Below are 72,089 nucleotides of genomic sequence, written 5' to 3'. Positions count from 1 at the left end.
AGAGGTTCAGTACCTTGCCTGGTGTTGCAGTGTTAGTGTCAGAGTGGAGCCCTCCCTCCATGCCTTATTTAGAGAACAGGCCTTTCCTTATCCCAAGAGTAACTCTCGATCTTAATACAGTATTGTATTGTCCTTGAAGTGCTTATCCAATGCAGTGGGTGCTGTGCTGGTATGATACTTGCTCAGGGACCTAAGATCCCATATCCCTTGTCTCCAAAAAACAAAAACATAAAAAAAAACCAGAAGTAATATTATAATAAATTCAATAAAGATGTTAAAAATTATTGACATCAAGAAAAATGTTTTAAAAAAGAAAGAAAATCAACAAGCAGACTCCTATTATTTTTAAAATATATTATTCTGACATTTAAAATATTAACAGAATATCACAAACATAGGGGCATGACAGATTCCAAACACCATAGGCTCCATACCAGATAGAGAAGTGTTCTAATTCTTACTATGCCATTTCCCTGATATTTCACCTTGAGTTAATCACCCAAACTCTTTGAGCTTCAGTTTTTGTTATTTGTAAATTAGAAATAATACTAACTCTATTGTGTGACTTTCATATTAGAATAATGTACATGAAGCAAAAGAAAATTCAGCACATTATGTGTGAACATTTCTATTTGGGGAATCTAAAAGTTTTAAAAATTTTGTTTAAAATACATATACAGATTCTTAACCAAAGCGGGATTCATGTCACATATTACCATCCCACTCTCTGAAGGTGAATAGTAGCAGTCCATGATAAGCAGCCCACTTCTGAAAGGTTGTCAGTTCTCTTTGTATAGTGAGCTCATCTCAATGTTTGTGAAGTTGGTCTCAAGAAAGCAGTGTTTGATCCCTCATTTTGAACCACAGGCAACTGATTCTAGGGCAGAAATGGTTGGTGTGTTTCTAGCACATGTATGTGGTCTTGTCTCTGATTGGTTGGGCAATCAGGTACAGAAACCTATTTTCTGAAAAAGCATGTTTCACAGATCTAGGCTGCAGAACATTCCTCTGCTGAGGATACTTGATTAGGATAAATGGAGAGGAACACTTTGCCAGCCTCATGGCTGATTCTGTGGCTTCATCTTGGCCATAAATCCTGGGGCTGCTGAAGACATTCTGAACAGTCTGGGTGGTGATGGGGAAGGAGGGAGATGCAGTCAGGCACCTCAAAATTCTAATATTTGGGAATGTGTGAAGGCAATGAACACTCTGTAGAGACATCACTTTGTATGTGTGACCTTGTCTTTCTGAACAGGAGTGAGCAGTCTCTTGACTGTGGAACAGCATCCTCTCTTGCTGTGGGTTCAGGAAGGAGAGAGCACCAATTTCACCTGCACTTTCCCTTCCAGCTCTTTCTATGCTTTACATTGGTACATATGGAAACCTGCAAAGGGCCCCAAGAACTTGATTGTAATAAGTGTAAATGGGGATGAAAAGAAGCAAGGACGAGTGAGAGTCACTCTGAATACTAAGGAGGGCTACAGCTCCATGTACCTCAGAGGATCCCAGCCTGAAGACTCAGCCACATACCTCTGTGCCTCCACACAGTGCCCCTCAGCCCTCTGCAGCCCATACCCAAACCCATGCCTGCTGCTGCTCTGGGACCAGCATTGATGAAGAGCCATTGTCTGGAGGAAAAGGGAAATTCAATGAATGACAGTGTTTTTGGTAATCAGGGGGAAATGCAGACATAGATAAACAGGCATTTCAGTCCCTGTAGCTTCCTCAACTAACTGGACTGTTCCTAAACATCACTAATCTCCACTGCCACCAGTACATTGGCCATATCATTAATTCCAGTTCCTAGCCTCCTCTTTTCCCATGATCCCAAGTGAACTGGATAGTACTCAAACCTCTCTAAAATAATGTGCTTATGCTTGGGTAATAGTTACCCTTCACTGTTGCTACATCCTAAGAGCTTTATGGTATTTCCTTATGTGCATGAATGTAATATGGGGATATGCTGTCACACATCTGGTATGGAAGTCTGCATGTTTTATACCAGAACAGTCAATTCTGTCTCATTTAACTCATTGGAGATTCTGGTTTTGCTTTAGTTCAAACTTTCCACTACATGGACATCTGTATGTCATTTCTTTACTATGTGGCTGTTTGCATTTTTAAAAATCGCTTTAATATCTGGAAGAAGTATTGATAGGGGAAATTCATTACTAAACTTGGTTTCTCCCCTAGTTTATATTGTAGCTGTGATAATGAATACGTAACAGAACTCCAGAATCTGAGTTTCTTACTTAGTAATTTCCAGGTATATGAATCTGATCAATTTTATGGTCCTATGCTCATTTTGCAGATTTCCAAATAACCCACCAGTTTAATATCATATTGGGCTTCTCTGATGGCGCAGATGATAAAGAATCTGCCCACAATGCAGGAGAGCTGTGTTCAATCCCTGGGTCAGGAAGATACCCTGGAGAAGGGAATGACTACCCATTCCAGTATTCTTGCCTTGATAATTCCATGGGCAGAGAAGCCTGGTAGGCTATAGTCCATGGGATCACAAAGAGTTGGACATGACTGAGTGACTAGTGTGCAACTTTGTCCACTAGTTTCCACATGAGCTGATATAATAAACATGTTCCAAATGACAAACTGGCACCAGAGTACTAATGAAGCACATAGACCTTAATAATCATCAAGGTCATGTCAGTTTACTTCTCAAATAGCACCCACACCCACTTCCTCATCTCTATACTCCTTGCAGCTCCCCTCATCCAAGCATTTAGCGCCTCTCACTTGGATAACTGCAAGGGCCTCTTAACTCTCTTCCTGCCTTTACTCTTAACACTTTGAATCTGACTTCTACATGACCAAAGACTTATTATATATATATTATATGTGTGTCTATATGTATTGGAGAAGAAAATGGCAACCCACTCCAGTATTCTTGCCTGGGAAATTCCATGGACAGAGGAGCCTGGCTTGCTGCAGTTCATGGGGTCATAAAGAATTGGACACTACTTAGCGACTGAACAACAATAACATATATATGTATATATATATACATATATATATATATATGTATATATATATATATGCACATACAATTCCTATAATTAGTTTGCTTCCTGCTCATCTTTGGATAATGAGGAACCATCAGAAATTGTAAAGATCAAATGTTATATTAAGATTACAAGGCAATGTACAGTTTCCCCCCGAGTTACTTCTAGTTTTCTCATTCACCCTTTTCTGCCACATACTCTAGATGTACATCAGCCACTTTAAAATAAAACCATTTATGCTAGTATTAAGCTCTTTCCTTAATCTGAACCTTTGCAGATGCTGTCCTCTTTGGTCAGAATGGTTTTTCCCCAGTACTTGTTTAAAACACTTATATGTACTCAACCTTTACAGCCCAGGTCAAGCAACATTACTTCTTATGTGAAATCTCAGGGGATAATATTGCTAACATTTAATTATAAATATTCTTGGATCTGGTTCCCTCTTAAGATGGTTTGACAGGAATATTTGCAACTGAGGGCCATCTTATATTTATATTCATTCAAACTGTTTCCTACGAGGCATGAAGAGATTCCTTTTAGTCCACAAACCAAAGCACAGTCAAGTTCTCTTCTGTTCATTTAGCAAATATCTCCAAGACCCAGAGATAGGCTATAGCAAATATGATGGTGTGAGTTGGGAAAGGGCAACCTTCTCCAGTGGGTGACTATTCTGTCTTGGTTTACATCCTTCTGTGTAAACTGCAGCAGGGCTCCTGATCTGCATGAAGACCAGGGAACTTTTAAAACATCCCCAAATGCTGCTCCAGACCCCTTGCTCTTTTAGGGTGGGAGTGGAGCCTTCACCAACACAGCATTCCTAGATTTGTCTTCATTTGGAGTTCAAATCCAACATGCCTGAAAAGGAAAAGTTATCCCAATGATGTGCATTTCAAAGAACTTTGTTAACTCATGGGATTTTCCTTTTCCATTACATCCTAAACCTGCTTCTCTTTTTGTTTCTATATATAAAATAATTCAGATTCAGATTTTACTTGAAAGTTTTGAGATTTCTACTGTTCATATAATTACATGGCAACACTTCAAAGACATTAAGGACCCTATAGTGGGTTGGAGGGCGGCCCCAAAGATACATTCACATCCTAACCCACAGAAACTGTGAATGTGAACTTAAATTTAACAAAGAACCTTTCAAATGTAATTAAGCAAAGGGTATCAAAATCCAATCATACAGGATTGTCCTGATGGGGCTTCAATCCAGTGACAAGTGTCCTTTTAAGAGACACACAGGTGAGAAGCGTGTCCTTCCTCACCAGGAAGTCCTTGTGAGGTCTTCTCGATGGAGGAGGAGGTTGGAAGTACACAGTCACAAGCAAAGGACCACATGGAGCCACCAGAAGCCAGAAGAGGCAAGGAAGCGTTCTCTCCTAGAACATTTGGAAGGAGTATGTTCCTGCTGACACCTTGTTGTCAGACATCTGTCCTCCAGCTTGAAGGGAACCGATTCTTGTTTTTTGGAGCCATCGAATTTGTAGTGATTTGTTATGGAAGAACTAGGGCTACTGGGGCTCACACAGTTTTCCAAAGGTAACATTTCTAAATAGCTACAAGCAACTCCTGACTGTTTACATTCATGGAAGGGCACTTTTAAATTGCTCTTTGGGACATTTGCATTCAAATTCTCACATATGCAAACATACACATTTATTTATCATTCAACAAATGTTTGAGTAACCACTATTTACCAGGTATTACTGGATCAGCAATTATTGATCCAGTCACAGGGGGGCAGCATCTGCAAACATAGACACTCCTTGGGGAAGACGGGCGGGTAATAAGGTAGTAAGTCTGATTGGCTGTCTCAAGTTGTAATTACTCTTTTCTATTTTCTTTCCAAAAGGCAGTATAGAATACATTTCTATAGGTCTGGAAGAAGCTGATACAAGGGAAACCCTTTTAGGAGCAGGCAGATTCAGCAACTCTTTCCGAAGAGGAAGAAAAGGGAGATGCTACTGTTAGCACCAGTGTTGATCTTATGGATACAACTATCACGTGAATTTGGGGTTACCCTGATTGATCCCAGAAAATTCAGCACAGAGGAATCTTATTTGCAGGCAACTGTAGGAGTGGGATTTTCTGACTGAGAACAGGATGTTGAGAAAAACATAACAACTAAAATGTGGGAGGGAGACAGAGGGAGTTGGGGAAGGAGATGTGGAAAGAAGGAGAAAATACACAAGAAGAATGAAAGAGACCATTATAGCTGAGAGAATAAACATCTAATCAGACTTACTCTGTTACTTCTCATTGCTTTTCTGAACAGAAATGAATGGATAACAGATATAGCATTTTCCTGAATTCTTGCTTCTGCAAGAAAGAGAGAACTTCACCACATACTGCAATTCCTCAAGCACATTTTAAAATTTACAGTGGTATAAGCAGAGCCCTGGGGGCAGTCCTGCCCTCTTGATGGTATTAGCTAAGGGTGGAAAAGTGAAGACAGAGCAGAGACTGACAGATCGGCTTGGAGAGACCAGACAGCACAGCTCCCTGCACCTCACGGCTGCCCAGCTCTCAGATGCAGGAACCTACTTCTGCACAGGGCACAGTGCTCTGGAAGCACCTGCTGCCTGTCCCCAAACCTCACTGTGGGCTCCAGCGATCGCTCCTCCTCATCTCTCCTCAGAGCAGGGGCCAGAGATAGCTTAAGTCATGATGTCTATGAAGAAATTGAAGTTTTAATTTAAAAAAAAAATCCCCAGACTCTGTGTTACTGAAGAATTCTGTCAAACATTGACTTATACACAATTTCCTGCAGAAAATAGAAAGAAAATAGTTCTTCACTCATTTTATGAGGCTAATATTACCCTGATACCCTAATCAGACAAAGACCATAAAGAACCAAAAACTACAGGGAAATATCTTTTATCTTGAAGATAGACACAAATTTCTGAAAATATTTTAGCAAGTAAAATTCATTGATATATAAAATGAATAACATACTGAGCACAAATGTAATTTCTTTCAAGGGTGCTGCTGCTGCTGTTGGTGCTAAGTCGCTTCAGTCGTGTCCGACTCTGTGCGACCCCATAGACAGCAGCCCACTAGGCTCCTCTGTCCCTGGGATTCTCTAGGCAAGAATACTGGAGTGGGTTGCCATTTCCTTCTCCAACGCATGAAAGTGAAAAGTGAAAGTGCAAGGGTGCAAGACATTTTAATATTGAAAATCAATGTATGGAATTCACCATGTTAACAGGGTAGAAAAGAAAAATCATATCATCATATTAATCTAGTCATAAAACAAGGATTTGCAAAAATTCTGTAGTCAGTTATGGTGAAAACTCTGAGCAACACAAGAAGAGTGGGGAATCTCCTCAACAGCTAATGGTATTCTTACTAGTAAAAGACTATGATTTTCTCTAATAAAGAGAACAAAACCAGAGTGTCCATTCTCATCACTCCTTCCATACAGTGCTAGATGTTGGAGCCAGTGCAATAAAGAAAGTAGATGTAACAATCTAATAGAATTGAAAGAAAAAGTAAAACTGCCACCATTTGCTGGTAACATGATTATCTATGTAGAAAATCCAAGGAATATACCCCTAAAATTATATTCAGTTCAGTTCAGTTGCTCAGTTGTGTCCGACTCTTTGCGACCCCATGAATTCCAGCACGCCAGGCCTCCCTGTCCATCACCAACACCCGGAGTTCACTCAGACTCATGTCCATCGAGTCAGTGATGCCATCCAGCCATCTCATCCTCGGTCATCCCCTTCTCCTCCTGCCCACAATCCCTCCCAGCATCAGAGTCTTTTCCAATGAGTCAACTCTTCGCATGAGGTGGCCAAAGTACTGGAGTTTCAGCTTTAGCATCATTCCTTCCAAAGAAATCCCAGGGCTGATATCCTTCAGAATGGACTGGTTGGATCTCCTTGCAGTCCAAGGGACTCTCAAGAGTCTTCTCCAACACCACAGTTCAAAAGCATCAATTCTTTGGCGCTCAGCCTTCTTCACAGTCCAACTCTCACATCCATACATGACCACAGGAAAAGCCATAGCCTTGACTAGACGGACCTTTGTTGACAAAGTAATGTCTCTGCTTTTGAATATTCTAAGTTAGGGAAATCCAAATTAAAATTACAAAGAGAAACCACTTCTCATCTATCACAAGGGTTAAAATGAAAATTACTGACAATACCGAGTTCTGGCAAGTAAGCAGAGAAATTGGATCACTCATGCATTGCTGGCGGGTGAATGGCCCAGTCATTCTAGAAAACAATCCAAGAGTTTCATATAAACTTAAATATTCACTTACTGAACAACCCAGAAATAACACTCCTTGGTGTTTATGCTTGAGAAAGGAAAACTTTATGTTCACACAAAAATATGTACATTAGTACTGGAAATTAACCAGTGATCTTCACTGAATGAACAGATAAATATCCTGTAGTACATTTACACAATGAGATACTACTTATACATCTTTCTCAACTTCAGTAGGGTTATTTTGCAATGTCATTTTAAGTTGAAACAGTAGGAAGTCAAAAGTTCACTTAATATGGGAAGGAAATCTAAAAGAGAATGGAGATAAATGTATACATGTATAACAGATTTTCTTTGCTGCACTGCAGAAACTATACTTCAATAAAAATAAATTAAACCTTTAAAAATGATAACCCATCTAATAATATATTTAACCTAGCTTCCTTGAAAATGAAAGTCGCTCAGTCATGTCCAACTCTTTGTGACCCTGTGGACTGTCTATGGAATTCTCCAGGCCAGACTAATGGAGTGGGTAGCCTTTCCCTTCTCCAGGGCATCTTCCCAATCCAGGGATCGAACACAGGTCTCCTGCATTGCAGGTGGATTCTTAACCAGCTGAGCCACAAGGGAAACCCAAGAATACTGGAGTGGGTAGCCTATCCCTTCTCCAGAGGAACTTCCTAACCCAAGAATCAAACCAGGGTTTCCTGCTTTGCAGCAAATTCTTTACCAACTCAGCTATCCCTTAAATGTGGCCAATACTTACATTAGCTTACAATTGGGAAAAAATTGTCTCACACAGTCTATTTTATACTAAAATGATGAAAATCTTATGAATGTGTTGAGTACTGTACTGAAAGTGAAAATCAGAATGGTTACATGGGTATGAGATGGCTGTAAATGTGTTGGTTGTTTACATTCATGATTTTGAGGCTGGCCAGAAGCTCAGCTCACTGCTGCTGCCCAGAATCACCAGGAAACATAACACTGCATGTTGCTAGCCCAGGAAAAGGTAAAACTTCAATATTCCTAGTATGGTTTCTACTGAATTCATACCATTTTGGCACTACTGTAAAGTCAAAAATCCTAAATTGAATTATCCTAAATTAAGTTGGGGACAGTCTGTAGTGATTAAAAGGTAAAGATTATCAATATATGCAATGGAGAAGATTGCATATATGGAGAAGGCGATGGCACCCCACTCCAGTACTCTTGCCTGGAAAATCCCATGGACGGAGGAGCCTGGTGGGCTGCAGTTCACGGGGTCGAGAAGAGTCGGATTCGACTGAACGACTTCACTTTCAATTTTGACTTTCATGCACTGGAGAAGGAAATGGCAACCCACTCCAGTGTTCTTGCCTGGAGAATCCCAGTGGGGAGCCTGGTGGGCTGCCATCTGTGGGGTTGCACAGAGTCGGACACGACTGAAGTGACCTAGCAGCAGCAGCAGATGGATCTCAGGATGTTACGCTGAGTAAAAAACAATCAACCTCAGAGGCTACATGGTGTATGATTACACTTACTGGATTATTATGATTGTATACATAGTGTGATTCTACTTATTCAACAGTCTCAACAGGACAAAATACAGAGATGAAAGGAGATCAGTAGTGACCTGGATTGTAAAGAATTGCAGGCCTCAGGAGGGTGTGCCAAGAGGGTTTCTTTAGAGAGATGGAACAATTCTATGTCATGATTTTAATGGTGGTAACAAGAGCCTATACATGTGATAAAGTTTCACAGAGCTATGCATCAAAACCAAAGTGCATATAAAACTGAGGTATCAGATCACAATCTGTATTTTAATAAAATTTTGGCAGTATAAATTTCCTGGTATGCATATGTAATTATTATATTAGCATATATATTTTAGAATATCAAGCCGCTCCCCAGGCTGTTGTGGGCCTTTGTGGTCTCTTCTGCCTAGTTACAAATAATTGGAAACCAAGGCATCAGCAGTTTTCAAGGGTTGCAGAGGTGAGGATGGCTGGCAAAGCAAGTTCTTTAGGGTGGTGGAATGGTTCTGTATCTTAATTTTAGTGGTGGTAATAAGAATTTACAAATGTGATCAATTTCACAACTATACATAAAAAGGTGGATATAAAACATGTGATAAATATAATATACTGACAGATATAATATATGTATTATCTTGCTGTTCCCCAGACTGCTCTGGGCATTTGTGGTCTCCCCTGCTTCCTTGTAAATAATTAGAAACCAGGAAATCAGCTGTCTGTCACTCAGAGTTCATATGGGACAGAAGAATAGATGGTTCAACCTCATATAAACTCTCCTCCCTGCATCACTCATTAATGAGTTCTTTTGAACTTAAATTCTAAGAACTGGCACTGTCTTGAAGACTGTGTCTATACTTCCTTTTCTACTTGTTTGCCATGGCAAATAGAAGGGGAAAAAATATAAGTAATGACAGATTTTACTTTCTTGGGCTCCAAAATCCCTATGGATGGTGACTGAAGCCATGAAATTAAAAGATGTTTGCTCCTTGGAAGAAAAGATATGACAAACCAGCAGGTGGGCTCAGTTGCTTCACTCGTGTCTGGCTCTGCATCCCTGTGAACCGTAGCCCTCCAGGCTCCTCTGTCCATGAGTTTCCCAGGCAAGAATATTGGAGTGGGTTGCCATGCCCTTCTCCAGGGGATCTTCCTGACCCAGGGATCAAACCCACATCTCTTATGTCTCCTGAGTTTGCAGGCGTGTTCTTAAACACTTGTGTCCCCAAGAAGCTTAAGATGGCATATTAAAAAGCAGACACATCACTTTGCCAACAAAGGTCTGTAATATCAAAGCTATGGTTTTTCCAGCTGTCATGTGTGGTGTGAGAATTGGACCATAAATAAGGCTGAATGCTGAAGAATTGATGCCCTTGAATTGTGGTGCTGGAGAAAGCGCTTGAGAGTCCCTTGGACTGCAAGGAGGACAAACCAGTCAGTCCTAATAGAATCAACCGTGCGTATTCACTGGAAGGACTGATGCTGAAGCTGAAGCTCCAATACTTTGGCCACCTGATGCAAAGAACTGACTCATTGGAAAAACTCTGATGCTGGGAAAGATTGAGGGCAGGAGGAGAAAGGTACAGCAGAGGATGAGGTAGTTAGATAGCATCACTGACACAATGCACATGAATTAGAGCAACTTTGGGACATATTGAAGTACAGTGTAGCCTCAGGTGCTGCAGTCCATGGGGTCACAAAGTTTGGACATGACTTAGTGACTGAACAACAACAAAAATGTGTTTAAAACCTGTAGATACCAATTTTTGTAGGAGAACATTATAGCATTATGTCACAGAAAGATCTGGCATACTTATCTTGAATTTATTTTACAAAGAGAAAAATAATGAGCCACTAACAAGTGAGACTGAAAATTTTGGACCAATGACATAGAAAATGTGACATCAGGACAACTCCAGGACACATGGTCTAATAAATGCAATTCTATATGTGGAGGGGACAGGACTGAATATCCTGATCTCCCTCAAAGTCTAATAAATAAGACTCAATTTCAAAAGAATATTTTATTCCTGTATAATTTCATTCAAAATTTAAAACTGAATAGATGCTGAAAGTCAGATGAACTGATTTTTTTTGTCATTTCATGGTGAAGTAATTTTATTTATTGAAAAACCTAAATAGAGTCACAAAACTCAATACAAAGACAGTGATATATTAATGATTTTGAATAAAATTTCCATTCGCCAAGAAGCCTAAGATCTGCAAGTTTTTTTAAAAGAGTTATTACCTTCTGGATGGAGAAAAGTAAGAATAGTCTAAATGAACGACCTGTTAGTAGATTACAGAAAGTTTCATAGGCTATAGTAAATTATATCTTAAACAGGATGGCAAAACTATTTTGCTGAAAAATTATCAATGGCCATCAACTTGTCTAATATTCAGCTCTCCTCTGCTCAAATTTTAATGCTGATTGCTTTTTTCATGCCTTCTTTCAGGATCTGCCTAATTTAATGACCAGGGAAAGACAAGCAGACAAAGTAAAGGTTTGTGGTGAGCCAGACTTTTTCCCATGCATGCACAGACCACGTGGTCTATGAACATGACAGCCCCCACTTCCTGTTGAGGGGAGTCACACAGGTACCGGGTAGTATGTATATGTGCTGCAAGGCACTCAAGGACACTGAACTCTCAGCTTGAGGCAGAATTAAGCACATTTGCGCAGGGAAATCCATGCCTCATGCCGCTTTCCAGTCCGCTTTGGGTGTTCCTGGCCTTCACCTTCTCTGGTAGGGATGCTTCCAAACATGGGTGGGAGTGTTCAGGGTGAAAGGCCTGCACACAGGCGCGTGGAGCTTCACAGGGACTTGGGGAGGAAAGGAGGACTGGAGAAAAGCAGACATCTATGATTTCAATTTTTTGCCTTTGGATCCTAAATAACTCCTACACTATTTTATTCATTGCCCCATCTTTGTTTTCTGATTTTTTTTTCCCCCACAGGATCTGGTGTGGCCCAGAAAGTTACTCAAGACCAGTCAGATGTATCCAGCCATGTGGGGCAGTCAGTCACCCTGAACTGTCGGTATGAAACAAGTTGGAGCACTTACTACCTTTACTGGTACAAGCAACTTCCCAGTGGACAGATGACTTACGTTATTCGTCAGGGTTCAGAAGTGACAAATGCAAGGAAAGACCGCTACTCTGTAAACTTTAAGAAAGCAGATAAATTCATCAGCCTCACCATTTCAGCCTTAAAACTGGAAGACTCTGCAAAGTACTTCTGTGCTCTCAGTGACTCACAGTGCTTGAAGTAATAGGAAAAGCTGTACAAAAACCCCAGAGCTTAGTAAGAGAAAGCCCCTCTGCTGCAAGACCCCAGCTGAAATGCACACCCACAGACCCCAGACAAGAAATGATAGTCCTGTGGTTATTTAAGTTGTGGTCTGGATCAGAAGATTTAGTTCCAGTTAAAGGCACCTTCTACGTTATTTGGAAACAGGTGTCCAGAGTAATTTTCTACTAATATATTCTCCACTTGAATTTTTGACTTTAAATCAACTGTACAGAACATGTGTAAAGTTGTTTAAATTTGAAAACGTGCCCCATTATATTTTAAACTGGCAGTTTTACTTCATCACAAAACTGGGTCTAGTTGTGTGGAATCACCATCAAAACTATTTCCTTAATCGTTTCCTCTTAGACTTTGTGTCAGGGCACAATCAGAAAAGCAGAACCATGGGTGATGTAGAATAAGAGATTAGTTCTCAGGATTAGAACTCAGGCAATGGCTAGAGCTGGTGGACGAGTCTGTACAAAGTTGTTATCTTCATATCTGGTGTTGAGCCTGAATTCACTTTAAGTCAGCTTAGAGTATCATTGATGCTTTTAAACTGTGGTGTTGGATAAGACTCTTGAGAGTCCCTTGGGCTGCAAGGAGATTCAACCAGTCCATCCTAAAGGAAATCAGTCCTGAATATTCATTGGAAGGCCTGATGCTGAAGCTGAAATTCCAATACTTTGGCCACATGGGGCGAAGAACTGACTCATTGGAAAAGACCCTGAAACTGGGAAAGATTGAAGGTGGAAGGAGAAGGGGACGAAAGAGGATGAGATGGTTGGATGGCATCACTGACTCAATGGACCTGAGTTTGAGTAAGCTCTGTGAGTTGGTGATGGACAGGGAAGCCTTCTGTGCTGCAGTCCATGGGGTCACAAAGAGTCGGACATAACTGAGCAACTGAACTGAACAAAACTGAACTGAAGGCAACATTTGTAAAGGAAAGTCTGATGGGGACAAAAGTGTGGACAAACCGTGACAGACAAAGTCACACTTGAACTATGAGGACAACTGGAACCCACAGACTTGTCTGTCCCTCACCTCCTTCAGTCTCACAATACTGGGTGACCTTGAAGAGAAGTGGGTGTCATTTGCCATCATGCTACACACATACTTGGCCCAAGACAAAGAAAATGAGGAGGACATCTCACGGGAAGTGGAGGAGTTATGAGTCAACAATAAGATGAGCTAGTTCAGCAGTAGCAATTTGTAGAAAAAGCATTTGCCAAAATCCAATAGTCAACCATAGTGGAAACTCTAAGAAACACAGGAATAATGGAGAAGTTCCTCAACAGTTCTTAGCATGTTTACTGGTAAAAGACTATACTTTTCCCTAAGGAAGGGAACAAAGGGAGAATATCTACTTTAATCACTCTGCTTCAGCAAGTGCTGGACGTTGTAGCCAGTGCAGTAAAGCAAATAAATATATAAACAATCTTTTAAGCCAGAAAGGCAGTCAAATCACCACTATTTACTATCTATGTAGAAAATCCCAAATATGCCCTCCAAAACTCCTACAACCACTAAGTGGGTTCAGAAGGTCTCAGGATATATAAGGTAAACACATAAAATAAAATGCATTTTTATATACTATCAGTAAACATGTGGATACCTAAATTAAAAATATAATACTATTTACAATGGCTCAAGAAAGACCCTAAATCCTTAGGCATAAATCTAAGAAAACATGTACAGAACTTATACACAGAAAGCTACAAAACAATGCTACTTCCAAAAAACAAAAATTGCCAATTATTCTAGCTATAATCCTAGAAAGACCAACTTTCCCTGGTGGAGCTGCATAGGCACTTTTAGAGAAAAAAAAATTGATGGCACATGTATTATGACCTCTTTTTGGACTTGATTCTGTTTATTGACTTCTTTATTTTATCCTCATATCAACAGACCATTCTATCTTAATTACTGGGGCTTCATACACACTTTGAAATCTGGAAATGCAAGTCATGTTTTCTTTGTCTTATTCAAGGCTTATTCTAGGTCTTTGCACTTCCATATAAGTTATAGAATAGCTTCTACTACAAGAGATTGAGGTAATTTGATTGGGATTGTGTTGAATTTATAAATTCATTTAGGACAATTGACATCTTAACATATGGAGTCTTTAGATCCATAACCTCTTTATTTATGTCCTCTCTAATTTCTTTCATTAATTTAGGTCCTCTCTAATTTCTTTTGTTAATGTTAAGATTTTTCTAGAGGACTTGCATTGTTGCTGTTGTTTAGTCTCTGTCCTGTCCAACTCTTCACGACCCCATGGACTGTAGCCTGCCAGGCTCCTCTGTCCGTGGGATTTCCCAGGCAAGAACACTGGAGTCAGTTGGCCCTCCCTTCTCTAGGGGATCTTCCCAATGCAGGGGTATTTTCTACATGTACAAACGTATGATGTGTAAATAAAAATAGTCCACCTGGTTGGCAGGCAGACTCTCTACCACTGAGCCACCTGGGAAGCAGGGCTACTTATAACAATTTTATCTTTTATTTCATATAGCTTTTTTACTTTAATTGACCTAAATGCCCAGCATCAAATCCAGAGCTAGGACTAATTGGGTTAAGAAAAATGTGGATACAGGGAATTAATTATGCCCTGAAATAGCCAGAACAGAGCTAGGATACCTGTCAATATGAGAACAGATTTAGTTCAACAGCCAAACAGATGGTACCAACCTCTTGTTTGGGGTTTTGAAAACACTATTTCATTGAGCAGCCTTAGGAAATGGTCTTTCCTGACATTAGTGTCTGTAGGTGGCAAGGACTGGTTACCACTGAGTAGCAGGCCATGATTTATGTTAGTTACCCCAGACCTCAGAAGTGAGGACATTTGTCATCTCCTATGTGATTTTTATCTGTCAAATCAAAACTATTCTAGAGTTATTGGAGAGGAATCAAGAAGAGGTCTTGCATACCTTATATTAAATTAGTTCCCAAGCATTTGATAAATGACATTTTAATTGCATTTTCTAATGCTTTTGCTAGCCTGGAGAATCCCAGGGATGGGGGAGTCTGGTGGGCTGCTGTCTATGGGGTCGCACAGAGTCAGACACGAATAAAGTGACTTAGCAGTAGCAGTAGAAATAAAATTGATTTTTGTGTTTGGTGACTGTATCAATGTACTAACAGGTTCTAGCTCTTAAACAGCTTGTTTAGAGGTACTTTGTATTTTCTACATGTATAAACTTATGATCTGTAAATTAAAATAGTTCTGCTTGTCCTTTTCAAACTTAATATATCTTATTTCCTTCCCTGGTTTGATCCGAGGCCCTCCATTAGGACAGTGAATAGAAGTAGTGAATAGAAGTACCTGTCTTGTTTGTGATCCTGTAGGGAGTAATACTGACTTTGATATTTTCATTGATACCCTTTATTAGATTTGGGAATTTTTCTTTTATTTTTGGATTGTTGGGAATATTCATCATGCAGAGACGTTAGCCTTTCATCAAATTCTCTTGATTTTTTAAAAGTAAATAAAGTACACTATTTCGGTTTTCATCAAGCAAAGAAAGATCACTTTACCTCATATGGTCAAGATATAATCTTCTAAAATTAAGAATTCTGAAAAGAGCCAATAGGCTAAAAAACTTATTTTTAGATTCTTCATATTTTGGTTTCCATTTTTTTAGTTTTTGTTATTATTTAAAATGCCACTTTGAAATGTTTCGTACAGCCTTCTAAAAAAATAAAGTCAAAGAACCCAAGAAACAAAAACGTTTGTTTTTTTTCTACCTTTTGCTAATATAGTAAAATAATATATTCCTACATAGCTCAAATGAATTCATTTTTAGTTGTTCCTATATTTTCAATAGTAGTGGGTGTTGACTTGTGTGTGTGTGATCTGCCACATAACAGACTACCAAAGAATATTTATGAATATTTGTTAAATATTTATATGGGAATAATATTTATTCCCATATCATTGGTTTAATTTTCCTCTATCCTAGACTTGTGATGTTTGTTATCTGTTCTTGAATTTTGTCCACAAATATAACCCTCTATTTATCCTGTTGGAGTCTTTTGTTTAACTTGACTTCTATAGTATTGAAATATTGCTTTTGGAATAATTTCAAGAGTTGTTCAGCATAACTTCTTTCACTAAGTTCATGAATAACAACTCATCTATTCATTCAGAAAACAGATAACTCTTGAGTGCTTTAAGTGTACCAACCTCTCTTTATAAACATTGAATAAACTTTAAATATGGGAAGATAAAAGACAAAAGGAAAACTACAAAGAAGCCAACAACTGAGGATGTGTGACAAAAAAGGAGCCAGAAATAATGAAAACAATTTGTGGAGTGGTTTAAAACTAAGAAAACACAGATGAAAACAGAGGTCATACAACTAAGATGTGTGTATCTCAGTCGTGTCCAGCTCTGGGGACACCATGGACTGCAGACCACCAGACTCTTCTGTGCATGGATTTACCCAGGCAGGATACTGGAGTGGGTTCAGTTCAGCACAGTTCAGTCGCTCAGTCATGTCTGGCTCTTTGCAACTCCATGAACTGTAGCATGCCAGGCCTCCCTGTCCATCACCAACCACCAGAGTCCACCCAAACCCATGTCCATGGAGTTGGTGATGCCATCCAACCATCTCATCCTCAGTTGTCCCCTTCTCCTCCTGCCCTCAATCTTTCCCAGCATCAGGGGCATTTCAAATGAGTCAGCTCTTCGCATCAGGTGGCCAAAGTATTGGAGTTTCAGCTTCAACATCATTTATTCCAATGAACACTCAGGACTGATCTCCTTTAGAATGGACTGGTTGGATCTCCTTGCAGTCCAAGGGACTCTCAAGAGTCTTCTCCAACACCACAGTTCAAAAGCATCAATTCTTTGGCGCTCAGCCTTCTTTATAGTCCAACTCTCACATCCATACATGACCACTGAAAAAACCATAGCCTTGACTAGATGGAACTTTGTTGGCAAAGTAATATTTCTGCTTTTTAATATGCTGTCTAGACTGGTCATAACTTTTCTTCCAAGTAGTAAGCGTCTTTTAATTTCATGGCTGCAGTCACCATCTGCAGTGATTTTGGAGCCCAGAAAAATAAAGTCTGACACTGTTTCCACTGTTTCCCCATTTATTTGCCATGAAGTGATGGGACCAGATGCCATGATCTTAGTTTTCTGAACGTTGAACTTTAAGCCAACTTTTTCATTCTCCTTTTTCACTTTCATCAAGAGGCTCTTTACTTTACTTTCTTCCATAAGAGTGGTGTCATCTGCATATGTGAGGTTGTTGATATTTCTCCTGGAAATCTTGATTCCAGCTTGTGCTTCTTCCAGCCCAGTGTTTCTCATGATGTACTCTGCATATAAGTTAAATAAGCAGGGTGACAATATACAGCCTTGATGTACTCCTTTTCCATTTGGAACCAGTCTGTTGCTCCATGTTCAGTTCTAACTGTTGCTTCCTGAGCTGCATACAGGTTTCTCAAGAGGCAGGTCAGGTGGTCTGGTATTCCCATCTCTTGAAGAATTTTCCACAGTTTATTGTGATTCACGCAACCAAAGGCTCTGGCATAGTCAATAAAGCAGAAATAGATGTTTTTCTGGAACTCTCTTGCTATTTTGATGACCTAAATCAAATCCCTTATGACTATACAGTGGAAGTGAGAAATAGATTTAAGGGACTAGATCTGTTAGATAGAGTGCCTGATGAACTATGGATGGAGGTTTGTTACATTGTACAGGAAACAGGGATCAAGACCATCTCCAAGAAAAAGAAATGCAAAAAAGCAACATGGCTGTCTAAGGAGGCCTTACAAATAGCTGTGAAAAGAAGAGAGGTGAAAGGCACAGGAGAAAAGGAAAGATATACCCAAATGAATGCAGAGTTCCAAAGAATAGCAAGGAGAGATAAGAAAGCCTTCCTCAGTGATCAGTGCAAAGAAATAGAGGAAAACAACAGAATGGGAAAGACTAGAGATCTCTTCCAGAGAAGGCAATGGCACCCCACTCCAGTACTCTTGCCTGGAAAATCCCATGGACGGAGGAGCCTGGTGGGCTGCAGTCCATGGGGTCGCTGAGAGTCGGAGACGAGTGAGCGACTTCACTTTCACTTTTCACTTTCATGCATTGGAGAAGGAAATGGCAACCCACTCCAGTGTTCTTGCCTGGAGAATCCCAGGGGCGGTGGAGCCTTGTGGGCTGCTGTCTATGGGGTTGCACAGAGTCAGACACGACTGAAGCGACTTAGCAGCAGTAGCAGCAGCAGAGATCTCTTCAAGAAAATTAGAGATACCAAGGGAACATTTCATGCAAAGATGGGCACAACAAAGGAAAGAAATGTATGGACCTAACAGAAGCAGAAGATATTAAGAAGAGGAGGCAAGAATACACAGAAGAACTGTATAAAAAAGGTCTTAACGACCAGGATAATCACGAAGGTGTGATCACTCACGCTCACCTAGAGCCAGACATCCTGGAATGTGAAGTCAAGTAGGCATTAGAAAGCATTACTACGAACAAAGCTAGTGGAAGTGATGGAATTCCTGTTGAGCTATTTCAAATCCTGAAAGATGATGCTGTGAAAGTGCTGCACTCAATATGCCAGCAAATTTGGAAAACTCAGCAGTGGCCACAGGACTGGAAAAGGTCAGTTTTCATTCCAATCCCAAAGAAAAGCAATGCAAAGAATGCTCAAACTACCACACAACTGCACTCATCTCACATGTTAGTAAAGTAATGCTCAAAATTCTCCAAGCCAGGTTTCAGCAATACCTGAACCATAAACTTCCAGATGTTCAAGCTGGTTTTAGAAAAGGCAGAGGAACCAGCGATCAAATTGCCAACATCCACTGGATCGTCGAAAATACTGGAGTGGGTAGCCAATTCCTTTTCAGGAAGCTAGCCTGATCCAGAGATCAAATTCCCATTGCCTACACTGCAGATAGATTCTTTACCGACTGAGATACCAGGGATATTCACCTTTCTTTTTTTTTTTTTTCCCTAGGATATTTTAATGATTTATTTTTTTTAATTTTTTTTAACTTTACAATATTGTATTGGTTTTGCCATATATCAACATGAATCTGCCACAGGTATACATGTGTTCCCCATCCTGAACCTTCCTCCCTCCTCCCTCCCTGTACCATCCCTCTGGGTCGTCCCAGTGTACCAGCCCCAAGCATCCAGTATCGTGCATCGAACCTGGACTGGAGACTTGTTTCGTATATGATATTATACATGTTTCAGTGCCTTTCTCCAAAATCATCCCACCTTATCCCTCTCCCACAGAGTCAAAAGACTGTTCTATACATCAGTGTCTCTTTTGCTGTCTCATATACAGGGTTATTGTTATCATCTTTCTAAATTCCATATATATGTGTTAGTATACTGTATTGGTGTTTTTCTTTCTGGCTTACTTCACTCTGTATAATAGGTTCCAGTTTCATCCACCTCATTAGAACTGATTCAAATGTATTCTTTTTAATGGCTGAGTAATACTCCATTGTGTATATGTACCACAGCTTTCTTTATCCATTCATCTGCTGATGGACATCTAGGTTGCTTCCATGTCCTGGCTATTATAAACAGTGCTGTGATGAACATTGGGGTACACATGTGTCTCTTTCAATTCTGGTTTCCTCAGTGTGTATGCCCAGCAGTGGGATTGCTGGGTCGTATGGCAGTTCTATTTCCAGTTTTTTAAGGAATCTCCACGCTGTTCTCCACAGTGGCTCTACTAGTTTGCATTCCCACCAACAGTGTAAGTGGGTTCCCTTTTCTCCACACCCTCTCCAGCATTTATTGCTTGTAGACTTTTGGATCACAGCCATTCTGACTGGCGTAAAATGATACCTCATTGTGGTTTTGATTTGCATTTCTCTGATAATGAGTGATGTTGAGCATCTTTTCTTGTGTTTGTTAGCCATCTGTATGTTTTCTTTGGAGAAATGTCTATTTAGTTCTTTGGACTATTTTTTGATTGGGTCGTTTATTTTTCTGGAATTGAGCTGTAGGAGGTGCTTGGGATATTCACCTTTCAATCTGAGAAACATTTCAAAAGGTTGACATCCTGTGGGAGTTTAGCTCTGTAGTTCATTTATTCAGTCAGTAGAGGGGGCTGCATCATTTGGAAACAGCGGTCTTTTCTGGCTGTCAAGGAAAGAAGTTTATGTTTTCCATTGATGTTCCACAGAAAAGTGAAAAAAAAAAAAAGATTTTCATCATCTTTAGACAACTTGATTTTATAATCCTTTGTTTAGTGCATGTGGTAGCCTAAATCTTTTCCATGTACCTCCCTAAACATTGCTTTCCCATTTCCCACCCCTGGTTAACTCTTCCCTTCCCTATTCCTTACGCTCTTTTCTCTTCACTCCTCTTTTTCTGTCAGGATCATCCACCTCCACCCTTCTCCACCTCAGAGAGTTTGCTTTCCCTTCTGTCTTTTCTCTCTGTCTCAGCATCTTTGGTGCAGAGCACCTACAAACATGGGCATAGAGGACATAAGGATTAAGGACCATTGTTCAAGGAAGATGAGGAGAATACCATCTGTGTCATCAGTTACTATATCAAGAACAGATGTATTGAGAAATGTGTGCCTAGATGGAGACAGATGCATGATTCCAAGGACCTTTTCAGGATGCTGAGATCCAATGTCCGAGCTGAAGATGTTTAGTTTTCTATCCCAATGTTATTAATATTTCCTGTCCCTCAGAGCAATCACAGCCTACTTTGAAATCTCACATACATTTGCTAGAACATGGATGGGAATTTTTATCTCTTTACAATGCACAGCTCAGTACAGTTTTCTGGGATCAAACAATGTTTTCCACAAGCTTCATGGAACATTAGAAAATGTATTTGAAGAAGAAAAGAAAGAGCAATGGTTCTGGATAGGCACACCATCATGATCAGTGTTCCTTTTCCAGAGCCAGACTTTAAACTTCACAGAGGATGGCAGCACACACCCTGTGAGTTGGGGATGTTTCGCCTTCTTTGGAGGACATTACTAAAATAGGGCAGGAAGACCCAGACAAGGAACTGCTTGATCATTGGCTAACAGATCCTGGCAACAACACACTGCAACAGATACCTGCACTGGTTCTAAGTCTATAACAGCAGCAGTTGTTTCTGTTCTCTGGAAACAAGCCTAGGAGCAGACACAAGTGTGAGCTCTGAGCCCACAATCCTGATTTGTCCTTGAAATATGAGGCTGGTGAATGGAGTAACTGTTTTTCTGACCTTGGGTAAGTGTTTTGTGTCTACAAGGGATGACTTTGAGGCCAAGGAACCGTAAGGGTCATTTGCTCTCTACTCCTCTCCCTGTGTTTTATTCAGCATTATAGCAATGGAAGTGAGAACAGATCTATGCATTTGCTAAGGAGTACAAACTTCTACATGACAGGTTAATTCATAGCCATGATGCAGAAAAGACCTTAGCAGTAAGCAGGTTGGAAGAACTCTCTGGGGTTATTGAGCCAAGGACCCCGGGATAAAGCCTATAGAGTTCTCAGATTCTTGCCGTGTGTCTTTGGTCCCTATAAAATAAGCACCAATAATATTTCTTAGGACATAGATAAAAACACTGGAGTAGGGGGTAGGTCCAGACAGTTTGGGGAGTGTTGTGCCCTTGATCCACAGAATTATACTGATTTGTTGTCAGGGGATAATTTTATTTTCTTGACCCTTTAGGGACTGTGATTGATGCTAAGACCACCCAGCCCAGCTCCATGGATTGTGCTGAAGGAGAGGATGTAAACCTGCCTTGTAACCACTCTACCGTTGGTGGAAAGGACTATATACATTGGTATCGGCAAAATCCCAATCAGAGTCCACAGTATGTCATTCATGGCTTACGAGGCACAGTGAACAGCAGCACGGCCTCTCTGACCACAGCTTCAGACAGAAAGTCCAGCACCTTGGTTCTGCCCCAGGTCACTCTGAGAGACACCGCTGTGTACTACTGCGTCCTGAGAGAGGCACAGTGGGACAGACGGGGCTGCACCTGTGCAATATCTCTGGTGGGAAGAAGGGGGGACACAGTGGGGGAGCAGTCACGAGAGCAAATCTAGAGTCATCTAGAAGGAGAGTCAGAAGAGCAGTAAGAGATGAGGAAAATGAAGGGAAAGGAAAGGGAAGAAGATGCATAAAGAAAATAAGAGAAAAAGGACAAGGAATAAGCACCTAGTTTACTGATCAATCTGAGAAGAATTTTGAGGCATGTCAGAATCATAATTTTAACATAGCAATAAAGTAAGAGGTATTAATAATATTTATGGCTCCTCCTCATGTCAGTCAAATGTTGGTTTCAGTGTGCTAGTCCCAACATAAGAAGTGGGAAACATACAAATAATTCTCCTTGTACCAAAGGCTTCTCTCATTTGGCTCCAAGGCCAAGTCTAGACTCTGATGTGTTACAGTTGTTCTGATTACCAGAAACAAATTGCTCTCTCTGAGAAAGATCTGAAATGTTATTGTTGCTAGTCTAGAACATTCATATTTCCCATGAAGAAGTTTTTGAAAGAAACAAAAATTAAGTGAATAATAATTTTTCACTTTCTAGGCAGGTCTGGAAACCCTGCCTTTGTAAGGCATTTTCATCAATTTGATAATCCCTAAGCAGCACATGGGGGTTCCCCCGTGGCTTAGCAGTAAAGACTCCACCTGCAATGCAGGAGCTGCAAGAGACCCAGGTTCAATTCTTGGTTCAGGAAGATCCCCTGGAGGAGGGGATGGCAACCCATTCCAGTATTCTTCCCTGGAGAATTCCAAGGACAGGGGAGCCTGGCAGACTACAGTCTTTAGAGTTGCAAAGAATCGGACACGATGAAGCGACTTAGCATGCAGGCATGCAAGCAGCATGTGGGGCTTACCCCGGTGGCTCAGTGGTAAAGAATCTGCCTGCCAGTGCAAGGGACACAGGTTCGGTCCCTGGTTGGAGAACTAAGATCGCACATGCCTTGGAGCAGCTAGGCCTACGTGCTGCTACTACTGAACCATTCTTGAACTGTCCATCTGAACGTTAGTGTCTGCAGATCACTTTACTTTCACTGCAGTGAAAATATACAGGTCTTCATCTTCCATCCCTTTTACCCCCAAATCTACTGACAGAGAATCGATATTATTTACAGAGTCTGAGATAAGAGCACAAACTAAAATTGTCTTCATATGGTTTCAAAAGCACTTATTTTTCTCTAAAATAGCCTACTAAAATTAAAAAGCATAATACAAAACTAGTAATCAACAGTTTAAAAATGTGTTTACAATAGAAATTTAAAAAATAACTTATTCACTTTCACTTTAATAAAAATAAAACTATTACAATTCAATTTTCAATGTCCACCTGGTGGTTAAGATAACTAATATTGCTCTCAATGCAGGCTGAGTCTAAAATAAATATATATAACTTTTAATGTTATCAGTACCATTTTTATAGCATCCATATATATGCACTAATATATAATTTTTTTTCTCTTTCTGACTTACGTCACTCTGTTTAACAGGCTCTAGGCTTATCCACCTCACTAGAACTGTCTCAAATGCTTTTTTTTTTTATGGCTGAGAAATATTCCATTGTATATAAGTGTGGCAAATTCTTTATCTGTTCATCTGTTGATGGACCCTATTTGTGGGGCAAAAATAGAGACACAGACATAGAGAACAGACTTTGGACACAGTAGGGGAGGGAGAGAGTGGGAAAAATTAAGAGAGTGGCATTGAAATATATGCTTTACCATATGTAAAAGAGATAGCAAGTGGGAAGTTGCTGTATGATGCAGGGAGCTCAACACGGAGCTCCGTGACAACCTAGAGGAATGGGGGGAAGACTCAAAAGGAGGGGACATATGTATACTTCTGGCTGATTCACATCATTGTATGGCAAAAGCCAACACAATATTGTAAAGCAATTATCCTCCAATTAGAAATAAATTAATTTTAAAAAATAAATTTTAAAAATAATACTGTTTAATACAGCAAAGTGTTCCAGCCAATAGAAGCAACTTCTGATCATGCCGATTCATGAGCAGCCTTCAGAACCACAAGTAAGTGCATAAGAGAAGCAAAAGCTTCATCCTCAGCACTTGTGAGAAACAGTATTTCATTAAGGAAGAATCTACTGCATCCATGCCATGTGAGAGAAGGATGGGGCTATATAATTAAGTTTTGCTTTCTTTCCCCTAAAATTCTCCCAAATTCCTAATCAGGGTCTGCCTTCTCCAAAATGTTCTCAGAAAGTATCCCTTAAGTCATAAAATAATGACCTATTTCCTTCTCTCACTATACCCCTGCCCGCACATTCTGAGTTGGCTGCGGTGGGAGGGTGGGGCGTCCTGTCAGTGTCACCTGAGCAGGATTTGTTGGGTGAGCTGATTGGCTGCAGGAGCAGGAACGACTTATGACACTCACTCCCTCAGGGTTTAGTTAAGTATCTTGCAGTGAAAATGTCCCAACAAGAAGAGGAAGCATCATGAAGGGGCTAGCAGGCACTGTGCTGGGGCTTCTGTTTGCCCAGGTTTGCTGTGAGTTGGGGCTGCCCCACAGGGGATCTGAAGGAATGAGGCGCTGCTCTATTGTTGAGGGAGGGAGAGGAGCTGAGAAGTCCTGCAGACTTTTTATCCTTCTCATCATCTATGGGGATGGGGAGGGCACTTTCAGGGTTTAGTAGGAGTTACAGTGACCCTCACCAGTGACTTTCTCTTTCCTCATCAGGTGTGCGAGGAGTGGATGTGGAGCAGAGTCCCCCAGCCCTGAGTCTCCAGGAGGGAGCCAGCTACACGCTTCAGTGTAATTTTTCCACTTCCTCACAGAGTGTGAATTGGTATCTTCAGAACCCGGGGGCCGCATCATCCACCTGTTTTACATTTCTTCAGGGACAAAGCAGGACGGAAGATTAAATGCCACGACAGTTCCTAAAGAAGGCCGCAGCTCACTGCACATTTCCTCTTCGCAGACCACAGACTCAGGCACTTACTTCTGTGCTGTGCAGCACAGTGCTCCCCAGGCACCTGCAGCCTGTACACAAACCCTCCGTGGGCTCAGCCCCTCCTCCAGCCACAGTCACACTGTGAGGCCACCACAGGGCATCTGCAATGCTTAATGTTACTCACCTTTATCAGTACAGTTTTAACCACAGACACCTTTTGGCCCTACAGATTATGGACTTTGGTCTTTATCTTTCCTTCTCAACATGTATCTCCTTCTGCACTAGAAACTTCTAACTGGGAACTAGCAGAGTAGTTGATAAGAGGATAGAATTAAAATAAATATTTGACCACAGCTTCCCAGTGGTAAAGAATTTGCCAACCAATGGAGGAGATGTAGAAGACATGGGTTTGATCCCAGGGTTGGCAAGATCCTCTGGAGGAGGAAATGGTAACCCATTCCAGTATTCTTGGGAAACACTGGGAAATCTCATGGACAGAGGAGCCTGGCGGGCTCCAGTGCATGGGGTCTCAAAGAGTCGGACTTACTGAGTGACTAAGTACACACGGTGAACTCAAAAATGTTAAAAAGTGAAAGGAATTAAATGAAATCACTCCAATAAAGATATTATCCAGTTTGTGAGAGGGTGGGGCCTACTGAAAGACTTAAAGCAGATATGAACTTAGAGTTCTAGCTGGCTGAGAAGAGTAGAAGAGGAACTTGAGTTGCCACTGAGCACTGATGCCAGAAACGATGGACAAAACACGGGGCATCATTTTTGCTTCTGTGGCTTCAACTAGGCTGTGAGTTGTGGAGGAGAAAGCCTAGGATATCTCATCAATTAGGTGGACCAAGAAAACTGGATTACAAACAAGCTCATGCAGACAGAAACTCCAAGAAAGAAATAGATGTCTGTGGAACTAACTACTTTTTAATCTCTTTAAGTAGGGGTGAGTGGACAACAGCAGGAAAAAAGTGATCAAGAGCAGGTGAAACAGAGCCCTCAGTCTTTGACAGTCCAAGAAGGAGAGATTTCCATTCTGAACTGTGGTTATGAAAGGGTGTGTTTGACTATCTCCTGTGGCACTGGCAATATCCTGCTAAAGGACCTGCATTCTTGATAGCCATATGTTCAGTTATGAATGAAATGGAAGATGGAGGTTCACAGTTTCCCTCAATAAGAGTGCCAAACAGCTCTCATTGCACATCGCAACTTCCCAGCCTGGAGACTCAGCCACCTACATCTGTGCAGCAAGTGCCGGGTGCTCCCCTGCAACCTGTACCCAAACCTGCAGCTGAGCTGCAGCCACACCCTGCTGTGTAGATGAAATACACAAGCACACACACACACAATCTGTTTGGTCATAAAAATCTTAAATTATTTAAGAAAAATGAAATTATATAAAATTTATTCTTCAAAATGGAGATAATACAGAATATCTAGTACAAAGAGATGTCTGTAGAAACTTTCAAATATTTGGAATACATACACTAACTTAAAAATAACCATAGGTTAAAGAAACAATTACTATGACTTTAGAAAATATTTTGAAAGTAAATATTGTGAAAGCACATTATATAAATATGTAGGAGATGCAGCTAAAATAATACATAAAAGGAAATTTATCTTTAAAATGGTTATTTAACTCAAGAAAAAAGCTTGAAAAACTATCATCTAGGCTTTCAGCGAAAGATGATAGAAAAGTGAATTAAACCCAACATAAACTGAAAGAAGTAAATAATAAAATGTTGGATTGGTGAAATACAGAGAAAGCTATAGGAATATCTATGAAATACAAAGTTAATTTTGTTAAAATGATCAATAAGATTTAAATATTTCTAGGTAGAATTTTCAAGGGAAAAAGAAAAAAACACAAATTATAAATATAAGTAACTAAAAAGAAAGTTATTCTACAAGTTCTATAATGTTAAAAGGGTAATAAAAGAATATAATTAACAAGTTTATGTCACTGAGTAAGTGTATAGAAGTAAATTTACACAAGTAGGGAAGATTTATTTTTTTGACAAAGTGCAAAGACAATTCAATGGAGGCAACACAGTCTTATGAGCAAATGATGTTGGGACAATTGGATATTCTTGGGAAATAATTGAAACTCGGCCTAAATATCACACCTTATACAAAAATGTGGGTACAGCCTCAAAATGAACCATACATCCAAGTGTAAGATGTAAAATTGCCAAGTCTTTTAAGAAAAACATAAGAGAATATCTTCATGACCTAGGGCTAGACAAAAAGAATTTTGACATGACACCAAGAGCATGATCCATGAACAAACTTAGATTTCATCAAAATTAAAAATGTTTGCTCTGCAAAAAGACACTGTTAAGAGAAGGAAAAAGATAAACCACAGAATGACAGGAAATATTTGCAAAATACATTTTCATCAAAACATTGTGTTCAGAAAACAATGAACCTTCTAGACTCAGCAGGAAGAAAACAATCTAGTTGAAAACTGGACGATAGATTTACACAGACACTTCATCAGAGAGCTATGTGGTAAGGAAATAAGCATATAAAAAGATGGTCAGGCTAAGTCAAATATCTCTCTTAGTAAATGTCACATTGCACTGGAAAATATGTGGTTATTTTCAAATATCTTTTGATAGTGATTTCTAACATAATTCCAAGGTGATTAGAAAACAGACTGTAGGATTTCAATACCTTTAGACCATGAAATTTTGCACCTTGTTTTATGTCCCTGGATGTGTACCAGTGTCTCCTAGTTTATAGTCTATGGGACCTTGAATAGAATTTGCATCCTACTATTGTGTCAAGGCTGTATATTTTTACCCTGCTTATTTAACTTATATGCAGAGTACATCATGAGAAACGCTGGACTGGAAGAAACACAAGCTGGAATCAGGATTGCCAGGAGAAACATCAATAACCTCAGATATGCAGATGACACCACCCTTATGGCAGAAAGTGAAGAAGAACTAAAAAGCCTCTTGATGAAAGTGAAAAAGTGAAAGTGAAAAAGTTGGCTTAAAGCTCAACATTCAGAAACTAAGATCATGGCATCTGGTCCCATCATTTCATGGGAAATAGATGGGGAAAGTGTCAGACTTCATTTTGGGGGGCTCCAAAATCACTTCAGATGGTGATTGCAGCCATGAAATTAAAAGACGCTTACTCCTGGGAAGGAAAGTTATGACCAACCTAGATAGCATATTGAAAAGCAGAGACATTACTTTGCCAACAAAGGTCTGTCAATCAAGGCTATGGTTTTTCCAGGGGTCATGTATGGATGTGAGAGTTGGACTGTGAAGAAAGCTGAGTGCCGAAGAATTGATGCTTTTGAACTGTGGTGTTGGAGAAGACTCTTGAGAGTCCTTTGGACTGCAAGGAGATCCAGCCAGTCCATCCTGAAGGAAATCAGTCCTGGGTATTCTTTGGAAGGAATGATGCTAAAGCTGAAACTCCAGTACTTTGGCCACCTCATGTGAAGAGTTGACTCATTGGAAAAGACTCTGGGGCAGGAGGAGAATGGGACGACAGAAGTTGTGATGGCTGGATAGCATCACCGACTCGATGGACATGAGTTTGAATGAACTCCGAGAGTTGGTGATGTACGGGAAGGCCTGGCGTGCTGCAATTCATGGGGTCTCAAAGGGTTCAACGTGACTGAGCGACTGAATTGAACTGAACTGAACTGATGCCCAAGGAAGCACAGCGCTTGCCAACCCAAAAGTAGTGAACAGATTTTAAAAAGCCTTTTTTGATTTCTATTTTTTCATCTCTGTTCAGAAACAATCCTTACCAAAAAGAAAAAAAATCAAGTGCCATTCTTATACCAAACGTGTCCTGCTTTAAAACATTCTACTGAACTTATCTTTAGAAATTACAGAATTAATGAGTGCTGTTTAACAGAACTGTTGTTAGTTCTATCACTAATTCTACCAATAGAGATTCATGAGTATATGATCTCATGAGAAAAATAATAGGAGTTAGTAACTTGGAGCTCCATTGGCACACTCTGTCTTTTAACTGTTTTTCCCTGTAGCTAATACATTAATAAATTGAATCAGGAAGAGATTGTTGGCAGTGCACACTGAGGATTCTAATGTTTCACAAATTCTAGCTGTTTGCACATCTGAGGGATTGAATCTAAAGTTAGAAGAATATCTAATTTGTTCATTACACCAGAATTGCATAAAACTGGCAACACACTAAGTGATTTTTAAATAAACGAGTAACAAGTGTATACACAATGCAGAACATAGAGAAGAAGCATCCTGGGCACAAGGATGATGCGAAAACTTCAGAAAATAATTCATTTTAGTAGTTAGAACAAAAACTCAGAAAACCAGATCACCCATGGAATAAATACATGATAACTATAAAAGGTAAAGAAAAATTCTAAAAATAGAAGAAAAACCTGAAATAAAGGAGAATGATATGACCAGATGCGGAGGGTGACAAAGTAAAATTTTGTGATAAAATTGATACTGGAAAGGTATTACACTAAAAATTGGAAAACATTTGCATCCATGTGCCAAGGATAAAAGATTTATAAATAGCAGTCAGAATGCAGATCTGAATGTAAGAATAATGCATGAAGTTAATAGAAAAAATTCAGAACTTGTTCATTACTTTGTGTTAGATACCCATTTCTTAAGCAAGACACAAGTATCGCTAAGCACCAAAACGAATCTATATTCATATATACATTCATTTTTGTCACTTTTCTGTACAGCAGAGATGGGCACAACATTGTAAACCAACTACGCTTCATTAAAAAACTGATCTATATTAAAATTATTTCAAAAGTTAAAAAGATAACTGGAAAATCTATTAAAGGATAACTAGTGAATATATTTACAGTATTATCTTATGAAATTTAATATTGATTATCAAAAATAACATATTATCAAATATCGATCACATACATCATCAAAGGGATCATTTTAATTTAAAAATATCTCTTTCAAATCAACAAGAAAACAAACAAATTGATAAAAAAGACAAAAGTCTGAAGTAGGTTTTTGACAACAGAAGATATGCAGATAGTCAATAAACATGTCATTCCTATAGGATACATAAGCTGACGTAGCTAATTTACACTGGCAGAAATCAGAATATTGTTATATGTGGGACAATATCATAAAGAGAGCACTGAAGGGCTGGTAATGCTCTGTTTCTTGATCTGAGTGCTGGTTATAAGAGTGTTGGTTTCATGAAAATTTACCACGCTGTACCCTTATATTACATTTTCTTACATGAATATAATACTCCAATAAAAACTAAAATGATACATGAGGACCTCCTACTAATTATATGGTAACAAGAACTAAAACTGAAATTTCAGGTGCTTTCATTCTAGTCTTCCTTTACTGCTCCTGAAATATTTAAGTAAGAACACATTTGTGAAACAAGCATGACTTCCGACCATGGGTAACCCTTCTCTTAATAGACCATAGATGAGAAATGTGTTATTGGTCTTTTTCATCTCTCTGGGATAAAAATGTGACTTTTGACCTTTGGTATATAATATTAGGACTCCCCTGGTGGCTCAGCGGTAAAGAACCCGCCTGCAATGCAGGAGCCGCAGGAGTCTCAGGTTCGATCCCTGGGTCGGGAAGATCCCCTGGAGAGGGTATGGCAGCCCACATCAGTATTCTTGCCTGGAGAATCCCATGGACAGAGGAGCCTGGCAGGCTACAGTCCACAGGGTCAGAAAGAGTCCATAGAGTCGCTTCATGACTGAAGTGACTTAGTATGCATGCACTCATGTATTAGCAAGGTACTAACCCATTGACATTTGGCATTATTAGGAATGGATGGAGAAGCCTGGTAGGCTGCAGTCCATGGGGTCACTAAGAGTCGGACACGACTGAGTGACTTCCCTTTCACTTTTCACTTTCATGCATTGGAGGAGGAAATGGCAACCCACTCCAGTGTTCTTGCCTGGAGAATCCCAGGGACGGGGGAGCCTGGTGGGCTGCCGTCTATGGGGTCACACAGAGTCGGACACGACTGAAGTGATTTAGCAGCAGCAGCAGCAGCTAGTAAACATTCAAGGTGTCCTTGATTTCACTATTTTTATGGAAATCAAAGTCAAACCTCACCGTTCCATCTGTGTCTTTTCAGCACCCTGAGTGTATCAATATAGCTAGCTGGCTATCACACCAAAAGAATAGGGAAAAATAATGACTATCTCCAGGAAAACAAGTGATTAAATAAATTTCCTAGAAGCGTCCATTACTGAATTGATGTGGAGGTGAAAAATCAGGTCACAGCCCTGGACATTAAGGAAAGGAGGTTTTAGTAGAACATAGAAAGTTGGTATTTATTGAGCTTACTATATGTCAGGCACTGTAGGATGCATTTCCGATTCATTATCTAAGTTAAATATTAAAACCCTATGAGACAGATTTTACTGTTCCAATTTTTTAATCTTTGAGAAATGAGACATAACTTTCCTAACTGCAAAAAGCATCTTAAACTTTTATTGTCATCCTGAGTGTACCATTTAGAGGGCTCCTTGGAGAAGATTTGGGTATGAGGAAGCACTTGACCCAGAACAGGGTGACTGGATGTCTCAGTGATGGTGACATGATGGGTTTAAACTGGAACCTAAACGGATCTATGAAGAACAGTTCTATGAAGATCTACAAGACCTTCTAGAAATACCACCAAAAATAGATGTCCTTTTCATGATAGGGGATTGGAATGGAAACAGGAAGTCAAGAGATACCGGAATAACAGGCAAGTTTGGCCTTGGAGTACAAAATGAAGTAGGGAAAGGCCAAGAAAATACACTGGTCATAGAGTTTTGCCAAGAAAACACACTGGTCATAGAAAACACCCTCTTCCAACAACACAAGAGCCCACCCTACACATGAATATCACCAGAGGGTTAATACAGAAATCAAATTGATTATATACTTTGCAGCCAAAGTTGGAGAAACTCTACACAGTCAGCAAAAACAAGATCTGGAGCTGACTGTGGCTCAGATCATGAGCTCATTATTGCAAAATTCAGGCTTAAGCTGGAGAAAGTAGGGAAAACCACTAGACCATTCACTGGATCATAGAAAAAGCAAGTGAATTCCAGAAAACATCTACTTCTACTTCGTTGACTATGCTAAAGCCTTTGACTGTGTGGTTCGATCGGAAGAAACTGGAAAATTCTTAAATAGATAGGAATACCAGACCACCTTACCTGCCTCCTGAGAAACCTGTATGCAGGTCAAGAAGCAACAGTTAGAACCAGACATGGATGGAACAACAAACTGATTCAAAATTGGGAAAGGAATACATCAAGGCTGTGTACTGTCACCCTGCTTATTTAAATTATATTCAGAGTACATCATGTGAAATGCTGGGTTGGATGAATCACAAGCTGGAATCAAGATTGTCAGGAGAAATACCAACAACCTCACATATGCAGATGATACCACTCTAATGACAGAAAGAGAAGAGTAACTAAAGAGCTTCTTGATGAGAGTAAAGGAGAACACTGACAAACTCAAATTTTAAAAAACTAAGATCGTGGCATCTGGGGTCCCAACACTTAATGCAAATAGATGGGGGAAAAGTGGTAGCGGTGACAGATTTTATTTTCTTTGGCTCCAAAATCACTGCAGAAGATGTCTGCAACCATGATATTAAAAGACACTTGATCCTTGGAAGGAAAGCTATGTCAAACCTAGACAGCATATTAAAAAGCAGAGACATCACTTTGCCAACAAAGCTCTACAGAGTTGAAGCTATGGTTTTCCAGTAGTCATACTGATGTGAGAGTTGTACCCTAAAGAAGGCTGAGTGCCGAAGAATTAAGGCTTTCTAATTGTGGTGCTGCAGAAGACCTTTGAGAGTTTCTTGGACAGCAAAGAGATCAAACGGGTCAATCCTAAAGGAAATCAACCCAGAATATTCATTAGAAAGACTGATGCTAAAGCTGAAGTTCCAATACTTTGGCCACTTGATGTGAAGAGCCGACTCATTGGAAAAGACCCTGATGCTGGGAAAGATTGAGGGCAGGAGGAGAAGGGGGTGACAGAGGATGAGATGATTGGATGACAGCATCCACACAATGGACATGGGCTTGAAAAAACTTTTGGAGACAGAGAAGGACAAGAAATTGTGGTGTGCTGTGGTTCATGGGGTTGCAAAGAGTCAGACATGACTTAGAGACTGAACAACAATGCTTCCAGCAAGTATTTATGAATATTTGTTAAATGAACAAAGCATGATTAGTGTAACATTACTCCTATGTCTTCAGTACAATTTTCCTCCATGCTAGACTTGGATTTATTGTTTATATTCTATTGTTCATTCTTCACAATAATAACCCTCTGTTTATACTATTGGAGTCTTTTATTTGGCATGCATCCCATAAAGTTGGAAGATTGTTTTCAGAGTAATTTAAACAGTTGTTTAATGCAATTTCTCATCAAATTCATGAATAATGATTCATCGGCTCACTCAGAAACCATGTAATTTTTGAGTGCCTATTATGTATCAAACTCTTATAAATATTGAATTACATGGGCTTTGAAGTAAAATTTCAACATAGGAAGGTTAGAGACAAATGAAAAAGAGATCAACAAATGAGAATCGTATGACTGCAGAGGCCTGGTGTGCTGCGGTTCATGGGGTCGCACAGTTGGACATGACTGAGCAACTGAACTGAACTGAACTGAAAGCAAAGATAATTAAAATCTTCTATGGGATATTTAGAACCAAGAAAATACAGATGAGTACAGAAGTATTACAAGTAAGTTGTGTGTATTGTGTGGTAAGTTGTTTCAATCGTGTCTAACTCTGGGAGTCATGGATTGTAGCCCACCAGGCTCCCCAGGCAAAAATACTGAAGTGGGTTGCTAAGCCCTTCTCTGGGGGATCTTCCTGATCCAGGGATTGAACATGGGTCTCTTAAGTCTCCTGCATTGGCAGGTGAGTTCTTTACCACTCACACCACTTGGGAAGCCCATTTACCTTCAAATTTGAGGAGCTTTTCAAAAAGTTGCTTGCTGACTTTTGGTGCAGGTTTAGCTCTGCAGTTCTTCTATTCAGTCACAAGAGGAGGCTGATTCATCTGAAAACAGTGTTTCTGGGAGAAAGGGAGGGAAATGTGTTTTCCATTGATGTGCCCAAAAAAAGGAAAATGACATGCTTTCATCTTCTTTACACAACTTGAGCTTTTTATCCCTTGTTGACTGTGTGTGGTCAAGGATTAAGGGGATCTTAGCCAAATAGCTTAAGCCCTTTCCATGTACCTCCCTAAACACTGCTTTCCTATTTCCCTGCTCTGATTATCCCTTCACTTTTCTATTCCTTACATGCTTTTTTCCCTCCTCCGACTTTTTATATTACTCACACCCACCTCCACCCCACCGCCCACCTACTTTGCCTGCCTTTCTGTCTATTCCTCTGCCTTAGCATCCTTGCTATACAACACCCACAAGCATCAGCATAGGGAATATGAGGATTATGGACCACTGTTCAAAGAGGATGAGGTGAACTCTATCTATGTCAATCAGTTAGTATATTAAGAACAGATGCATGAAAAATGTCTACCTAGATGGTGATAGATGCATGATTCCAAGAACACTTACAAGAGCTCCAAGCTCCAGGATGTGTAGCTTTTAGTCTCAACCGTTATTTTTTTCCATCTCCCAGAGCACATCACTGCCTACTTTTGAATCTTCCTTACATTTTCTGGAATGTGGATGGAAATTTTCATTATCTTACTACACAGAGCTCAGTACATTTTTCTGGGATTAAATATTATGCTCTGCAAGCTTCATGGAGCATCAGCCAATTTCTTAAGAAACAAATGAAAGACCAATGGTTGTGCATAGACACATCATTGTGATTGGTATTCCTTTTCCAGAGGCAGACATTAAACTTCAGACATGATTTCACTGTGAGCTGGGGATGTTTCACCATCTTTTGGGGACATGACTAAAACAGGGGAGGAAGACCTAGATAAGGGATTGCTTGATCATTGGCTGAGAAGGTCCTAGCAACAACACAGCGATATCTGCACTGGTTGTAAGTTTTTACTGACAGCTGTTGCCTCTGTTCTCTGGAACCTCCTTAAGCCAAGGATCAGACCCAAGCCTGAACTCTGAGCCCATGATCCTGGTTTGTCCCTGAAGTATGAGGCTGGTGACTGGAGTAACAGTGTTTCTGACCTTGGGTAAGTGTTCTGTGTCTACAAGGGATGACTTGAGGGCAAAGGACCACAAAGAGTTATTTGCTTGCTACTCCTCTCCCTGTGCTTTATTCAGCATTATAGTGATGGAATTGAGAACCAATCATGGATTTGCTAGGGACACAAACTTCTACATGACAGGTTAAACCTTGGCTATGATTCCAGAAGAGTCCTTAGCAGTAAGCAGGTTGTAGGAAATCTCTGGGTTTATTGAGCCAAGGACCCATGGAACAAAGCCTATGGATCTCTGATTCTTGCCACATATCTTTGGTCTCCATAATTTTGTTTTTCAGTCACTAAGTTGTATCCAACTCTTATGACCAAATGGACAGCAGTGTGCCAGGCTCCTCAGTCCTCTATTATCCCCTGGAATATGCTCAAATTAATGTCCATTGAGATGGTGACACTGTTTAACCACCTCATGCTCTAATGCCCCCTTCTCGTTTTGTCTTCAGTTTTTCCCAGCATCAGGGTATTTTTCAATGAGTCAGCTCTTCTCATCAGGTGTACAAATTATTGGAGCTCCAGTTTCAGCATCAGTCCTTCCAATGAATATTTAGGGTTCATTTCCTTTTGGATAACTGGTTTTGTCTTCTTGCAGTCCAATATTGAACACCAATAATATTTTTCCAGGACATACATAGAAACACAGGAGTAGGGGTTAGGGCCAGACAGTTATTAGAGGTTTATGCACTTGATCCATAGAATTACGTTTATTTGTGCTCTGGAACTAAGTTGATTTCTTAACCCCCCAGGGACTGTGACTGATGCTAAGACCACCCAGCCCAGCTCCATGGATTGTGCTGAAGGAGAGGATGTAACCCTGCCTTGTAACCACTCTACCATTGGTGGAAATGAGTATATACATTGGTATCAGCAAAATCCCAATCAGAGTCCACAGTATGTCATTCGTGGCTTACGAGGCACAGTGAACAGCAGCATGGCCTCTCTGACCATAGCTTCAGACAGAAAGTCCAGCACCTTGGTCCTGCCCCAGGTCACCCTGAGAGACACCGCTGTGTACTACTGCGTCCTGAGAGAGGCACACTGGGACAGACGGGGCTGCACCTGTGCAGCACCTCTCTTGTGGGAAGAAGGGGGGACACGGTGGGGGAGCAGTCACGAGAGCAAATCTAGAGTCATCTAGAAGGAGAGTCAGAGAGCAGTAAGAGATGAGTAAAATGAAGGGAAGGAAAAGGGAAGAAGATGGATAAAGAAAAGAAGAAAAGGACAAGGAAGAAGTGCATCATTGTTTGATGTGGCTGAGAAGAATTTTGGGAATTATGGGAATACGAAGAATCCCAATTGCAACATACAAATAAAGTGAGAAGCATTAGCAATTTTTCATGGTTCTTTCTCATGTCAATAAAATGCTGGTTCCGGTGTGTTAGTCTCAACCTAAAAGTGAGAAAAATACAAATAATTCTCCTGTTCCAAAGTTTTCTTTCATGTCCGACTCTTTGAGACCTCAAGAACTGTAGCCTGCCAGGCTCCTCTGTCCTTGGGATTTTCCAGGGAAGAATAGTGGAGTGGGTTGCCATTTCCTTCTCCAGAAGATCTTCCTGATCCAGGGATCAAACCTGGTCTCCTTTGTCTCCTGCATTGTAGGAGGATTCTTTACCACTGTGCCACCTGGAAAGTGGTCCAATTCATTCTTTATAATGCTTGTGTACTACTCTGAAACGTTCTATTATTAATTATGCTTACCTTAATAAGTATTTGTTTCTATTACTGTGCTATCCTAAAGAGTGTTGTCTTTATAGAACTTTGTAGATTGACTTTTGTATATATGAGGACACGTCTATTGTAATGAAATTTCTGAACTGGAATGGCTATTTTCAAAACAAGGTGCATTTAATTTTTTTTGATAAAGTGACAACTTTCCATTCACATCGTATAAACAATTATACTTCAACCAACAGGGAGTGAAAAGGTGTATTTTGCACCCTCTAAAAATTGAGAATTACCAGCCTTTTTCATTTTAACAATTGAAACGTACTTTATCTATAGACATCTTACTGATCCCTAGTGCTTTCGAGCAACTTTTTCTTTGTATATTGGCACTCTGTCATTCAACCTTGTTCATATGCTTGTTCCCATCTTTTGACCATTTTTTCCCATTAACTTAGCTTTATTTCTGTTTGCTAGAATTATTTTGACATCTTACATGATATTTTGACTTTCATATTTACTTGTATGTTTTATTCTAACATACTACCTTTCTTACACTGTCAAATCTATCAAAAATTTATTTCTTTTTAGCTTTAAAATCAGTGTCTTTTAGAAAGCCCTAAATGTACCTTTTAATCCTCGTTACCATTTAGGGAGTTATTCTGAGATCTATGGTACCTCTTAGAAAGCTAAGCTGCAAAGAGATTTTAAAAGTTGCCTATCTTTGTCTTAATATGTCTTAGACCCACTGTGATATTTATTTTTAAATCTGCCAATGTCAAGCTCCAAAATCTCAGCATGTGTAGTTCAATCTGGCCTTTCTGGAAGCAACAGTAAGAAGAAAGCCCTGAAATAGTGAGTCAACTGGAAAGTCAGTGGAATGAATCACAATTCCCATAGCTGAAAGTGACACACATTTTAGGGTAAAATGTCAAGTGTTAGAACAAAAGGCATATGTTGTGACTCAAGAAAAGCAATAATCCTTAATTCTGTAAAGAGACATGCTAGTCCTCTAAATATCCAAATAGCAGTAGAAATATCTTTTACTGATTGTAGCAGGATTCTGAAACATCCCTAGCTCCTTATTAGCCACACTTTTTCCCCAAGAGAAAAGATATAGAGGAAATTAGAGCACAAGACAGAGAAAGTAATAGGGAGGCATTCTGGCCCTTGATGTGAGTGGCATCACTAACATAATGTTCTTGGCTCATCAAAAAGACTGAGAAATCTATCCTGCTGCACAGGATGTGTACCTAAACGTATATTGCTGTGTTTATGCTTTGGAAATTGCTTTGATTTGTGAGTCAGAGATGAAGGAACAGATACTTGTACTCAATCTTGGAAAGTACAATGAGAGGTGCTGTAGCATTTTCCAAATATCAGCATATTCCTCCAGTCATTTTTTCACTCATTTCCTCCTCTTCACAGCCTTTGAACTCACTTTCTGTTTCCTTACTTCACTTTTCCTGAAACATATCTTTTCATTCCTTTTGTTTATTGAAGTTCTCAGTAATCAGCACAGTACCCAACAAATAGTAAGTGTTCAACAAATATTTATTGAGTAAAGAAATATTTATGACTGATGTTACTAATAATTGCTAGTTCAGTTCAGTTCAGTTCAGTTGCTCAGTCATATCTGACTCTTTGTGACCCCATGAGCCGCAGCACGCCAGGCCTCCCTGTCCATCACCAACTCCCGGAGTCCACCCAAATCCATGTCCATTGAGTCAGTGATGCCATCCAACCATCTCATCCTCTGTCGTCCCCTTCTCCTCCTGCCCTCAATCTTTCCCAGCATCAGGGTCTTTTCAAATAAGTCAGCTCTTTGCATCATGTGGCCAAAGTATTGGAGTTTCAGCTTCAGAATTAATCCTACCAATGAACATCTAGGACTGATCTCCTTTAGGATGGACTGGTTGGATCTCCTTGCAGTCCAAGGAACTCTCAAGAGTCTACTCCAACACCACAGTTCAAAAGCATCAATTCTTTGGCGCTCATTGCTAGGAATGCAATAAAATATTGAAAGGGTGAGTTATATCTTTTTAAAAAATAGAAGAGAAAGTCAACATCACACGGATTTCACAATGAAGATGGGTATATTTGAAAATACTTCTTCATTCATAAACACATTAATCCTATCCTTCTATTTTCCTTTCTTTTCCTTCCACCCTCCCTCTTTCTTTTTCTTCTTTCCTGTCTTTACTCCTCTTTCCTATCATTGTTAGTGAGATAGGTCCCCAAGTACTTTGTTAAGGTCTTCCTGTGAAGCTTTAGTTTATTCCAACACAAAACTCTTTCTTCCATTAAAATTCCCAATACATTGCATTTCTCGTAAAGTGGTTAACACCAGATATTTTTAAAGATTTAAACTGTGCTTAACTCATTCCCCCAGTGAGGCAGGGAATTCTTCTAATTTTAGAAAAATGGATACAAAAAATAGTTATTTGGATATCAACTGGTATTCTCATTCATATCATCTTCCATAACTATAAGCCAACAAAGGTGTTAAAAGTCCATATGGTATTTCAGCAACCCATGGCCATTGGAAACACAGTGCTTGCCAACCCAAACATGGTGAACAGATTTTAAAAAGCCTTTTATTATTCCTGCTTTTTTCATCTTTGTTCAGAAATAATCCTTACCAATTAAAAAAAAAATCATGTGCTATCCTTATACCAAATGTGTCCTGCTTTAAAACCTTTTACCAAATGTATCTTTAGAAATCACAGAATTAATGAGTACTGTTTAATAGAACTGTTATTAGTTCTATCACTAATTCTACCAATAGAGATTCACCATGAGCAGATGATCTCACAAGAAAAATAACCGAGTTAGGAACTTGGAGCTCCATTGGCTCACTGTGTCTTTTAACTGTTTTTCCCTACAACTAATACTTTAATAAATTGAATCAGGAAGAGACTGTTAGCAGTGCACACTGAGGAGTCTAACGTTTTGCAAATTCTACCTGTTTGCTCATCTGAGGGACTGAATCTAAAGTAAGAAGAATATCTAATTCATTTGTTACACCAGAATTACATAAAACAGGCAACATACTAAGTGATTCTCAAATTAACTAATAACAAGTGTACACACAATACAGCACATGGAAAAGAAAGCATCCTGGGCTCAAAGAGGAGGAGAAAACCTCTGAAAATAATTCATTTTAGTAACTAGAACGAAAGTTTAGAAAACTGCATCCAAGTAATAAATATGTGATAACTATAAAACGTTTTAAAAAATTCTACAAACAGAAGAAAAACTGAAATAAAGGAGAACAACATAAGCAGATGGAGAGAGTGACAAAGTAAAATTTTGTGGTAAAATTAATACTGAAATTGTGTTACACTAAAAATTGGAAAACATTTGCTTTTATGCACCAAGGATAAAGGACTTTCATTTCAATAAGTGACATTCCATCATTTTTCCTATGGGAAAGTGTATTATGGCCTTCAGATCATATATAAATAGCAGTCAGAATGCAGATCTGAATATAAGAATAATGTATGAAGTTAATGGAAAAAATACAAAACTTGTTCATTACTTTGTGTTAGGTACACATTTCTTAAACAGGACACAAACATGGCTAAGCATCAAAACTAGTCTATACTCATGCTGCTGCTGCTGCTAAGTCTCTTCAGTCGTGTCCGACTCTGTGCGACCCCATCGACGGCAGCCCACCAGGCTCCCCCGTCCCTGGGATTCTCCAGGCAAGAACACTGGAGTGGGTTGCCATTTCCTTCTCCAATGCATGAAAGTGAAAGTGAAGTCGCTCAGTTGTGTCCGACTCTTAGCGACCCCATGGACTGCAGCCTACCAGGCTCCTCCTCCATGGGATTTTCCAGGCAAGAGTACTGGAGTGGTGTGCCATTGCCTTCTTCGAAGTCTATATTCATATATACATTCATTTTCCGTGTCCCTTTCTGTATAGCAGAGATGGGCACAACATTGTAAACCAACTACCCTTTAAAAACTGATGTATATTAAAATTGCCATTAAAAGTATTCAAGAGTTAAAAGGATAGCTAGAAAATCTATTAAAGGGTAATTAGTGGGCTGCCCTCTATGGGGTTGCACAGAGTTGGACACAACTGAAGCGACTTAGCAGCAGCAGCAGTGAATATATTTACAGTACTATTATGTTATCAAAGTTAATATTATTAATCATAAAAATATTATATTAGCAAAGATTAGCTATAAAATATATTATCATACTATCAAAGGGCTCATTTTGATTTCAAAATATCTCCTTCAAATCAACAATAAAACGAACAAACTGATATAAAAGACAAAAGTCTGAAGTAGGCGTTTGACAATAGAAGATATTCAAATGGTCAATAAACATGTCATTCCCATAAGGTGCATAAGCTGATATAGCTAATTTACACTGGTAGAAATCAGAATACTATTATAAATGGGTCATTATCATAAAGGGAGCTCTGAAGGGCTGGTAATGCTCTGTTTCTTGATCTGAGTGCTGGTTATAAGGGTGTTGCTTATGTGAAAATTTACCATGCTGAGTGAACTGGCCCTTATATTACATTTTCTTATATGAATATAAAACTCCAATAAAAACTAAAATGATACATGATGACCTCTTATTAATTCTTAGTTATAAGGTGACAATAAACTAAAACTAAAATTTCCAGGTGCTTTCATTCTAGTTTTCCTTTTCTGCTACTGAAATATTTAAGTAAGAACACATTTGTGAAACAAGCATGACTTCTGACCATGTGTAAGCATTGACTTTCTATTAATAGATCCTAGATGAGAAATGTGTCATTTGTCTTTTTCATCTATCTGAGGTACAAATGTGTGATTTTGGTCTTTAGTATCAGGACTTGTGGTTCAGTGGTAAAGAATCCACCTGCAATGCAGGAACCGCAGGAGCCTCGGGTTCGATCCCTGGGTCAGAAAGATCCCCCGGAGGAGGGCATGACAATCCACTCCAGTATTCTTGCCTGGAGAATCCCATGGACAGAGGAACCTGGAGGGCTACAGTACATAGGGTCAGAAAGAGTCAGACATGACTGAAGTGACTTTGCACACATGAAACGCATGTAGTATCAAGGTACCAACACGTTGACATTTGGCATTATTAGGAAAAGTAGAAAACTCTATGAATAGGAAAGGGTGATAAATCGCTCAAGATGCTTACATCTTATTGATTACAACAGAGTTCAAGCTGATCCCAAGCAATGAAAGTCTGGGGAAGTTAAGCATTTTTCTCTAGGAACATTGCTAACAAACAGAATATTGGGATTCTGGTAAGGATGAAGAAGTAAATCTACTTGTAGACAATGAACAGTACCTGTCATATCCTTAAATATTAAAGGGCTCCTGAAACACTGTGGCATGCTATGCAGTCAATGAGATTTATTAGCCAACATCTTTATCGTTAAATATAAAGAATGAAAAAGTAAACAATAGACACTACAGTGTTAAAAGGATAGAGTCCCTCTGCTGTTCACCTGAAACTATCACAACATTGCTAATTGGCTATACTCCAATATAAGACAAAAAGTTCAATAAAAAGAGATAATAAAAAAATCATTAACAGGATAATGCTACTGTTCATCCCAAGAGGGGATATAAGAAAGTGGGGAAATCTGATTTTTTTGGCGAAGGTGCAATGACTATTCAATGGAGAAATGACAGTCTTATGAGCAAGTGATTTAGGGACAATTAGATATTCCTAGGCAAATAACTAAATCTTGGCCTAAATTTCACACCTTACACAAAAATTTGAGGAAAATCGCAAAATGGACCATACATCCATGTGTAAAATCTAAAACTATAAATCTTTTTGAAAAAAAAAAAAACATCTTCAGGACCAAGTGTTGGACAAAATGATTTTTGTCATGACATCAAAGCATAATCCATAAAAAATAAAATATTTCATCAAGAGTAAAAATGCTTGCTTTGTGAAAGATACTATTAACAGACTGGAAAAGACAAACCACAGAATGGCAGGAAATATTTTCACAATGTATTTTCATCAAAGGATGGTATTTAGAATACAATGACTGTCTAAACTCAGCAGGAAGAAAAGAAGTAGTCCAAATGGAAAATGGTTCACCCAGACATTTTGTGGAAGAGCCATGTGTTAGGGAAATAAGCATGTAAACAGATGTTCAACATCATTAACCATCAGGGAAATGTAAATTAAAACCACAATGAAATACCACTCCACATCTTTATTAATGGCTAAAATGAAAAATAATGATGATACCAAGTTCTGGCAATGATGTAGAGAAATTGGATCACTCATACATTGCTGGTAGGTAAATGGAACAGTCATTCTGGAAGACAGCTTAGCAGTTCCACATAAACTTAAGTATTCACTCACCTTACAATTCAGCAATCACACTCCTTTATGGGCATTTATAATGGAATAATGAAAAACTTATGCTTACACAAAATTTGTACTTGAATATTCATGGAAACTATATATGTGATGGCCAAAAACTGGAACCCAGACAAACGTTCTTCATTGTGTGAATAGATAAATATGCTGTGGTACATCCATTCAGTACAATATTATTCATAGATCTATCTCAACTTCGATAAGGTTAAGTCTAAATAAACCATTTTAAGTTGAAAATGTTGTAAGTGGAAAAGGCATATAATATACTTAACCTACTGTGCATCAGAGTTTTGCCTGGCCTAATTTAAAGGTGTTGTACCGAAAGTGAAAAACACAATGGCTGTATGGGTACAGAATGGTTGTAAGTGGATCAGTTGTTTACCCTCATGATCCCAGGGTTGATTGAGAGCTCAGCTTGCTGTTGCTGCCCAGCATCACTAGAGAAGGTCATACAGCATGTTGCTAGCATGGGAAAAGATAAAAACTAAAAATGCAAAGCATAGTTTCTAGTGAGTGCTTATGTAGGTTTCTCACTACTGTACCTTGAAAAATCCTAAGTTGATTCATCACAAGTTGGGGACAGTCTGTAGTGATTAAAAGAAACTTACTATTGATTCATGCAACAGCCTAGATGGATCTCAATGCTGAGTGAAAAAAAGTATCTCAGAAGACTACATGATACATGCTTACACACCATATTATTACAATTGCATGCATAATGTATGAATTTACTTATACAGCATTCTCAATATATATTGAGAATGGACAAAATATAGAGATGAAAAGATCAATAGTTGCTAGGAGTTATCATGAGTTGCAGAGGTGGAGGCAGTGTGAAAGTGGTTTGCTCTAGAGAGATGGAACAATTCTGCATCATGACTTTAGTGATGGTACAAAAACCTGGCAAAACTAATACAATTATGTAAAGTTTAAAAATAAAATAAAATTAAAAAAAAACCCTGTACCTGTGATAAAATTTTAGAGCTATGCATAAAAAAAGAGTGCATATAAAGCTAATATATCAGATTATCATCTGTATTTTAGTAATACTTTATCAGTATCAATTTTATGGTATATATATAATATCTATTATTATATATGCCTATATATACAATACCATGCTGCTGCCCAGTTGCTGTGGACATTCATGATCTCGTCTACTTAAATACAACTAGGTTTGGTAATGCAAACCATATATCAGCTGCCTGTCAACACTCAGAGATGAAATGGGACAGAGGAGATGTCTCAACTAATCATGCACTCTCCTCCATGCATCAGTCATTAACAACACCACTCAAGGAACTTAAAAGCAAGGAGTTGGCACTGTTTTAGAGACCTTGTCTGTACTTTCTTTTCTTTGTTATTTTTTTGCCTTTGGTTCTTTTATATTAATTCATCCATTAAAATGGTAAAACCAAATGGAAAGTTGACAGCTACATTCAAATGAACAGGCAACAGTTTACAAAATTTCAGCCATCGCCTTCTGTGCTGTAGAGGTATAGTGTGTGCTTGGAGTCTGTAGATACCAAGTTTTGTTGGAGTGCCTTATAGTATTCTGGCACAGAAAGAACTGGCATGCTTATCTTAATTTTACTTAACAAAACCAAAAATAACAAGCAACTAACTAGTGAGACTGAACACTTTGGGCCAGTGAGACAGAAAAAATAACATGAGGACAATTCTAAGACTCATGATCTAAGAAGTACAATTCTACTTGTGGAAGGAACGGGACTGAATATCCTGATCCTCCTTAAAGTCTGATAAATAAGGTTCAATATCAAGTTTCAAAAGAATAATTATTTTATTATTATTATAAATTTATACAAACATAAAAAAGAGAATAGATTCTGAAAGTTAGAAGGACTGATATTTTATCATTTTATGTCAAAATGGTTTTATGTATTGAAAAAACCAAATAGAGCCCTAAAACCTATAAAAAATATGTTAAAAATTTTGGATAAGACTGCCTTTCACCGAAAGTATGTGAGTTTTTAAATAGAGTATTTAGATTTGGGATGGAGAAATGTAAGTATAGGCTAAATGAATGACTAATAAATAAGTAGATTATAAGAAGGGTTCATTGCTTATACTAAATCTTATTTTAGTTCTGCTCATTTTGTTACAAACAGCATTATTTTGTTCTTTTTCATGGCTGAGCAATTTCATTGTGGGGTTTCCCCAGTGGCTCTGCGGTAAAGAATCCACCTGCCAAGCAGGACACATGGGTTCGATTCCTGGCTCAGGAAGATCCTTGGAAAAGGAAATGGTACCCCACTGCAGTATCTTGCCTGGGAAATCCCATGGAAAGAGGATCCTAGCAGGATACAGTCCATGGATCCAAAGAGTCAGACACTACTTAGTGACTAAAGAACAACAATTGTACATAAGTAACACATTTTATTCATTCCTCTGTCGTTTGAAAAGACTCTGATGCTGGGAAAGATTGAGGGCAGGAGGAGAAGGGGACAACAGAGGATGAGATGGTTGGATGGCATTACCAAGTCAATGGACATGGGTTTGGGTGGTCTCTGGGAGTTGGTGATGGACAGGGTGGCCTGGCGTGCTGCGGTTCAAGGGGTCACAAAGAGTCGGACGTGACTGAGTGACTGAACTGAACTGTCAAAGCACATTTCATTTTGCTGTAACCAAACACCAATAAAAATGTAAAACAAACAAACAAACAAAAATCCTATATTAAATGGGATGGCAAAATTATTCTGTGGAATAATTATAAGTGAAAATCAACTTGTTTGTTCTTTAGTTCCACTCAGTTCAAACCTTTAAAATAATTGCTTTTGGAAAGCCCCCTTTCAGGCACAGCCTACTTTAATTACCTGTGGAGGAAAAAATTGACAAAGAAAGGTTTGTGGTGAGCTAGACTTTTTTTTCCTGTCTGTGCATAGACCATGTCACCTATGAACACGACAAGTCCCACTTCCTGTTTGAAGGAGTCATACGGGAACCAGATACTATGTATATGTGCTGCCAGGCACTCAGACACTGAACTCTCAGCTTGAGGCAGAACTAGGCACATTTGTGCAGGGGAATCCATGCCTCATGCTACTCTCCAGTCTGCCCTGGGTGTTCCTGGCCTTCATCTTCTCTGGTAGGTATTCTAAAAGAGAAGCAAATATCTTATGATTTCAGCTTTGGTTTTTTTAGTCTAATTCCTATACTATTTTATTCACTGCTCCATCTCTGTTTTCTGATTTTCCCCACAGGATCCAGTGTAGCCCAGATAGTTACTCAAGACCAGCCATACATTTCCAGTCCAGTTGGGGAGATAGTCACACTGAGCTGTCGATATGAGACAACTCAGAGCAGTTACAACATTTTTTGGTACAAACAACTTCCTAGTGGAGAGATAATTTACCTTATTGGTTTGGGTTCTTCTAGACAGAATGCAAGGTATGGCCGCTACTCTGTAAATTTTAAGACATCACGTAAATCCATCAGCCTCACGATTTCAGACTTAGAGCTGGAAGACTCTGCAAAGTACTTCTGTGCTCTCTGGGAACTCACAGTGCTTGAAGTAATAGGAAAAGCTGAACAAAAACCCCAGAGCTTAATAAGAGAGAGCCCCGCTGCTGTGGAACCCAGGCTGAAATACACACCTGCAGACCCCAGACAAGAAATGGTAGTTCTGTGGTTGCTTCATCTGTGGTCTGGATCAGAAGATTTAATTCTAAATAAAAGCTCCTTCTATGTCATTTGGAAGCAGGTGCCTAGAGTAACTTTCTACTGATATATTCTCCTCCTGAATTTTTGACTTTAAATCAGCCACACAGAACATGTGCAAAAGTTGTCTAAATTTGAAAACTTGTCCCATAAAAATATAGAATGGCAGTTTTACCTAAAGAGGCTCACATCACAAATCTGGATCTAGAAGCTGAAATTGTCATGAAAATCATCTCCTTAGTCCTTTCCCCTCAGATTTCGTGTTGGGGCACAATCAGAGGAGAACCACCAGTGATGTAGAGTAAGAGATAAATTATAAGGATTAGAACACAGGCAACAGGTAGAGCTGGTGGAAAAGTTCATAAAAACTGTTACATTTGCATTTGGAATTGAGTTGAATTCACTGTAAGTCAACTAGAGTAACATTTGTGAAGGAAAGTTGGATGTGGACATAAGCATGGAGAAACTGTGGCATGTATGGAAATATATGAGGACAATGGAACCCACAGGACACTCTAAAACTTGTCTGTCTCTAATCTCCTTAGGGCTCACAGTAGTGGGTGAACTTCAGGAGAAGTGGATGTCATTTGCCATCATGCTACATGCATACTTGGTCTAATACAAAGAGAACATGAGTAAGATATCTGGTGGAAGGTCAAGGGGTTTTAAGTCAACAGTAAATTGAACTATCAGAGCAGCAGCAACAGTATGTATTGCCATAGTGCCTGGAGCCCTGCACCAACCTGAGGAACATAGAAACATGCTACCTCACCAAAAGTACCTTCAAAAACTTACACGAATCTCTTTCATGGCCAACCCTAACCCAGAACAATACAGGGAAGCAAATCCTGGGAAATAGATTTTCAGATTGTTAAGTTGACACAGTAGAAACCTACCATAACAGCTTAACTGGTTAACTTCCCTCCTTGTTAACTAGGCATTCATCAGTACCTCTTTGAATACCACAACTTTCTAATAAGGACCACAGGAAAACTATGCTTCCTGTTAATATGATGCAATTATTCTTCATTCAACCAAAACAGGCTGTCTCCTTCAAAGAGAATACCAAATTCATTTATCTGTTTAAGATTCTTTCCTCTTCTAGCTAAATCACACTCTCCCACTGAATCCTGATTCTTAACTACTGAGATACAGTGAGATAAAGATTAATTTGTAGTGGCATATTTTATGTTATGACAGGCAGACAAACAGGAGAGGGAAGTTAAAAATGGTTAATGTATACATAAATATATTCATATAAAATTAAAATAATTTATAATTACTATAGTTTTTGTTACTGCAAATGACCACATGATTGTAACTAGGATTTATAACTATCTCAATTCATTACCCATTCCATAAGCTCTCTATCATAGCAAGAACCACTTGCTATCATAGCAAGAACCCACTCACTATTGTACTTGACTTCCTATAAAGCAAGCTGCTTATTCAGGAGCATTGCTATGTGGAAAGTCATAAAGATGAATAAGAAGTTCTGCAAGTCAACCAGTATGGTTTTAGCAGAAGTTTGCAAGGCACTGAAGACAAATCCAAGGGTCTATTTTAGTGGGAAAAAAATCTTGCTAATACTCATGGGAAATTGATGCATTGTATTCTGGGAAATATCATTAAGAGTGATACCTGACTATCATCACAAGCAAGAGCAGTCACAAAGGAAAGAATTTATAAATTTTCTAAAGAAACCAAACAAATAAAACTTGCAAGGGAGATTCTTATGAGCATGAAAGTATATTTTTAAATTGCTTTTTTTTCTGTCATTGTTGAAAATTACTGCTAAGAGAGTGGAAAGTCAATGCCAGCGTGGAAGGCAATATATGAAAAAGACATTTCTGAAAAAGGAATCAAATGCAGAATATATTAAAAGCTCATAAATCAATAAGAAGAGAAAACAGTTAACCAGAGTGGCAAAATCTTAGAGATCCAAATCAAAAATATTATATCCAATAGGTAGTAAACAGGCAAGATGACCTTGATTTTACTATTTTTAGGAAAACCAAAATCCAACCTCACCCCTTTCATCTATGTCCTTTCAGCACCCTGAGTGGATCAATGTATAAATGTAGCTAGTTGTATATGATATCAAAAAGATAAAGGAAAAATAATGACTGTCTCCAGGAAAATAAGAGATTAAGTAAATGTCCTAGAAGCTTCCATCCCTGAACTGCTGTTGTTTGGGTGGGGGCGGGGGTGTGGGTCGGGTGGGGGGAAAGCAGATCACAGATCTGGACACTGAAGGAAAGGCAAGTTTTAGTAGAATAAAGAAAGTTAATATTTACTGAACTTACTATATGTCAGGAACTGCAGAATGCATTTCCAATTCATTATCTAATTTAAATATCAAAACCCTATGAGACAGGTTTTATTGTTCCAATGCTTGTAATCTTTGGGAAATGAGACATACATAACTTTCCAAACTGTGAAAAATGTCTCAAACTTTTATTGTCATCTAGAGTGTACCATTTAGAGGGCTCCTTGGAGAAGATTTGGGTATGAGGAATCACTTGACCCAGAACAGGATGAATGGATGTTTCAGTGATGGTGACACTATGGTTAAAATGGAACCTAAAGAGATCTATGAAGAATGGTTCTATTAAAATCTGCAGTACCTTCTAGAATTGACACCCAAAAAAGATGCTCTTTTCATCACAGGGGATTAGAATGCAAACTCAGGAAGCAATGCAAACTTATCTCAGCAAGTTTGAACTTGGACTACAAAATGAAGCAGGGCAAAGGCTAATACAGTTTTGCCAAGAAGACACACTGGTCATAGCAAGTACCCTCTTCCAACACCACAAGAGACCATCTACACTTGAATATAACCAGATGGTTAATACAGAAATAAGATTGGTTATATTCTTTGCAGTCGAGGATGGAGAAACTCTTTCAGTTGAGTTCAGTCGCTCAGTCATGTCCGACTCTTTGCAAACCCATGAACTGCAGCACGCCAGGCCTCCCTGTCCATCACCAACTCCCGGAGTCCACCTAAACCCATGTCCATTGAGTCAGTGATGCCATCTAGCCATCTCATGCTCTGTCAGCCCCTTCTCCTCCTGCCCCCAATCCCTCCCAGCATCAGAGTCTTTTCCAATGAGTCAACTCTTCACATGAGGTGGCCAAACTACTGGAGTTTCAGCTTCAACATCAGTCCTTTCAATGAACACCCAGGACTGATCTCCTTTAGAATGGACTGGTTGGGTCTCCTTGCAGTCCAAGGGACTCTCAAGAGTTTTCTCCAACACCACAGTTCAAAAGCATCAATTCTTTGGTGCTCAGCTTTCTTCACAGTCCAACTCTCACATCCATACATGACCACAGGAAAAACCATAGCCTTGACTAGACGGACCTTTGTTGGCAAAGTAATGTCTCTGCTTTTCAATATGCTACCTAGTTGGTCATAACTTTCCTTCCAAGGAGTAAGTGTCTTTTAATTTCATGGCTGCAGTCACCATCTGCAGTGATTTTGGAGCCCAGAAAAATAAAGTCTGACACTGTTTCCCCTGTTTCCCCATCTATTTCCCATGAAGTGATGGGACCAGATGCCATGATCTTAGTTTTCTGAATGTTGAGCTTTAAGCCAACATTTTCACTCTCCTCTTTCACATTCATCAAGAAGCTCTTTAGTTCTTCTTCACTTTCTGCCATAAGGGTGGTGTCATCTGCATGTCTGAGGTTATTGATATTTCTCCCGGCAGTCTTGATTCCAGTTTGTGCTTCATCCAGCCCAGCATTTCACATGATGTACTCTGTATATAAGTTAAATAAGCAGGGTGACAATATACAGCCTTGACGTTCTCCTTTTCCTTTTTGGAACCAGTCTGTTGTTCCATGTCCAGTTCTAACTGTTGCTTCCTGACCTGCATATAGGTTTCTTAAGAGGCAGGTCAGGTGGTCTGGTATTCCCATCTCTTTCAGAATTTCCCACAGTTTGTTGTGATCCACACCATCAAAGGCTTTGGCATTGTCAATAAAGCAGAAGTAGATGTTTTCTGGAACTCTCTTGCTTTTTCGATGATCCAGCAGATGTTGGCAATTTGATCTCTGGTTCCTCTGCCTTTTCTAAAGCCAGGTTGAACATTCGGAAGTTCATGGTTCATGTATTGCTGAAGCATGGCTTGGACAATTTTAAGCATCTCTTTACTAGCATGTGAGATGAGCCTTTACAGTCAGCAAAAACAAGGTCTGGAGCTCACTGTGGTCAGATCATGGGCTCCTTATTTTAAAATTCAGATTTAAATTGAAGAAAGGCTAGAGAACCAATAGGCCATTCAGGTACAACCTAAATCAAATCCCTTAATTTAAATAATTTAAACAGTATTCAACATAACATTTTCATTAAATTCAATAAATCCATTGGCTCATTCAGCAAACAGATAATTCTTGAGTGTCTAGTCTGTACCAACCTCTCTTATAAACATTTGAATTATATGGGCTTTTGAGTAAATTTTAAATATGGTAATGTTGGATACAAATGAAAACTAAAGGGATCAAGAAGTGAGAATCATATGACTGCAATAAAGCAGTCAAAGATAGTTAAACCCTTCTATAGAGTGTTTAGGACCAAGAAAATACTGATGAGTACAGAGGTATTACAAGTAAGATGTGTGTGCTGTGTGGTAAGTCGCTTCAGTCATGTCTGACCCTGTGAATGCATGGTCTATACCCCAGCAGGCTCCCTTGTCGAAAGGATTCTCCAGGCACAAATATTGGAGTGGGTTGCCATGCCCTTCTCCAGGGATCTTCTCAATCCAGGGATTGAAACTGTGTCTCTTAAGTCTCCTGCATTGGTAGGTGAGTTCTTTTCTAGAGTTACCTGAAGTGAAAGTGAAAGCAGCTCAGTCATGTCTGACTCTTTGTGAACCCATGGACCATAGTCCATGGAATTCTCCAGGGCAGAATACTGGAGTGGGTAGCCTATCTCTTCTCCAGTGTATCTTCCCAACCCAGGAATGGAACCAGTGTCTCCTACATTGCAGGTGGGATTTACCAACTGAACCATCAGGGAGTTACCTGAGAAGCCTATTTACCTTCAAACCTGAGGAACTTTTCAAATAGTTGCTTGTTGACTTTGGGTCTGGGTTTAGCTCTCCAGTTCTTTTATTCAGTCACAAGACGGGGCTGCTTCATCTGAAAACTGTTTCTGGGAGAAGGGAAGGGAAATTTGTTTTCCATTGATGTGCCCAAAAAAGGAAAAATGACATGCTTTCATCTTCTTTAAATAACTTGTGCTTTATTATTCCTTGTTCAATGCGTGTGGTCAAGGATTCAGGGGGTCTTAGCCCAATAGCCTAAGCCCTTTCCATGTACCGCCCTAAACACTGCTTTCCCATTTCCCTGCTCTGATTATCCCTTCACCTTTCTATTCCTTAAAATCTTTTTCCCAACCTCCGACTTTTTTTTTTTTACCACTCACACTCATCTCCACCCGAACCCCACTTGGTTTGCCTTTCTGTCTATTCCTCTGCCTTAGCATCCTTGCTGCACAACAGCCACAAGCATTAGCATAGGGGACATGAGGATTATGGACCACTGTTCAAGGAGGATGAGGTGAACACCATCTATGTCAATCAGTTAGTATATTAAGAACAGAGCATGAAAAATTTCTATCTAGATGGTGATAGATGCATGATTCCAAGAACACTTATAAGAGCTCCGAGTTCCAGGATGTGTAGCTTTTAGTCTCAATGTTAGTCTTTCCATCTCCCAGACTACATCCTACTTTTGAACCTCCCAAAGATTTTCTGAAACGTGGATGGGAATTTTCATCATCTTACAACACAGAGCTCAGTGCATTTTTCTGGGATTAAATACTGCATTCCACATGCTTCTTGGAGCATCAGCCAGTTTCTTAAGAAACAAATGAAAGACCAATGGTTGTGCATAGACACATCACTATGATTGGTGTTCCTTTGCCAGAACCAGACATTAAACTTCATAGATGATTGCACAGTGAGCTGGGAATGTTTCACTATCTTTTGGGGACATGACTAAAACAGGGGAGGAAGACCTAGATAAGGAAATGCTTGATCATTGGCTGAGAAGGTCCTGGCAACAACACAGTGGTATCTGCACTCGTTGTAAGTCTTTACTAACAGCTGTTGCCTCTGTTCTCTGGAACCTCCTTAAGCCAAGGATCAGACCCAAGCCTGAGCTCTGAGCCCATGGTCCTAGATTGTCCTTTAAGTATGAGGCTGGTGACTGGAGTAACTGTGTTTCTGACCTTGGGTGAGTGTTCTCTGTCTACAAGGGATGACTTGAGGGCAAAGAGCCACAAAGTTATTTGCTGTCTACTCCTCTCCCTGTGCTTTATTCAGCATTATAATGATGGAACTGAGAAATTATCTGTGGATTTGCTAAAGAGGACAGATTTCTACATGACAGGTTAAATCATGGCCATGATTCGAGACGAGTCCTTAGCAGTAAGCAGGTTGTAGGAAATCTCTGTGTCTGTTGAGCCAACCACCTATGGAACAAAGCCTATGGATCTCTGATTCTTGCCACATCTTCGGTCTCTAAGACTGAAGTTGTTGTTCAGTCACTAAGTTGTATACACTTTTTACGTACATGGATGGCAGTATGCCAGGCTCCTCTGCCCTCTACTGTCTTCTGGAGTATGCTCAAATTCATGTCCACTGAGACAGTAATGCTATTTAACCATCTCATCCTCTACCACCCCCTTCTCCTTTTGCCTTCAATCTTTCCCAGAATCACGATATTTTCCAATGAGTCAGGTCTTGTCATCAAGTGAACAAAGTATTCGAGCTTCAGTTTCAGCATCAGTCCTTCCAATGAATATTTAGGGTTCATTTCTTTTAGACTGACTGGCTTGATCTCCTTGCAGTCCAATAATGAACACCAATAATATTTTTGCAGGACATAAACAGAAACAGTGGAGTAGGGGTTAGTGGAGTAGGGATTATGGGAGGGTTGTGACTTTGATCCATACAATTACACTGATTTGTGCTCTGGAGCTAATTTGATTTCTTAACCCTGTAGGGACTGTGATTGATGCTAAGACCACCCAGCCCAGCTCCATGGATTGTGCTGAAGGAGAAGATGTAAATCTGCCTTGTAATAACTATACCATTGGTGGAAATGACTATATACATTGGTTCAGCAAAATACCAATCAGAGTCCACAGTACGTCATTCATGACTTATGAAGCACCATGAACAGCAGCATGGCCTCTCTGAACACAGCTTCCAACAGAAAGTGCAGCACCTTGGTCCTGCCCTAGGTCACCCTGAGAGACACTGCTGTGTACTACTGCGTCCTGAGAGAGGCACACTGGGACAGACGGGGCTGCACCTGTGCAGTGTCTCTCTGGTGGCCAGAAGAGGGTACACAGCGGGGGAGCAGTCAGGAGAGCAAATCTAGAGTCGTCTGGAAGGAGAGTCAGAGAGCAGTAAGAGATGAGGAAAATGAAGGGAAGGAGAAGGGGAGAAGATGGATAAAGAAAAGATAAAAGGAGACAAGGAAGTGGTGCTTCATTGGTTGATGTGGCTGAGAAGAATTATATGGCTGCTAAGAATCCTAATTGCAACACAGAAATAAAGTGAGAAGCACGAACAATTTGTCATGGTTCTTCCTTGTATCAATAAAATGTTGGTTCCAGTGTGTTAGTCTCAACCTACAAGTGAGAAAAGTACAAATAATTCTCCTGTTCCAAAGGCTTCTTTTATGTGCAGCCTCAAGAACTGTAGCCTGCCAGGCTCCTCTGTCCAACGGATTTTTCAGGCAAGAATACTGGAGTGGGTTGCCATTTCCTCTTCCATGGGATCATCCTGACCCAGGGATCACACCTGGTCTTTTTTGTCTCTAGCACTGCAGGCAGATTATTTACCACTGTGCCACCTGGGAAGAGGTCCAGTTCATTCTTTACAATGGCCATATAGTACTCTGAGACATTCTGTCATTAATTGACTTTCCATTAATAAATAATTGTTTCCGTTGCTGTGGTATCATAAAGAATGTTGTCTTTATATATCTTTGTAATTCATTTTTGTATCTACGGGGACATCTCTATTATAATGTAATGTCTGAAATTAGAATGGCTATTCACAAAACAAGGAGCTTTTAAAATTTTTTTGAGAAAGTGACAATTTGCCATTCATGTGGTATAAACAATTATATTTCAGCTAACAGGGAAAAGGTGCACTTTGCATCCTCTAAAAATTGAGAAATGCCAGTATTTTTCATAAAATCTGAATAAACTTTATTGATAGTCATTTTACTGGTCCCACAGAGTTCCAAAGAATAGCAAGAAGAGATAAGAAAGCCTTCCTCAGCGATCAATGCACAGAAATAGAGGAAAACAATAGAATGGGAGAGACTAGAAATCTCTTCAAGAAAATTAGAGATACCAAGGGAACATTTCATGCAAAGATGAGCACAATAAAGGACAGAATGGTATGGATCTAACAGAAGCAGAAGATGTAAAGAAGAGGTGGGAAGAATACACAGAAGAACTATATAAGAAATGATCTTCATGACACAGACAATCATGATGGTGTGATCACTCAACTAGAGCCTGACATCCTCGAATGCGAAGTCAAGTGGGCCTTAGGAAGCATCACTACGAACAAACTTGGTGGAGGTGATGGAATTCCAGTTGAGCTATTTCAAATCCTAAAAGATTATGCTGGGAAAGTGCTGCATTCAATATGCCAGCAAATTTGGAAAACTCAGCAGTGGCCACAGGACTGGAAAAGGTCAGTTTTCATTCCAATCCTAAAGAAAGGCAATGCCAAAGAATGTTCAAACTACTGCACAATTGCACTCATCTCACATGCTAGCAAAGTAATGCTCAAAATTCTCCAAGCCAGGCTTCAACAGTACGTGAACCATGAACTTCCAGATGTTCAAGCTGGTTTTAGAAAAGGCAGAAGAACCAGAGATCAAATTGCCAACATCCACTGGATCATGGAAAAAGGAAGAGACTTCCAGAAAAACATCTACTTCTGCTTTATTCACAATGCCAAAGCCTTTGACTGTGTGGATCACAACAAATTGTGGGAAATTCTGAAAGAGATGGGAATATCAGACCACCTGACCTCCCTCCTGAGGAACCTGTATGCAGGTCAAGAAGCAACAGAACTAGACATGGAACTGGACATGGACTGATTCAAATCGGGAAAGGAGCATGTCAAGGCTGTATATTGTCACCCTGCTTATTTAGCTTATATGCAGAGTACATTATGCGAAATGACAGGCTAAATGAAGCACAAACTAGAATCAAGATTGCTGGGAGAAATATCAATAACCTCACATATGCAGATGACACCACCCTATGGCAGAAAGTGAAGAAGAACTAAAGAGCCTCTTGATGAAAGTGAAAGAGGAGAATAAAAAGTTGGCTTAAAACAGCATTCAGAAAACTAAGACCATGGCATCCAGTCCCATCACTTCATGGCATATAGATGGGGAAATAGTAGAAACAGTGACAGATTTTATTTTCTTGGGCTTCAAAATCACTGCAGATGGTGACTGCAGCCATGAAATTAAAAGACACTTTCTCCTTGGAAGAAAAGCTATGACCAACCTACACAGCATACTAAAAAGTAGAGACATTACATTTCCCACAAAGGTCCGTCTAGTCAACGTGATAGTTTTTCCAGTGGTCATCTGTGGATGTGAGAGTTGGACTATACAGAGAGCTGAGCGTCGAAGAATTGATGTTTTTGAACTGTGGTGCTTGAGAAGACTCTTGAGAGTCCCTTGGACTGCAAGGAGATCCAACCAGTCAGTCCTAAAGGAAATCAGTCCTGAATATTCATTGAAGGACTGATGCTGAAACTGAAGCTCCAATACTTTGGCCACCTGATGGGAAGAACTGATTCAGTGGAAAAGACCCTGATGCTGGGAAAGATTGAAGGCGGGAGGAGAAGGAGATGACAGAGGATGAGATGGTTGGATGGCATCACCGACTCTATGGACATGAGTTTGAGTAAGTTCCAGGGGTTGGTGATGGACAGGAAAGCCTGGCCTGCTGCAGTCCATGGGGTCACAGAGTCAGACACTACTGAGTGACTGAACTGAACATTCATACAATAAAATATAATTTATAGATCTCTTTCAACTTGCAATAGGGTTAAGTCTGAATAAACCATTTTAAGTTGAAAATATCAGTAAGTGGGAAATGCATTTAATATACTTACCCTACTGTGAGTCAGAGCCTCGCCTGGCCTACCTTAAAGGTATTATACTGAAAGTGAAACACATAACAGTTGTACGGGAACAGAATGGCTGTAAGTGGATCAGTTGTTTACCTTCCTGTTCCTGGGTCTGACTGAGAGCTTAGCTCACAGTTGCTACCAAGAACCATCAGAGGATGTAATACAGCATGTTGCTAGCATGGGGAAAGATCAAAATTCAAAACTCAAAGTATGGTTTCTAGCGAATGCATACATAGCTTTCTCTAAACCAGAAAGTCAAAAATCCTAAGTTGATTCATCATAAGTTAGACACAGTCTCTTGTGATTAAAAGAAACCGAGTATTGATACACTCAATAGCCTAGATGGATGTCAATGCTGAGTGAAAAAAAAGTCAGTCTCAGAAGACTACATGGTAGATGATTACACTTAACATATTTTTATGATTGTATACATGCTGTATGAGTTTACTTATATAGAGTTCTCATAAAGACAAAATATAGAGATGAAAAGATCAGCATCTGCTAGGGGTCATCACCAGTTGCAGGGATGGGGAGGGCAGGAAAATGGTTATCTTTAGAGAGACGGAACAATTCTGTATCATGATTTTAGTGGCGGTACAAAAACCTACACCTGTGACAAAATTTCACAGAGCTATGCATAAAAAAGAGTGCATATAAAGCTGAGGTATCAGGTTATCATTTGTATTTTAACAATATTTTAGAGCTCTAAAACCCAGAAAAAAAATTTATCAAAAATTTTGGATAAGACTGCCTTTCTCCAAGACCAAAGTCTGTGAATTTTTAAATAGAGTATTTAGATTTTGGATGGAGAAATGTAAGCATAGGCCAAATGAATGACCAGTAAGTAAGTAGATTACAAGAAGAGTTCATAGCTTGTACTACATCTTATTTTAGGTCTGTTCATGTTGCTGCAGATGTCATTAATTTGTTCTTTTTCATGGCTGAGTGCTTTCATTGTGGGTTTTTCCTGGTAGCTCTGTGGTAAAGAATCTGCTTGCCAAGCAGGAGACGTGGGTTCGATCCCTGGGTCAGGTATAGCCCCTGGGAGAAGGAAATGGCACCCCACTCCATTATTTTTGCTTGAGAAATTCCATGAACAAAGGAGCCTAATGGGCTAGAGTCCATGGGGTCACAGAGTCTGAGGGGACTGGAAACTAAAGAGCAACAACAATTTCATTGTACATATGTGCCACATGTTTATCCATTCCTCTGTCCATGGACATTTCATTTTGCCGTAACACAACATTGTAAATCAACCATACTCCAATAACAATTTTAAAAACAAATCTTACTTTAGATGGGATGGCAAATTTTTTCTGTTGAATAATCATCAATGAATGTCAACTTGTTTGTTCTTCAATACCCCTCAGCTCAAATCTTTACTAATAACTGCTTTTGCAAAGTCCTCTTTCAGGCTTGAACTGAAGCAGGGTCTCCAGCATTGCAGGCAGATTCTTTACCAACTAAGTTATCAGGGAAGCCCTTTTTTCAGACTCAGTGTAACTTAATTATGGTGAAAAAAATAGACAAAGTAAAGGTTTGTGGTGAATCACACTTTTTTTCCCCATCTGTGCACAGATCACATTACCTATGAACATGACAAACCCCACTTCCTGTTTGTAGGAGTGACACAGGAACCAGTTACTATGTATATGTGCTGCCAGGCACTCAAAGACACTGAACTCTCAGCCTGAGGCAGAACTGAGCACATTTGAGCAGGGGATTCCATGCCTCATGCCGCTCTCCAGTCTGCTCTGGGTGCTCCTGGCCTTCACCTTCTCTGGTAGGGAGGCTTCCAAGCATGGGTGCGCATGTTCAGGGTGAAAGGACTGCACACAGGCACGTGGAGCTTCACAGGGACTTGGGGAGGAAAGGAGGACTGGGGAAAAGCAGGCATCTTAGGATTTCAGTTTGGTTTTTCTTTTTGGAGACCTAAATGAGTCTAATTCCTACACTATTTTATTCACTGCTTCATCTCTGTTTTCTGATTTTTTTCACAGGATCTGGCGTGGCCCAGAAAGTTACTCAAGACCAGCCAGAAATATCCAGTCAAGTTGGGAAGTCAGCCACCATGAACTGTCAGTATGAGACAAGTTGGAACAGTTATAACATTTTTTGGTATAAGCAGCTTCCCAGTGGAGAGATGATTTACCTTATTGGTCAGAATTCTTACAGCCCGAATGCAAGGGATGGCCGCTACTCCATAAATTTTCAGAAATCACATAAAGCCATCAGCCTCATTATCTCAGCCTTAAATCTGGAAGACTCTGCAAAGTACTTCTGTGCTCTCTGGGAACTCACAGTGGTTGAAGTGATAGGAAAAGCTGAACAAAAACTTCTGAGCTGGATAAGAGAGAAGACCCCCCTCCCCCACAACCCCACCCCCTCCCACCCCCGCTGCAGGACTACCGCCAAAACACACACCTGCAGACCCCAGACAAGAGATGATAGTCCTGTGCTTGTTTCATCTGTGGTCTGGATCAGAAGATTTAATACTAAAAGAAGGCTCCTTCCATGTCATTTGGAAGCAGGTGTCCAGGGTAACTTTCTACTCCTATATTCTCATCTTGAATTTTTGACTTTTAAGTCAACCATCCAGAGCATGTGTAAAGTTGTCTAAATTTGAAAACTTGCCCCAAAAGAATATAAAATGGCAGTTTCACCTAAAGATCCTCACATCACAAATCTGGGTCTAGAAGCTGAAATCGTCATGAAAATAATTTCCTTAAGTCCTCTCCTCTCAGATTTTGTGTCGGGGCACAATTAGAGAAAGAGAACCACCAGTGATGTAGAGTAAGAGATAAGTTATAAGGATTAGAACACAGGCAACAGGTAGAGCTGGTGGAAGAGTCCATAAAAATGGTTAATTTGTATTTGGTGTTGAGTTTAATTCAGTGTAAGTCAACTAGAGTAACATTTGTGAAGGAAAGTTGGATGTGGACATAAGCATGGAGAAACTGTGACATGTATGGAAGTGTATGAGGACAACAGAACCCACAAGACACACTAAAACTTGTCCGTCTCTTACCTCCTTCAGTTGCACAGTGGTGGGGGGCCTTCAGGAGAAGTGGATGCCATTTGCCATCATGCTACATGCATACTTGGTCCAATACAAAGAGAACATGAGTAAGAGATCTGATGGGACATAGAGGAGTTATGAGTCAATAATAAGTTGAACTATCAGATCATCAGCAACATTATGTATTGCCAGTCCCTGGAGCTCTGCAATAACCCACGGAACATAAAAATATGGCTACTTCATCACAAGTACCTTCCAAAACTTACACAAATCTCTTTCATGGCCAAGCCTAACCCAGAACAAAAAAGAGAAGCAAATTCAAGGAAATAGATTTCCAGATAGTTAAGGTGAAACAGTACAAAGCTACCATAATACCTTAACTAGTTAACTTCCCTCCTTGTTAACTAAGTATTCATCAGTACCTCCTTGAACAACACTACTTTTTAATAAGGACAACAGGAAAATTATGCTTCCTGTCAACATGATGTAATTATTTCTTCAATCAACCAAAGCAACCTATCTCCCTCAAAGAGAATACCAAGTTCATTTATCCATTTAGACCCCTAAATGCTCTTTCCTCTGATAGCTGAATCAGAGGATTCATTGAATTCTTTAACTTGACTACTGAGCTACAAAGAGATAAAAATTAACTTGCAGTAACACATTTTATCAGAGAAGGCAATGGCACCCCACTCCAGTACTCTTGCCTGGAAAATCCCATGGACGGAGGAGCCTGCTAGGCTGCAGTCCATGGGGTTGCTAGGAGTCGGACATGACTGAGAGACTTCCCTTTCACTTTCCACTTTCATGCATTGGAGAAGGAAATGGCAACCCACTCCAGTGTTCTTGCCTGGAGAATCCCAGGGACGGAGGAGCCTGGTGGGCTGCCGTCGATGGGGTCGCACAGAGTCGGACACAACTTACATGACTTAGCAGTAGCAGTAACACATTTTATGCTACTACAGGCAGGAAAACTGGAGATGGAAGTTAAAAATGGTTAATGTATACATAAATATATTCATATAAAATGAAAGTAATTTCATAACTATTATATTTTTTGTTACTGCAAATGGCCACAAGGTCGTAACTGGTATTTATAACTACCTCCTGCATTACCTATTCTATAATCTCTGCTCATAGCAAGAATCTCCACTCACTGTTGTACTTAACTTCATATAAAACAAGCTCCTTATTCAGGAACAATGCTATATGTAAAGTAATAAAGATGAATAAGGAATTCTGCAAGTCCACCTCTGTGGTTTTGGCAGAAGTTTGCAAAGCATTGAAGACAAATTCAAGTGTCTATTTTAGTGGGTAAACTTTTACTAATACTCAGGGGAAATTGATATGCTATATTCTGGGAAACATCATTAATAATGATACCTGACTTATCACAGGCAATAACAGTCACAAAAGGTAAACATTTCTAAGAAAACAAACACATCAAAGTTTCAAGAGCTTCTTATGAAGACACAAGTATATTTTAAAATTGTTTTTGTTTGTTAAAAATCACTGCAAAGAGAGGGAAAAGTCAAGGCCGGACTAGAAGGCTATGTATGCAATACACAGTCCTGAAAAAGGACTCAAATGCAGGATATATTAAAAGCACATAAATCAATAAGAAGAGAAAATAGCTAATAAGAATAGCAAAATTTTGGAGATCGAAATCAGAAATATTATATCCAATACATAGTAAACATGCAATATGACCTTGATTTTACTGTTTTTACAGAAACAAAGATCAAACCTCATCTGTTCCATCCGTGTCCTTTCAGCCTGAGTGTATCAATGTAGCTAGATGTATATGACACCAAAAGGATAAGGAAAAATAATGACTATCTCCGGAAAAGTGAGTGATTAAGTAAATACCCTGGAAGCTTCCATTACTGAACTGATGTGTGTGTGGGGGGAAAAGTAGGTCACAGAAGTGGACTTTGAAGGAAAGGTATTCTTTAGTAGAATAAAGAAAGTTGATATTTATTGAGCTTTACTATAATATAGTAAGGCATGGGTGAATTTACAATTCATTACCTAATTTAAGTGTTAAAACCCTATAAGACAGCTTCCATTTCTTTTAATCTTTGAGAAGTGAGACATAACTTTTCTAACTGTGAAAAGTGTCCCGAACTTTTATTGTCTTCCAGAGTGTACCATCTTAGAGGGCTCCTGAAGAGAAAGTTTGGGTATGGAGAAGCACTTGGATCTAAGACAGGGAGGCTGGATGTCTCAGTGATGGTGACATTATACTAGTTTAAACTGGAAACTAAAGGCAACTAGGAAAGAAGATGGTAAACCTAGGTACAAATTGCCCCAGGATTAGCAGATGAGGAAATCATCCACTATCCAGTTAAGTGCTAAATGCTTTAGCAAGTTTATTAGTTGTAGTGTGCCTGGAAAAACAAGAGGCTACAGGAAAAGAAGAGATTTCACTCCTTAAACACTCCAAGCATATCCCTATATCAAGACCTGTGCCTCTTGCCTTTGCCCTCTCTGCTGTGACGCTATCCCTCGAAACATTTACATGGTGCACCTCTGAAAACTCAAATGTCACACCTTTGTGACTGCTTTATCTTAATGTTACTATTTGCATTCCCAGAGAATCAGGCCCCAGCGACTGCGTAGCAAGAATGAAAGCGGAAGCACTGCCAGCTGGTGTCCTGCTAAATTTTTGTGACGCTTACCCTGGGCTCCTTGCCGCCCTCTAGTGATCATGGATTAAATTGCGGGCAAACCTAGTCACTTGTATTATGTGCCTGGAGAATCCCATGGACTGAAGAGCCTGAGTGGCTACAGTCCAAAGGTTTCAACGACTGAGAGGCTAAGCATGTACGCATGCACGCTAGTCACAATAGGGGCTGCCATTGTTCAACCAAAGTCAGTAAAAGTCTCAACGCAGAAATCAAAGGAGAGAGAAGATTCGGGACAACTGGCTGGTTTTTCATCTTTGCCTACGAGATGTGAAAATGATTGACTTCAAATGACAAATATTGGGTTGGCCAAAAAAGTATCTTCATGTTTTCTTGTAACATCTTACATGCAATGATTTTGGCTGGCACGTAATAGGCTACCTTGGAAAGGAAGCTCAGAATTATTGCACAAAGAGGTGTCTTCTTTTTCCCTTCTTCTTCTGGTAAGTGAAATAGTTTCTACTGCTCTGTCCTTTCTTGTAGTAGAGTATAGAAATATTCTGAGAATGGGAGCAAGACTCAAAAATGGGGAAAAAACGAAGCAATCACGGCAAACACTGCTTGGTAGACTCATTCCAACAACAACATCTCAACTCTCAATATAACACCCTAATGAGCTGATTTTCCCTGAACAGTAAGAACATGATAGACCATGGAAACTTATTCACATGAGACCTACCATTTAAACTGTCAATTACACCTCAAAAAATATTAAGCTCTATCTTGTGGAGAGACTCCTTTGAAATTTGAGGGTTTGGCTCCCAGTCCTCAGCGTTCTGTGCGTTGCCTGTAGCTGACTGAGAGCGCACGCTGGGGCAGTGCTGTGCGAGGCGATTTTCAGGTGTGCTCTCACTTAGTCCCTATCCTAACCCTTCAAGGTTGGGTCCACGCTACTTTAGGGAGGCAGTGTAGCAGTGCTTGAGATGGAAGACTTGGATTATGTTTCCAGACCTACCACTCATTAGTTGAGTGATCTTGGGAGTATCACTTAATTATTTTTATGCATCAGTTTCCTCATATCTGCAAGGTGGATATTGATAGAATCTACCATGCAGGGTTCTTAGGAGAAGTGAATGAGATGATGAATGCCACTGTGAGCCCAGTGCCCAGCAGAAGGATACTGACTATTCACAGAAATGGAAATTGAACATGAGAGAGGTTCAGTACCTTGCCTGATGTTGCAGTCTAAGTGTCAGAGTGGAGCCCTCCCTCCATACCTTACTTAGAGCACAGGCCTTTCCTCATCCCAAGAGTAACTCTCTACCTTAATATAGTATTGTGTTGTCCTTGAAGTACTTATCCAGTGCAGTGGGTGCTGTGCTGGTTTGATTCTTGATCGGGGAGCTAAGATCTCACATGCCTTGTCCCCATCCCCCCAAAAAATTAAAAAACCCAGAAGCAATACTGTAACAAATTTAATAAAGTCTTAAAAAATGATTGACATTAAGAAAATTCTTTTTAAAAAAAGAAAGAAAATCAACAAGTAGACCTCTATTATTTTTAAAACATAACCTCTGACATTTAAAACATTTACAGAATATCATTAACGTAGGGGCATGACAAATTCCAAACATGATATGCTCCATACCAGATAGATAAGTGTTCTAATTCTTACTATGCCACTTCCCTGATATTTCACCTTGAGTTACTCACCCAAACTCTTTGAGCTACAGTTTTTGTTATCTGTAAATTAGGAATAATAGTAACTCTGTTGTGTGACTTTCATATTAGAATAATGTACATGAAGCAAAAGAAAATTCAGCACATTATGTGGGTGAACATTTCTATTTGGGGAGTTTGAAAGTTTTAAAAATTTTGTTTAGAATACATATAAAGATTCTTAACCAAAGCGGGATTCATGTCACATATTACCATCCGACTCTCTCAAGTTGAATAGTAGCAGTCCATGATAAGCAGCCCACTTCTGAAAGGTTGTCAGTTCTCTTTGTATAGTGAGCTCATCTCAATGTTTGTGAAGTTGGTCTCAAGAAAGCGATGTTTGATCCCTCATTTTGAACCACAGGCAACTGATTCTAGGGCAGAAATGGTTGGTGTGTTTCTAGCACACATATGTGGTCTTGTCTCTGATTGGTTCGGCAATCAGGTACAGAAACCTATTTTCTGAAGCAGCATGTCTCACAGATCTAGGCTGCAGAACGTTCCTCTGCTGAGGATACTTGGTCAGGATAAATGGAGAGGAACACTTTACCAGCCTCATGGCTGATCCTGTGGCTTCATCTTGGCCGTAAGTCCTGGGGCTGCTGAAGACATTCTGAACAGTCTGGGTGGTGATGGGGAAGGAGGGAGATGCAGTCAAGCACCTCAAGATTCTAATATCTGGGAATGTGTGAAGGCAATGAACACTGTAGAGAAATCAGTTTCTATGTGTGCCCTTGACTTTCTGAACAGGAGCGAGCAGCCTCTTGACTGTGGAACAGCATCCTCTCTTGCTGTGGGTTCAGGAAGGAGATAGCACCAATTTCACCTGCAGTTTCCCTTCCAGCTCTTCCTATGCTTTACACTGGTACAGATGGGAACCTGCAAAGGGCCCCAAGAACCTATTTGTAATAAGTGTAAATGGGGATGAAAAGATGCAAGGACAAGTGAGAGTCACTCTGAATACTAAGGAGGGCTACAGCTCCATGTACCTCAGAGGATCCCAGCCTGAAGACTCAGCCACATACCTCTGTGCCTCCACACAGTGACCCTCAGCCTTCTGCAGCTCATACGCAAACCCATGCCTGCTGCTGCTTTGGGACAAGCATTGATGAAGAGCCATTGTCTGGAGCAAAAGGGACATTCAATGAATGACAGTGTTTTTGATAATCAGGGGAAAATGCAGACATAGATAAACAGGCATTCCAGTCACTGTAGCTTCCTCAACTAACTGGACTGTTCCTAAACATCACTAACCTCCACTACCACCAGTATACTGGCCATATCATTAATTCAATTCCTAGCCTCCTCTTTCCCTGTTATTCCAAGTAAACTAGATAGTTTTCAAAACTATCTAAAATAATGTGGTTATACCTGGGTAATATTTACCCCTCACTATTGCTGCATCCTAAGAGCTAGTCTTTATGGTATTTCCTTATGTGCATGAATGTAATATGGGGATATGCTGTCTCACACATCTGGCATGGAAGTCTGCATGTTTTATACCAGAACAATCAATTATGTCTCATTTAACTCATTGGAGATTTTGGTTTTGCTTTAGTTCAAACTTCCTACTACGTGGACACCTGTATGTTATTTCTTTACTATGTGGCTGGTTGCATTTTGAAAAATCGCTGTGATATCTGCTGCTGCTGCTGCTGCTAAGTCATTTTAGTCATGTCCGACTCTGTGCGACCCCATAGACAGCAGCCCCTTGGTCTCTCCTCCAGTTTATATTGTAATTGTCATAATGGATCAGTAACCAAACTCTAGGATCTGAGTTTCTTACTTAGTAATTTCCAGCTATATGAAGGTATATGAAGCTGATCAATTATCTGATCCTGTGCTCATTTTGCAGATTTCCAAATAACCCACCAGTTTAATACTATATTGGGCTTCTCTGATGGCTCAGATGGTAAAGAATCTGCCTACAATGCAGGAGAGCCGTGTTCGATCCCTGGGTCAGGAAGATCCCCTGGAGGAGGGAATAGCTACCCATATGCTTGCCTGGATAATTCCATGGGCAGAGGAGCCTGATGGGCTATAGTCCATGGAGTCACAAAGAGTTGGACACAACTGAGTGACTAACATTTTAACTTAATAACTCATTGGTGCTTTGCTGCTTAGTTGCTTCAGGTGTGTCCAACTCTAAGCTATGGACACTATGGACGGTAGCCCGCCAGGCTCCTCTGGCAGAGGCTGCTAATTCTGGGGTCTTTCTGGGGTTTGTCAACATGAATTAACTTGCTTCCAGGCCTCTTCATCTTATAGCTTGTGTTTTCAGGTTTCTCCCCTGGGGAATCCCAGGGAGAGCGGAGCCTGGTGGACTGCTGTCTATGGGGTCACACAGAGTTGGACACGACTGAAGCGACTTAGCAGCAGCAGCCCCACCATACACATCAGTAATTAATATCCAGCCTCTGTCCAGTCTCCTGAATTACGTTGTTATTGTGCTCTCTCTCTTTCATAAATTTATATTTTAAAAAAATCTGTTAGTGTCATTATGTTTAGGAAAGATAATACATATTATAAAAACAATACTGGTTTGCATACAAATCCCTCAGACCAAAACTATTTAAGAGATGTTCATGTCAAAGATTTCTTTTTCAAAGATCATTCACAAAGCAGTAGTGAATCTATTTGTCCATCAGATTGCAAATGGTTGAATCTGTCTTGCTATATGCATGTGCATAGAACTGGAAGGTAGAGCACAGAAATGAGTGAGGTGAACCTGTAGTTCATTGTACAGTAGTGTTGATGGAATTAAACAACATGCAAAAAAAAGAGCTGCTGGTCAACTTCCCAAACTGGATCTTCAACATTATTGGCATCAAGATCAATGGAAGGAATTTCTAATACTATCAGTGAAGACCCTGTGTTTTAGCTAACTCCGTATTGGTAGAAACAAAAACCACAGAGAAAAAGCAAGGACAAAATGTGTCTATACTGTGTGTTGCTGCAACACAGTGCTTCATGTATTTTTCATACCAAAGAACATATAGAAACTGATTACATTTGTACAGCACTTCAATATAGAATGCTGCTTGAAACTGACCCACATTCCCTGGGTTCTTCCTCACCTTAGGAGGTAAGGAGATAAAGCACTTTCCACACAGGTAATCAATTCCTGGATGCAGTGGCACATAATTTGGAAAATCTACTCTTATAAACCTGGGGAAAATGCAAACCTGGAAATGAGATTACTTAAAAAATACCTGTGTCTTTATGAAAGTCATATATAACCAAGCAAACATGCACCAAACTTTTCAGTTTCTTTGGGTTCTCAAATGGATTTGAAATTGAAAATATTCTGTTGTGTTAGTTATAGAGATACAGATATGACCTCTTAAATAGTCCCTCATTTTTTAAAGTCACTTGGAGTGAGAAGAATGAGTGAAATATAAACATCAAATTGAACAAGGAAAGCTCACATCTCCCTGTTTACTGTAGGGCCCCAACATGATCAACCAACCACCTGCTCCTGTTCTGTGGGGCCCAAGGCTCTCATCTCACCTGAGCTGCTGCTGCTGCTAAGTTGCTTCAGTCATGTCCGACTCTGTGTGACACCATAGACAGCAGCCCACCAGGCTCCCCCGTCCCCAGGATTCTCCAGGCAAGAACACTGGAGTGGGTTGCCATTTCCTTTTCCAATGCATGAAAGTGAAAGGTGAAAGTGAAGTCGCTCAGTTGTGTCTGACTCTTAGTGACCCCATGGACTGCAGCCCACCAGGCTCCTCTGTCCATGGGATTTTCCAGGCAAGAGTACTGGAGTGGGGTGCTATGGCCTTCTCTGATCACACCTGTGCATCACCAGCTAATCTTCTGTGCTAAGGCAGGAGCACTCAGACCACACGTGAAATGAAGTTTGATGAAACAGACAGATGTTTCAGGTAAGCTCTTAGAGACAATCAGAAATCAGAGAGAGGAAAAACACATTTCATTTTTGCTCATATCTCCCAAGTCTTCAACAGGATTCTCTTCATGGGCTTTAGTGTCATTGTGTTCTGCTGCACAACAAACCACCTCAAAACTTACTGTTTAATTATCTCATGATACCTCTGCTCCATGTGGTGAAAGGGGGCTCAACTGCACTGGAATCCCTCAATTTACTCCCTTAATTAGTGGGGTTGACTGGAAGCTGAGGCTTAACTGAAATCTCAGAGGCCCGGGCTCATCTCTTCCTCAGACATTTTCAGGAATGACCATGGCCCATACATGTGATCTCTCTCTGTGGCCCTGAGGGAAGCTGGGCAGCTTACACTGTGCCTCGGGGCTTCCAAATCACAGAAGTGTCAACTGCCAAAGAGTCGCCACCTTTCGCCTCAGAACTGGCATGATGTTAACTTCTGCTCATCTGTTTACTACAGTAAGTCATGCAGCCAGCCTGGACTCAGTGTGTACGGGGGCTACACAAGGTCCCAGATATCAGGAAGCAAGAATCACTGGAGGTAACTTTGGCCACTAGATCCACATGAGCTGATAGAATAAATACATTCCTTGTGGCAACGGGCACCAGAGTGCTAATGAAGCACATAGACCTTAATAGTCATCAAGGTCATGTCAGTTTACTTCTCAAATAGCACCCACACCCACTTCCTCATCTCTATACTCCTTGCAGCTCCCCTAATCCAAGCATTTAGCACCTCTCACTTGGATAACTACAAAGGCCGCTTCACTCTCTTCCTGCCTTTATTCTCAACTCTTTGAATCTGACTTCTACGTGACCACAGAGTTTATATATATATATATATATATATATATATATATATATACATATATATATATATGAGAAGGAAATGACAACCCACTCCAGTATTCTTGCCTGGGAAATCCCATGGACAGAGGAGCCCAGCATGCTGCAGTTCATGGGGTCAATAAGAATTGGACATGACTTAGCGACTGAACAACAATAACAATAACTGAATAACAATAATAACAACAATAACATATAAAATTAGTTCACTTCCTGCTCATCTTTGGATAATGAGGAACCATTAGAAATTGTAAAGATCAAATTTTATATTAAGAATTACAAGGCAATGTACAATTTTCCCCTGAGTTACTTCTAGTTTTCTCATTCACTCTTTTCTGCCTCATACTCTAGATGTACATCAGCCACTTTAAAATAAAACCATTTATGCTGGTATTAAGCTTTTTCCTTAATCTGAACCTTTGTGGATGCTGTGCTCTGTGGTCAGAAGGATTTTTCCCAAGTACTTGTGTAAAACACATATATGTACTCAACCTTTACAGCCCAGTTCAAGCAACATTATTTCTTATGTGAAATCTTAGAGGATAATATTGTTAATTTTTAACTATAAATATTTTTGGATCTGGTCCCCTCTTAAGATTGTTTGACAGGAATATTTGCTACTGAGGGACATCTTATATTTATATTCATTCAAACTGGTTCCTACGAGGCATGAAGAGATTCCTTTTAGTCCACAAACCAAACCACAGTCAGGTTCCCTTCTTTTCATTTAGCAAATATCTCCTTCTAGGCACAAGACCCAGAGATAGGCTATAGCAAATAGGATGGTGTGAGTTGGGAAAGGGCAACCTTCTCCAGTGGGTGACTATTCTGTCTTGGTTTACATCCTTCTGTGTAAACTGTGGCAGGGCTCCTGATCTGCATGAAGACCAGGGAACTTTTAAAGTATCCCCGAGTGCTGCTCCAGACCCCTTGCTCTTTTAGGGTGGAGGTGGAGCCTTCACCAACATAGCATTCCTAGATTTGTCTTCATTTTGGGGGTCCAAATCCAACATGGCTGAAAAGGAAAAGTTATCCCAGTTATGTGCATTTCAAAGAACTTTGTTAACTCATGGGATTTTCCTTTTCCATTACATCCTAAACCTGCTTCTCTTTCTGTTTCTATATATAAAGTAATTCAGATTCAGATTTACTTTTGACTTCAAAGAAGTCTTGAGATGTCTACCATTTATATAACTGCATGGCAACAGTTCAAAGACATTAAGGACCCTATAGTGCATTGGAGGGCGGGCCCTGAAAGATACATTCACATCCTAATCCTCGGAAACTGAATGTGAACTTATTTAACAGAGAAACTTTTCAAATGTAATTAAGAAAAGCGTATCAAAATCCAATCATACTGGATCATCTTGGTGGGGCCTCAATCCAGTGACAAGTGTCCTTTTAAGAGACACACAGGTAAGAAGTCTTTGTGAGGTCTTCTCGATGGAGGAGGAGGTTGGAGGTACACAGTCAGAAGCAAAGGACCACATGGTGCCACCAGAAGCCAGAAGAGGCAAGGAAGGATTCTCTCCTAGACCATTTAGAAGGAGTATGTTCCTGCTGACACCTTGTTTTCAGACTTCTGACCTCCAGATTGTAGGGAACCAATTCTTGCTTTCTAGAGCCATCAAATTTGTGATAATTTGTAACGGTAGAACAAGGACTACTGGGGCTAACACAGTTTTCCAAAGGTAACATTTCTAAATAGCTACAAGCAACTCCTGATTGTTTACATTCATGGAAAGGCATTTTTTAATTACTTTAAATAGTAATTAATTCAATTACTCTCTGGGACATTTGCATTCAAATTCTCACATAAGTAAACATACCCATTTATTTATCATTTAACAAATGTTTGAGTAACCACTATTTACCAGGTATTACTGGATCAGCAATTTTTGATCCAGTCACAGAGGGGCAGCATCTGCAAACAGACACTCCGTGGGGAAGACGGGTGGGTAACATGGTGGTAAGTGATGGGCTGTCTCAAACTGCAGTCACTCCTTTCTTTTTTATTTCCCAAAGGCAGTCTAGATCAGGTTTCTCTAGGTCTGGAAGAAGGTGATACAATGGAAACCCTTTTAGGAGCAGGCAGATACAGCAACTCTTTCTGAAGAGGAAGAAAAGGGAGATGCTACTGTTAGCACCAGTGTTGATCTTATGGATACAAATATCATGTGAGTTTGGCGTTTCCCTGATTGCTCCCAGAAAATTCAGCACAGCAGAATCTTATCTGCAGGCAACTGTAAGAGTGGGATTTTCTGACTGAGAGAAGGATGTTGAGAAAAAAATGAAAACTAAAATGTGGGAGATAGAGAGAGTTGGGGAGAGAGACATGGAAAGAAGGAGAAAATACACAAGAAGAATGAGAGAGACCATTACAGCTGAGAGAATAAACATCTAATCAGACTTTCTCTGTTACTTCCCTCTGTTTTTCTGAACAGAAATGAATAAACAACAGATAAAGCATTTTCCTGAATTCTTGCTTCTGCAAGAAGGAGAGAACTTCACCACGTACTGCAATTCCCTGAGCACTTTTTACAGCTTACAATGGTATAAGCAGAGGCCTGGGGGCAGCCCTGTCCTCTTGATGATATTAGCTAAGGGTGGAGAAGTGAAGATGGATCGGAGATGGACAGGTCAGCTTGGAGAGTCTAGACAACACAGCTCCCTGCACCTCATGGTTTCCCAGCTCTCAGAGGCAGGAACCTACTTCTGGGCAAGGGCACCGTGCTCTGGAGGCACCTGCTGTCTGTCCCCAAACCTCACTGTGGGCTCCAGGGGTCGCTCCTCCTCATCTCTCCTCAGAGCAGGGGCCAGAGAAAGCTGAAGTCATGACATCTACGAAGAAATTGAATTTTTAATTAAAAAAAAAGAAATCCCCAGACTCAGTGTCACTGAAGAATTCTGTCAAACATTGAAGCAGAATTAGCATGAATTATGCACAGTTTC

At 39.9% G+C, this 72,089-nt stretch overlaps 1 protein-coding gene, 1 pseudogene and 4 gene segments (V, D, J or C); all 6 read left to right on the top strand.

Annotated features, from left to right (window-relative positions):
• The first annotated feature begins 11,186 nt into the window (after nt 1-11,186).
• Nucleotides 11,187-12,648, top strand: LOC133255900 (T cell receptor delta variable 1-like). The segment is given in 2 exon segments: nt 11,187-11,499; nt 11,711-12,648. Coding segments are annotated over 2 exon segments (363 nt in total).
• Nucleotides 12,649-21,070: 8,422 nt separating this feature from the next.
• LOC133255142 (T cell receptor alpha variable 26-1-like) lies at nt 21,071-22,079 on the top strand. The segment is given in 2 exon segments: nt 21,071-21,254; nt 21,700-22,079. Coding segments are annotated over 2 exon segments (420 nt in total).
• A 2,068-nt stretch (nt 22,080-24,147) lies between these two features.
• Nucleotides 24,148-25,105, top strand: LOC133255139 (T cell receptor alpha variable 22-like; annotated as a pseudogene).
• Nucleotides 25,106-34,974: 9,869 nt separating this feature from the next.
• On the top strand, nt 34,975-36,264 carry LOC133255138 (T cell receptor alpha variable 26-1-like). The segment is given in 2 exon segments: nt 34,975-35,102; nt 35,873-36,264. Coding segments are annotated over 2 exon segments (432 nt in total).
• A 9,920-nt stretch (nt 36,265-46,184) lies between these two features.
• Nucleotides 46,185-46,896, top strand: LOC133255137 (T cell receptor delta variable 1-like). The segment is given in 2 exon segments: nt 46,185-46,257; nt 46,373-46,896. Coding segments are annotated over 2 exon segments (573 nt in total).
• Nucleotides 46,897-58,683: 11,787 nt separating this feature from the next.
• On the top strand, nt 58,684-59,789 carry LOC133255136 (uncharacterized). Its single transcript, XM_061429728.1, has 3 exons — nt 58,684-58,805; nt 59,023-59,562; nt 59,665-59,789. Exons 1-3 carry the CDS (start codon nt 58,757-58,759, stop codon nt 59,787-59,789), a joined length of 714 nt encoding a protein of 237 aa, XP_061285712.1. The 5' UTR covers nt 58,684-58,756.
• Nucleotides 59,790-72,089: the final 12,300 nt, after the last annotated feature.

The sequence above is a fragment of the Bos javanicus genome, chromosome 10 (genome assembly GCF_032452875.1).
Source record: "Bos javanicus breed banteng chromosome 10, ARS-OSU_banteng_1.0, whole genome shotgun sequence".
Classification (NCBI taxonomy): Eukaryota; Metazoa; Chordata; class Mammalia; order Artiodactyla; family Bovidae; genus Bos; species Bos javanicus.
Note: the sequence above shows the minus strand (reverse complement) of the source record. Positions and strands in the feature narration are given on the sequence as shown.

Coding starts and splice junctions, on each gene's coding strand:
- LOC133255136 (XM_061429728.1), top strand. CDS start 58,757: ATGCCGCTCTCCAGTCTGCTCTGGGTGCTCCTGGCCTTCACCTTCTCT. Junction 58,806..59,022: donor CCTGGCCTTCACCTTCTCTG/GTAGGGAGGCTT, acceptor TTTTTTTCACAG/GATCTGGCGTGGCCCAGAAA. Junction 59,563..59,664: donor TTTGGAAGCAGGTGTCCAGG/GTAACTTTCTAC, acceptor TTGCCCCAAAAG/AATATAAAATGGCAGTTTCA.